Source organism: Vipera ursinii (assembly GCF_947247035.1).
Source record: "Vipera ursinii genome assembly, chromosome: 4".
Classification (NCBI taxonomy): domain Eukaryota; kingdom Metazoa; phylum Chordata; class Lepidosauria; order Squamata; family Viperidae; genus Vipera; species Vipera ursinii.
Genome location: NC_139514.1, coordinates 280,264 through 347,794, shown reverse-complemented (window position 1 = coordinate 347,794; position 67,531 = coordinate 280,264). Strand labels below are relative to the sequence as shown.

At 58.0% G+C, this 67,531-nt stretch overlaps 7 protein-coding genes across 10 annotated transcripts; 6 read left to right on the top strand and 1 right to left on the bottom strand.

The window, feature by feature from the left end:
* Nucleotides 1–5,543: 5,543 nt before the first annotated feature.
* Nucleotides 5,544–6,506, top strand: LOC310640285 (olfactory receptor 52E4-like; the record flags this gene model as incomplete). The annotated part of the gene is made up of 1 exon (XM_083362499.1): nt 5,544–6,506. One exon carries the CDS (start codon nt 5,544–5,546, stop codon nt 6,504–6,506), a length of 963 nt encoding a protein of 320 aa, XP_083218625.1.
* A 2,227-nt stretch (nt 6,507–8,733) lies between these two features.
* LOC310639765 (olfactory receptor 52E4-like) lies at nt 8,734–10,268 on the top strand (the record flags this gene model as incomplete). Its single annotated transcript, XM_083361633.1, has 3 exons — nt 8,734–8,772; nt 9,112–9,162; nt 9,261–10,268. The coding sequence occupies 3 exons, from the start codon at nt 8,734–8,736 to the stop codon at nt 10,266–10,268; spliced, it is 1,098 nt and encodes a 365-aa protein (XP_083217759.1).
* Nucleotides 10,269–22,723: 12,455 nt separating this feature from the next.
* LOC310640633 (leukocyte cysteine proteinase inhibitor 1-like) lies at nt 22,724–23,969 on the top strand (the record flags this gene model as incomplete). Its single annotated transcript, XM_083363049.1, has 3 exons — nt 22,724–22,789; nt 23,003–23,104; nt 23,835–23,969. 3 exons carry the CDS (start codon nt 22,724–22,726, stop codon nt 23,967–23,969), a joined length of 303 nt encoding a protein of 100 aa, XP_083219175.1.
* Nucleotides 23,970–26,161: 2,192 nt separating this feature from the next.
* LOC310640214 (uncharacterized protein) lies at nt 26,162–31,040 on the top strand (the record flags this gene model as incomplete). The annotated part of the gene is made up of 3 exons (XM_083362378.1): nt 26,162–26,553; nt 27,445–27,695; nt 28,057–31,040. The coding sequence occupies 3 exons, from the start codon at nt 26,162–26,164 to the stop codon at nt 31,038–31,040; spliced, it is 3,627 nt and encodes a 1,208-aa protein (XP_083218504.1).
* Nucleotides 31,041–34,614: 3,574 nt separating this feature from the next.
* Nucleotides 34,615–38,101, top strand: LOC310640223 (uncharacterized protein C11orf42; the record flags this gene model as incomplete). Its single annotated transcript, XM_083362396.1, has 3 exons — nt 34,615–34,686; nt 36,694–37,399; nt 37,968–38,101. 3 exons carry the CDS (start codon nt 34,615–34,617, stop codon nt 38,099–38,101), a joined length of 912 nt encoding a protein of 303 aa, XP_083218522.1.
* Nucleotides 38,102–38,550: 449 nt separating this feature from the next.
* Nucleotides 38,551–54,528, bottom strand: FHIP1B (FHF complex subunit HOOK interacting protein 1B). 4 transcript variants are annotated; one of them, XM_083361634.1, is made up of 13 exons: nt 54,478–54,528; nt 54,239–54,286; nt 45,201–45,483; nt 44,366–44,977; nt 43,145–43,303; nt 42,506–42,592; nt 42,088–42,255; nt 41,710–41,789; nt 41,151–41,320; nt 40,087–41,004; nt 39,502–39,680; nt 39,247–39,409; nt 38,551–39,047 (listed from the first exon to the last, which is right to left on the bottom strand). In XM_083361634.1, the coding sequence occupies exons 3-13, from the start codon at nt 45,330–45,332 to the stop codon at nt 38,752–38,754; spliced, it is 2,964 nt and encodes a 987-aa protein (XP_083217760.1). In that variant the 5' UTR covers nt 45,333–45,483; nt 54,239–54,286; nt 54,478–54,528; the 3' UTR covers nt 38,551–38,751. The 4 variants fall into 4 exon arrangements, with proteins under 4 accessions (XP_083217760.1, XP_083217761.1, XP_083217762.1 ...); XM_083361635.1 differs by lacking the exon at nt 54,239–54,286 and having other exon boundaries at nt 54,478–54,527; XM_083361636.1 differs by lacking the exons at nt 54,239–54,286; nt 54,478–54,528 and adding an exon at nt 48,852–48,877.
* Nucleotides 54,529–57,742: 3,214 nt separating this feature from the next.
* Nucleotides 57,743–63,674, top strand: CNGA4 (cyclic nucleotide gated channel subunit alpha 4; the record flags this gene model as incomplete). The annotated part of the gene is made up of 5 exons (XM_083362580.1): nt 57,743–57,831; nt 58,129–58,242; nt 58,681–58,787; nt 61,038–62,033; nt 63,280–63,674. The coding sequence occupies 5 exons, from the start codon at nt 57,743–57,745 to the stop codon at nt 63,672–63,674; spliced, it is 1,701 nt and encodes a 566-aa protein (XP_083218706.1).
* Nucleotides 63,675–67,531: the final 3,857 nt, after the last annotated feature.

Below are 67,531 nucleotides of genomic sequence, written 5' to 3'. Positions count from 1 at the left end.
CTTGGGCGTCCTCCTGGATTCAGGGCTCAGTTTGGAAGATCATATAGGAGCCGTGACCAGGGGGGCTTTTGCCCAGGTTCGCCTGGTGCGCCAGTTGCGACCCTATCTGGACCGAGATGCCCTACACACAGTCACCCATGCGCTCGTGACCTCCCGGCTAGACTACTGCAATGCTCTTTACATGGGGCTGCCCTTGAGGACCACTCGGAGGCTTCAGCTGGTGCAGAATGCAGCCGCGCGGGTTGTGATGGGAGTCTCCCGATACTCCCATGTAACGCCTCTTCTCCGCGACCTGCATTGGCTTCCAGTTGCCCTCCGGGTGAGATTCAAGGTGCTGGCGATGACCTATAAAGCCCTACATGGCATGGGCCCGGATTATCTGAGGGAGCACCTGCTGCCAGCATCAATTTCCCATCGTCCTGTGCGCTCCCACAGGGAGGGCCTTCTCAGGGTACCGCCGGTCAAGGATTGTCGGCTGGCGATCCCCAGGGGGAGGGCGTTCTCTGTGGGCGCGCCTGCCCTATGGAACCAATTGCCAACGGAACTCCGGATTGCCCCTGACCTTCGTTCGTTTCGCCGGGACCTAAAACCCTGGCTCTTTGAGCTATCAGGCCTGGACTGAGGGGTTTTAATGATTTTAAATTGGGATTTTAATTCTTGGGGCCATATTTAATTTTATTTTATTTTAACTTAATTTTATACTGTATTGTTTTTAAATTTTGCCCTGTAAACCGCCCTAAGTCCTTCGGGAATAGGGCGGTATACAAATTGAATTAATAAATAAATTGAATTAATAAATAAATAAATATCTTTTGGGCTTCAATCCCCTAATCATCTTTGTTGTTCTTCCCTGCACTTTTTTTCCAACTCTCAACATGTTTTTTTGTATTATGGTGACCAGAACTGGTTGCAGTATTCCAAATCAGTAGCTACAATACCAACAGCGTTATTAATAATGTCTAAGTAATTGGATAGACTGTGTCCAAAAGTTGTCAATGAAGGAATTGACAGATGTGGAGAAAATCTTGTCTAATAAGACAAAATACAGAAAGTGGAACTACAAATAACAGGCCAAGAGAATGATTTGGGAAAGGACACTTTATTGGATATACCAAAGAAACTTGGGTGAAATTTTAAAAATTAAAAGAGAAATACAAATGTTAAACCAAAAGAATTACCCAGAAAATGTTTTCTTATTAGATCTACAAAAGAATCTTGTAAAACCCTTGAAGAAATCTGGGCAATGGAATAATGGAAGAGGAATCAAATTTTACGACAATATTTGAATGAACTAAAGATTAAGTCTGTTAGAAGCACAAGGAAGGAATGTAAAGTTGGTGTATCTGATCAAGATTAAACCAAAGACATTTTGTTTGTAAAGTTCTGGCAACTTTAATTTTAATTTTTAATTTTAATTTGTTTTAATTGTGGGCTACTCTTAATTTAATTCTATTTTAATTGTATTTATTTGTATTGTTTTAATTCGCCCTGTAAACCGCCCTGAGTCCTTCGGGAATAGGGCGGTATATAAAATCAATTAAATAAATAAATAAATAAATAAATAAATAAACTTTGACAGATTGGGCAGTGGGCTACTACAAAGGAATGCAATATGCCCTGACTGGCACTTCATCTTTGCTCAGGCATTGTATAAGCTTCCCACCAACACAGGTTTGCATCCTTCAGAAAGAGTGCTGGACCTCTGTTTTTACACGCAGGTTCACCAGTCTTCTGAAAGCGCGGCAGGCCTGCCTCCCACCCTTCTGAGGACTTTGCTGGGTCAGCAGTGGCCACTCACTGCCAGCACAGTTTTTGCCTTGCAACACTTATCAGCTAGGATTTGAAGGTCCTGGGAAAAGCCTGCAGGAGTTGCTACTCCTCCTACTCAAGTGAGCACACCCAGGCAAAGCTGAGGGACAAGGGGGGAATCAGAAGCGGGGGGGTCCCATTGCTTCTCCTAACCCTTTTGCTTTGCCCCTTGGACTATTTCTGAACAGGTAAAGGTAAAGGTTCCCCCGCACATGCGTGCTAGTCATTTCCGACTCTAGGGGCCGGTGCTCATCTCCGTTTCAAAGCCGAAGAGACGGCGCTTGTCTGAGAACGTCTCCGTGGTCATGTGGCCGGCATGACTAGACGCCAAAGGCGCACAGAACGCTGTTACCTTCCCACCGGAGTGGCCCCTATTTTTCTACTTGCATTTTTACGTGCTTTCGAACTGCTAGGTTGGCAGAAGCTGGGACGAGTAACAGGCGCTCACTGTTACGCGGCACTCAGGATTCGACCCGCCAAACTGCCGACCTTCTGATCGACAAGCTCAGCGTCCTAACCCACTGAGCCACCGCGTCCCTATATATAGTCCTGGTGAAATGGCTTATATATAGTCCTTATATATAGTCTGAACGCCAAAGAATTGAGGCCTTTCAACTCTGGTGCTGGAGAAGACTCCTGCGAGTCCCTTGGACTGCAAGGCGATCAAACCGGTCAGTCCTAGAGGAGATCAACCCTGACTGCTCTTTAGAAGGCCAGATCCTGAAGCTAAAACTCAAATCCTTTGGCCACCTAATGAGAAGGAAGGACTCACTGGAGAAGAGCCTAATGCTGGGAAAGGTTGAGGGCAAGAGAAGAAGGGGACGACAGAGAATGAGGTGGCTGGATGGAGTCACTGAAGCAGGAGGCGTGAGCTTAAATGGACTCCAGAAGATGGTAGAGGACAGGAAGGCCTGGAGGAACATTGTCCATAGGGTCGCGATGGGTCGGACACGACTTCGCAACTAACAACAACAAATATATAGTCCTTATATATAGTCCTGGTCAAATGGCTGCCCAAACTTGTCTCAGAAAATTTCCAGTGATGCAGCACCCGCAATTTCTGGGGAGAAGCCATTCCTCCGATTAATTGTCCTCATTGTCAAGGAATTCCTCCTGAGTTCCAGGTTGGGCCTCCCTCTGATGGCCTTCCAGCTGTTACTTCTTGTCCTGCCCTCAGGGGCTTTGGAGAACAGCTTGATGCCATCCTCTCAGTGGCAGCATCTCAAATATTAGAAGCCTGCTTTCAAGCTGGCCTTGCTCCTTCCTCAATAGGCTGGATATTTCCAGATCCTGCAACGGAATCGGGTGATGGATTTGTTTTCATGCATGTGTGAACGTATGTATGGAGGTTGAGTCATGGCGACTGGACGTCTTTTCTTGCCTTCCAACGGCCAGCCATTAACTCCCACCCAGCCTGCCTTTTCCCTTTGGTCTCTGGGTGGCAGCCTTGATTCTCCTGTCCTCGGGGGAAGACTCAAGGCCTCGGGAAGCTGAGTGCAAAGTGGCCTTGCACGGCTCTCTGTGCAATTCAGCTCCCTTGGGATCCCCAAGGAGACCTCCAGGGGGCGCCGGGCCATAAAAGCCGCTCCTTGTGCAGCCAGGTGGCGCAGATGGGAGGCAACGCCCTGGCCTGGGATGCGGCTGCTGGCAGATCCTCCCCTCCAGTGTCCATGGCTGAGTCCGCCCGGCAGGGACCCTTCCCAGGTGAGCGGACAGGGCAAGGGCTGCAGAGGCCAGGAGGGGTCCTGGCAAGGGCAGAGTCACGTTTATTTCTTCATTTTTAAATTTCTATGTTGCCCTCTTACCAGAGGTGACTCTAGGTGGCTTACAATCATTCAATGAAAATGCAATGTAAAGCATTAAAACAATAAATTGGGATCTTAAATATAAATTTAAAGTTCAGTTAACGTTGCTGCTGATCCCTTGGTTTGATCTTGAGTTCCCAGAGCAAAGGAAAGATATATGTGATAAAAACTGAGCAATATCTGAGAGCCACTTTGGCCCCAGTCCTGAAGCCGGGAGACACCGTGACTGCCTCCCCCCCCCCAGGCACATCTGAACCTTAAGGGCCAGGCAGAGGCAGAGGCAGAGGCAGCGACTGAGTGATGGAATTGCGGTCCTCAGATCGTTCTGCTCTACACCCACCTGGCGCCTGGTCCAAGTATGACAGGGAAGGGGGAGGAAGACGGACCCAGATTCCTTGTGCGTCGGGGATGCGGCTGCACCCGAGAATGGGGTGGGCAGGAATTGATGCTCAGAAATCCTCAAGATTACAAAGACGATTAGGGAGATGGAGTCTGAAACACAGGATGAGCGATGGCAGGGACTGGGCATTAATGAAAAGACAGAATAGCAGCCTTTCAATATCTCAGGGGCTGCCCCAAAGAAGAGGGAGCCAAGCTATTCTCCAGAGCGCCTGAAGAAGGCAGGACAAGAAGCAACGGATGGAAACTCATCCAGGAGAGAAGCAACCTAGAACTAAGGAGCAACTTCCTGACAGTTAGAACAATTAAACCAGTGGAATGACTTGCCTCCAGAAGCGGTGAATGCTCCAACACTGGAAGTTTTTAAAGAAGAGACTAGACAGCCATCTGTCTGAAATTGTGCAGGGTTTCCTGCCTAAGTAGGGGGTTGGACTAGATGACCTCCAAGGTCCCTTCCAAGGTCCCTTCTGTTATTCTGTAAGCTGGAATAGGAATAGGAATAGGAGTAGGAATAGGAATAGGAATGGAGCAGAACAGGCATGGGAATAGAATAGAATAGAATAGAATAGAATAGAATAGAATAGAATAGAATAGAATAGAATAGAATAGAATAGAATAGAATAGAATAGAATAGAATAGAATAGAATAGAATAGAATAGAATAGAATAGAATAGAATAGAATAGAATAGAATAGAATAGAATAATAGAATGGAATGGAATGGAATGGAATGGAATGGAATGGAATGGAATGGAATGGAATGGAACGGAACGGAATGGAATCTAACCCAGAATGGTATGGAGACCAGTAAATGAGATGCCTGATCTGCAGAATGCACTGACTGTGGTTAGCAAGCAGAAAGCACTGGAAATCCTGATTTGGGAACATAAATATGACCATTTAGGTGTCAAAAAATCCTGGTGAGATGAGAGCAGATATCTTAAGGGACAGTCAAAAGAAAGCAACCCAACAAAAACGAAGGCTGAGTGGCTTGTTGGTGGAGAAGTCCTGGGCCCCTAAAGAAAGGCAAGGTCTTACATTTGGAAGCCTCTGGGTCTAAGGAGAAGGAGGGGAGATCCAGGAGATGCCCAGGCAGAGAATTTGGAATTGAAGGAATTGAGTAAGTCTAGTCTGGTGAAAAGAGGAATTTGGGGTGACATGATAGCAGTCTTCCAATATCTCAGGGGCTGCCCCAAAGAAGAGGCAGTGAAGCGGTATACAAGTCTGTGTGCTGTTGCTATTCTCAGAGCCTACTTTTCTACCCTCCCAAAACGGGTCTCCCCACTCTTTGAGGAGATGCAGGAGCTTCCTTGGTGGGCCTCCAGAGGTGCAGAAGTTCTCTGTCTTCTGCCTTTCCCTAATTGTTATTTCCTGTGGCTTTCAGGGTCCTTTTCACACTGGGCCAGTTGCTCCTGCTTTCCACAGTGGCCACTCGGCCCCTTCGGGGTCTAAAGTCCAGGACTGCAACATGCTGGCCTCTCTTCCTTATCAACAAGTGCAAGGTGCTTTTCCCGCCACCGAGACCTGGGAGGATGCCCGCCTCTAATGCCTCCCGCTTTTATTCTCCCACCTGCACCTTGCTTGGCGTGCCAGGACTGGAACCTCTGCACCCCTGGCTCTCCGTCCCTCTGTGTGCTGGGTATGCGGTCGCTCTTCTGGGGAACTTCACCATCCTCTTTGTGGTGAAGACCGAGGCCAGCCTCCACCAGCCTATGTTCTACTTCCTCTGCCTGCTCTCCTTCATTGACCTGTGCCTCTCCACCTCCACCCTGCCCAAGATGCTGGCCATCTTCTGGTTTGGCCTGGGGGAGATCACGTTTGACGCCTGCCTGGCCCAGATGTTCTTCATCCACACCTTCACGGGGATGGAATCCGTGGTGCTCCTGGCCATGGCTTTCGACAGATTCGTGGCCATCTGTGACCCTCTGAGGTACACCGTCATCCTGACCAAAGAGCGGGTGGCCTGGATGTGCGCCTTTGTGGTGTTGCGACCAACTTTTCTGGTGATTCCCATCGTGCTGATGACTCTGCGCCTGCCCTTCTGCAAGTCCCACCTCATCATCGCCCACACATACTGTGAGCACATGGGCATTGCCAAGCTGTCCTGCACAGACATCCGGGTGAACAGCATCTACGGCTTATTCACGATTGCCTTCCTTATGCTGGACTTAGTCCTGATTTTTGGGTCCTATGTGCTGATCCTAAGGGCAGTTTTCCATCTGCCTTCCAGGGAGGCTCGGCTCAAATCTTTGGGCACCTGCAGTTCCCACATTGGTGTGATTTTTGTCTTCTACACGCCAGCCTTCTTCTCCTTCCTCACCCACCGCTTTGGCCACAACATCCCCCTGTTTAGCCATATCCTCATTGCCAACCTCTACCTCATTCTGCCCCCAATGCTCAACCCAGTCATCTACGGCGTGAGGACCAAGGAGATCCGGAAAAGAATCCTGCGCTTGTTCAGTTCAGGAAGGGGACTCATGACTCACACTGCCTGATGGTGCAGATATCAAATACACACACGCACACTTACATGCCCATATACACAGTAGATAAGAGAGAGACAGACAGACAGACAGATAGATGAGAGAAAGAGAGAATGATGAGCACATAACAGAAGAGAAGTAAACATGCGCACGCACAACCCACGTAATTACACACAATACTTCTTTGGGCCGCTGGCCTCATAACTGGAAGTCCACTTCAGCTCTCCAGGCAATCACTTGTGTCGTTACTTTGTGCAGATCTTCTAGGGATCCAACAAACACACATTGTGGACAATCTTATACAGTGGCGTAGCGTGGGTTGTCAGCACCCGGGGCAAGGCAAGTAATTTGCGCCCCCTAACCTGTGGATTTTAGCACTCGAGTCTCTTCCACTAGCTCAGGAATTCTGGGAGTTGAAGTCCATGAGTCATAAAAGAGCCAAGGTTGCCTACCCCTGAGTTAGGTTCAAGGCAAAAAAGGGTCTCTGGAGAAGAGGGAAAATGCTAGTTTAACACTGAAACAAGGCAACTTTAAGGTGCCTCAGCTGTGATTTAGGATGAGACAAAGAGAGGACATGGCGTTGAAAATGGTTAATGGGGCATGTTTGTTCCACTCTTAGTGGACGTCAGGATAAACCCCACGAGAGAATGACCTTACAACAGATGTGAATAGGCTTGGACTACATTTGTAGATTGAGTGCATACATCACATGGAGCAATGATGGGCTTCATCAAGATTTATGATCCCACAATTGGCTAGTTTTCTCCATCTTGTCCTAAACCCTGGATACCAACCACGGTTTATGGCTTAGCATGTGGTGTGGGGTTGACCCAACATGTTAGGCGACAAACAATGACTTCCAACTTACAATGCCTCAGCTTCCCAAGGTTATTCCAAAGCCGGAAAAGCCAACCAACCTACCCTGCAGCTTTGCCTGCTTAGGCTGAACCCCAGGAATTCATACTTGCTGCGGTGCCCGACCTATTTTCTGCCCAGACGCTGCTTATCCAAGCCAAGCCGCCTCCTTCTCTTTGGCACCTCACCCCAAAGATTCGCCGGCCTGGCTGGAAACTCTCGCTGCTGGCGACGTGGGGGGGGCGGTCCCGATCGCCGATGCACGGTTGGATCGGCAACCTGCCGACGCAGCTTTCGTTCCAGAGCAGGGACCCCCGGAGAGACGCTGCAGCGATCCTCCCCCCGCGGGAAATCCACCCTCTTTCAAGCCCCGCCGCGCCCCCCCCGCCTTTGGCAACCCCGGGAGCGCCTTGGGAGAGCCTCCACAGCGGAGCCCCGGGCTTGCAGGAGGGCCGCGCTCTGTGCACGCTCAGGAGCCGCCTTCTCCTTTGCGGGGGGGAGGAGGGAGAGAAGGCTTCCGTCCAGCGCCGGAGCGAAGGCGGAGCGGCCCGAAGGAGGAGTCACGCTGTGTGGTTGTGTGTTTGTGTGTGTGTGTGTGTGGCGCGCCGTGGGGCGTCAGGCCCTTCTCGGCTGGGGCTCCGGTGCCTCCGCCCTGCCGGATCCCGGCGCCGTCGAGTGCGCCCCCCCCAGATGTTGCGCCCGGTGCGGCCGGCCCCCCCTGCACCCCCCACGCTACGCCACTGATCTTATACAATATCTGTAACAATTTGCATATCAGCACAACAATCACAACAGGAGGAATCTTTCCAACACAGACAGGCACACACATACCAGACTTTGCTGAACACCAGTTGAGTACAACCTTGACACCTACCAGTAGCAGTGGAGCAATAAAGTACTTAAATTAAAATATTTAATCAAAGATCTTGTCTTTATGGAAGAAGAAAAGGTTCTTCAACCAATTCAAATAAGGAAAGCTGGATAGTACTTCATAAAGCGGATTTTTAAGGGACAGAGAAATATAGATTTTATAGCATCACTAAGAACATATAAGAAACTAGAGCTCTCTTCATAGAGAAGCCATTCTGAGGGTTTATTTATTTATTTTTATCAGTATAAAACGTATGTCACGCATCTCGGCATCCTGAGCGACTCATAGACCATTCCTTCTGTGGTATATTTCGTGGTGGGCTCCGCTTAGTCTCATTTTGGGATTTGCACAGAAAATGTCTTTCTTATAGCACACAAGAAGCAAGTGTGTGTGTGTGGCTAAGGACTTTTCTAAAAAACAACCTAAATTTTATGTTTTTCTTTCTGCAATCCAGTGCGTTGCTGCACTGTTGACCCATTGTTGGCTCAGTTTGAAGGCCTACGTCAAATCGAGATGGGTCTTGCCCCCTCTCAGATCAGAACAGGAGGATGGGTCAGTGAGACAACTGTAGTCAGCCCCCCCCCCCAAAAAAATATTTCCAATCCAGTGAATAAATGGCAAATTGACGTCCCACAGACAGTGGGAGACGTTGCTCCACTGTTTGGATCAGGGCATGTTGTAAGACGCTCTCGCATTGCTTGCCTAGAAGGAAGGCTGATGTCTCCAGATAGAAACCTCTCCAGATGATCAGGGCCCGTAATTAGCCTCTGCACCCTTGAGACTCCACCCAGGATAGGACAACTGGGCTCTATCAGGAGATGGCATAAATGCCACCCATCCTCAAAGGAAGGTGCTCGGCCTCCTAGCCTTCTCTTGCTTCTCTTCCTGCAGACCCCCCGCCCAGTGATTCTGCATGCATCTCTGCAGCAGTTCTCCCTGACGGTCTGGATTCCTTGACCACCCAAGGTTTTCCTGGGAAGAAGACTGCACAGCTGGCAGGGCTCTTTCCCGACTGATCAGCGACTGTGCAGTTGTGGTAGGCAGAGGTTACATGGGCTGTAGGAGGGAACCCAACTGAGCAAGGATGTGGCCCCCCCAACAGCACCCATTTCTACTCTCCCATGTTTGTCCTGCTGGGGGTCCCAGGGCTGGAGGAGGTGCATGGACGGCTCTCCGTCCCTTTCTGCGCTGGGTTCCTCATTGCTCTTCTGGGGAACACCATCCTCTTCGTGGTGAAGACCGAGGCCAGCCTCCACCAGCCCATGTTCTACTTCCTCTGCCTGCTCTCCTTCGTTGACCTGGGCCTCTCCATCTCCACCCTGCCCAAGATGCTGGCCATCTTCTGGTTTGGCCTGGGGGGGATCACGTTTGATGCCTGCCTGGCCCAGATGTTCTTCATCCACACCACGGGGATGGAATCCATGGTGCTCCTGGCCATGGCTTTCAACAGGTACATGGCCATCTGTGACCCTCTCAGATACTCCACCATCCTCACGCAAGCCACAGTGATCTGGATATGCCTGGGCATAACTCTAAAGCCGGCCTGTCTGATATTTCCGATGACCGTGATGTCGAAGCACCTGCCTTTCTGCAGTGCCCACATCGACATGCCCCATACCTACTGCGAGCACATGGGCATCGCCAAGCTGGCCTGCACAGACATCCGTGTCAATGTTTTCTATGGCCTCTGGGTTGCTTCCTTCCTTGTGCTGGAGTTGATCCTGATCGCCACTTCCTACACGAAGATCCTGCAAGCCGTTTTCCGGCTCTCCTCCAAGGAGGCCCGGCTCAAATCCTTGAGCACCTGCAGCTCCCACATTGCTGTAATTTTTGTCTTCTACACACCAGCTTTATTCTCCTTCCTCACCCACCGCTTCGGACACAACATTCCCCATTTTGCCCACATCCTCATTGCCAACCTCTACGTCATTCTGCCCCCAATGCTCAACCCAGTCATCTACGGTGTGAGGACCAAGGAAATCCGGACACGGGTGCTCCTAATGCTCCGTTCCCAGCGGCATCACATTGGGAGACTCTCCATGAAATGACCTCTACATCCTGTAAAAGAGTTGCCTTCAGCTAGCTGAAGGGGGGTGAGGCAGAAGCTTCCCAGGGCCTCCCCCGGAGGAAATGACACCCACCACCCACCACTCAGCTATGCCTTTGCTATGAAAAGAGAGATTAACTAAGTGGATTGAACACAGGAATGGAAGACTTTGACTCTGGCTGCTGAAGAAAACTGGTGCCCAAAGAGTTCACAAGGGCAAAATAGTAGCTTGTTGGGTAGAAGAACTCAAGCCACTTCAAAACGGTAAATTTTTGCATGAAAATCTGTAGCAGAAGCAAATTTGGGCTGAACCGTGCCTGAGAAGGGGGAGCTGGTGTGACGGACTGCAGTGAAGCTGCAGTTTCCAAGGAAGGAGGGAGCAGATTCCAAGGAGGGGGACCGGGGAGGCCATGAGAGGCAGCCCAGCCCAGAGCTGGACTGGAGACAGAGGAAGAGTGTCAGAATAGCCACTACCTAGAATCTTCTAGGATATATCGAGTGACTTGAGATTAGCAAGGGTTTAGTCTGGCAAGATTCTGTCAATTGGGCATAAGCAAATAAAGAATTGAACTTTGGCTGGACTGTTTTACGTCATTCTTGGGCTGGGCTCCACAGTTCCTGCCATAAGAGGAAGCCTACGGTTTTGGAGCTGGGAACGAGGGGGGTCCCGCTAAAGTGAGAATGCAGCCCACCTAAAGCAAGAGGCACGGACTTTGCAACCAGGCCCAAAGGGCTCTTTCCAGCTGCCAGGAGCCCCCCCCCACCATTTCTGATGTCTCTGTGTTACTAAGGGCTCCGTTCAATGATTGCAGAAGAACTGCATCACAGGCAATGCCCTCCAGTTACCAAGCAACTACATCTGTTGCGTCTCTTGCAAATAGGGACCCTAGCCAGGAATCTGGCCAAGGTCTGCTTGTGTTGGTTTTGTGGCCATGACGGATTGTGCTGTCTTGCTCAACCCCGTGGTATCTGTCTCAGCAAACGTTTAGTTTACCAACAGTGTGATACTGATGTAGATCCTTGGTGCTCTCTGAGCTTGGCTGTTTTCTTGCAGATGCTTCATGACCCAACTAGGGAACATCATCAGGGCCAGAAGGGAGGGGGGTTGCCCTCTTTTATATACGAGTGACTTGCTTGGGTGTTCTTGAGGGTTCCTTGACGTTTAATGTTTGATTATTTGTCTGAACTTGTAATTCCTTGATTCGAGTATTGTTTACTTCTCGATTGTTGGTGTAATGTTAATCTTGGTGTTACCCTCAATTCATCTGGGTGTTGACTGCTGATGAGGCATTTTGATCCTTATGTTTCCATTTTGGTGTTCTGATTGTTGTTTTTAATGGTTTCTAGATGTTTATCTCAATGTGCCTGTTGATGGCTGATTTGTTTGAGTGCCAGGTTTCTAAGAATTCTCTAGCATTTAGCCAAAACTACCAGTTCAGACAAACACGCTAACAACAAACAACAGTCTGATCAAGGAACCACCAAGAACACTCCCACCACTAGTATGTAAAAGAGAGCAAAACCTTCCAGCACTGATGATGTTCCCTACTTGGGTCAAAAAATGTCTGCCAGAAAACCACCCAGCTCTGAGAGCTTCAAGGACTCCACAGTTCAACCTGGAGCTGCAAATATTCTCTTCCATCTGTATTGCTGTAGATACACAAAGAAAAGCGGGGGAGGGGAGAGAGAGCGAGGACAAGAGAGACCACATAATTGATCCAAATCAATCTTCTTCAGGATGAAGGACTTACGGACTCTCACCCCAGCTCAACACGGCGTCTGTGCCCTTTACCCAAACCGAACACACCAGGTGGAGATTGCAAAGCAAGCCTTGTTCTGCAGAAGAAAGGACACGGAGAGATGCCTCTCAAAGTCTGTGTAGCACACACACACACACACACAGTGTCCTTGGGTGTGTTTTGTACCGCACTTAACCCAAAGCATGTTTAATGTCACAAGTGTCAATGCTGCTAACATCGGATGTTTTTGCATTGGCAACAGATGGAAATGTAGCCATCTTTTCCCTTTCGCTTTTAGAGTTAGATGATGCTGGGAGACGGGGCTGGATGTGAATGAGAGTCCAGCCAGATATAACAACACTAAACTTAGCGTGAGATTCAAGGTTACTGAGCCCAGAGCTGATAAAGAATTGGCGGGTTGGAGAACTGGAGAGGAAGCCGATGCTTCAAGCTAATTGTGGAATGTGATTTATGACTATTAATTGGAGGAGGGAATTGTGCTTTGATACTATGTGCTCAGGGGAGGGGAACTCAGCTTTTGGCTTCGATAGTGCAGTGCCGATGGTATGCTACTCAAATAAAAGATCCTTTAAGGTAAACAATGCCTCAAAGTTCTTTGAAGAGTTTCATCTGTTGGAACCAGGACAACAAGACACAAGTTGTTCTCTCCCCCTTTTTACAGTAATTTCTTTACCCATAGATGATGCACAAATGTATATTTATTTATTTAATAAATGGCACACTGGTCAGAGTGCAGCATTGCAGGCTGACTCTGCATTCCCACTGCCAGCAGCAGGCTCAAGGTTGGCTCAGCCTTCCATCCTTCCAAGGTCAGTAAAACGAGGACCTAAATTGTTAGGGGCAATATGCAAATAATACTTCAACATCGTAAACCTCCCAGAGTGTGCTGTAAGGCGCTGTGGGGGTGGTATATAGGTCCAGGTCCTATTGCTGGTGCTCTTACAGGTGGTCCTTGACTTATGACCACAACTGAGCCCAAAATTTCTGATGTTAAATGAGACATTTTTAAGAGAGTTTTGCCCCATTTTACAACCTTTCTTGCCACAGTCGTTAAGTGAATCATCACAGTTAAGTTAGTAACACAGTTGTTAGGTGAATTTGGCTTCCCCGTTGACTCTGCTTGTCAGAGGTTCGCCAAAGGGGATCACGTGATCCCAGGATGCTGCGACCGTCATAAATGTGGGTCAGTCGCCAAGCGTCCGAATTTTGATCACGAGACCCTGGGGAGGCTGCAATGGTCATCAGTGTGAAAAATGGTCGTAAGTCACTTTTTCAGGGCCGTTGTAACTTTGAATGGGCACTGAATGAACTGCTGCAAGTAGAGGACTACTTATATTAAATTTATTCACCGGCCATTTCACCGACTCAAACAAAAATTGAGCATTATTTTAAATAAGAAACACAAACTTTTTTCCCATTTTAAATATGAGAATCTCAACCTTCAGTGTGGAAAAAGGGGCCCACATCCTGGTGTCCCCCAACAGCTGCAACTGGATTAAAAAAGGGGGGGGAGGGGAATAAAGGTCTGCTGAGAGAGCAGCAGGTGGCGCTGTTTCACTACGGATGGAGAGCTTGCCATTGACATGGATCAGGAGATGAAGCTCTCTCTCTCTCTCTCTCTCTCTCTCTCACACACACACACACACACACACACACACACACATATCTGCAGGAGGTATGAGAAAAACCAGTGGCCAATCAGAGAAGCTTTATCTTTTTCCACCAAAAACTGTCCAGGAGGGGTGAGGGTTTCTTTCTTCCCCTCCCTGCCCTCCCCTCCCCCCCCAGGGGGGGGATTCCCAGCCTCCGCTCCCAGGAGGCCCCTGGCCCAGCCTCAGGGGGCACCAAAGGGGGAAGGGCTGATCCTGATCCCGGACAGGCCCAAGACGTTGCCCTCCCCTGTGGGAAGAATTTATAAATGTATATAAATGTTAGAAATATTGCACAGGAAACCATGTGCCCCCCCCACAAAAGTTATTAACAGCCTCTGAAATCCTCTAAACGTACTGTAAACCTGAGAATGAAACGCTTATTTCAAGTTGTGAACACACACAAGGAGACAAAGCTCAGTTAACACAACGTGAACATAATTATGGCCCAGTTCAAACAAAGAGATACAATCCACGGCACTTGACTTACTCAACCTCTTCTCTGGGTCAACACGTACACCCACACCCCACACACCTAAAGTGTCGTCCAACAACCAGGATGCGCACACATCTACACCCCTCGTGACCCGCACCAAGGACAAGCAACCCCGTAAAACAGCCCTTCTCCGCAGCTGCCCCCCCCCCGGGACCTCTTTGCTCTGGGGAACAAATAATTCTCCTTCCCTCACAGGGGGTCTGCGCCTCGTTTTGTTTGGTTCTTGCACAAGCTGAGCTTGAGTTGGAACCCCGAAATATCCTTCCGACAAGCCCGTAAGACAGCATGGAGGGGGGTGTCTTTCTTCAGCCTCACCACGCATCAATCACGACCCCGGCAGGATCAGGGCCCTTGGCCAAAGCAAGGTGGCTGGATCGAACTCCGTGGCCAGCGGAAGATCCGCAGGGCCACCTCCGACCTGGGCTTCCTGAGGGGACTCCCGGCTTGTGCTTTTAGCTTGCTCTTCTGGCCAGCCCGGACTCTGCAGCAAGGTGACGAGGAGACTCTTCCTGCTCTGCAGGGAAGCCCAGGATCCTGGGCCAAGTCGCCCCCGTCTCTGCCAAGCAGCAGCCCGGAAGGCACCGGAGGGGAAAAGCAGGGGGTCTCTCTCAAAGGTGCTTTTTTCAAAAGCCAGCTGGACTTTTTTTTGGGGGGGGGGCAGTTTCCTTGAAGATGTTTCACTTCTCATCCAAAAAGCTTCTTCATTTCTGAAGAAGCTTCTTCATGAATTAAAGAAGCTTCTTGGATGAGAAGCTAAACTTTTTCGGGGGGAAAAACAAGAGTTGCCTTTTGAAAAAGCACCTTTGGGGCAACCAGGACCCGAGGAGGGCTGATCTGCACACACACACACACACACACACACACACACACACACACACACACACTCCATAGAAATGAGGGTCTTTATTTGGACACTATGATACTTTTGCCAATAAAGCAACGCGATCTAATGACATATACAGTGAAGTGTTATTTACAAAAGCCTCAAATGTACAGAAGCAAATAATATGAGAAACATTTCTTCTCGATTCTACTTCAGTTTCTCCCTCTCACATCGTCTTCCCTTCACTTTCTGCTTTATTCCAGTTTCTCCTCGCCCTGGAGTCCCTGGGCCTTTTCTCCCAAACGGAGACCGGACCTCGCCACCTTTCCCTCTCCAACGGGCCCAACAGCCTCCGTCCCCCAGGCGCCCTTGCCGCCCTTCCTCCCCATCCCAGGCCGGGCTGTTTGGGCTTGGCAGGCTGGCCGGGCCCCCACTCCGCACCACGTCAACCGGGTGGTCTCCGCTCCAGCAGCAGGGCCTGCAGCCTCTGGAATACATTGGAAAAAACACAAACCCTTTATTATTTTGATCTTTGTATCTTAGAAATACCATTTTATGGGTGCCTTCTAGAACTCCCCCTTCCCCGGCTCCCGTTTCCTGGCCTTGTGCTGAGTCACCTGCAATAAACAAAGAGCCGCACACAAAGGTTAAGCGAATAAAGATACAGCCAACTTATAGTGGGTGGGCATCACCAATTGGCTTGATCCCCAAAACAGAGGGAGAAGTTATGTTTTGTACGGATCTTAGGAAATTAAATCATCGCTGCTTTTTATAAAGATCCTGTCAGCTGCGACCTTAGGCTGGCTTGTGCTTCCCTACTAAGAGGTGACAGGAAGCCAAAATCCCTGAGTTCCACTTTTCCATCCCTTTAACCGTCTCTCGTTGCCCCCCTCAGCGTGACCAGTCAGGTTCGTGCAGGATGTTTCCCTAACGGTCAGTCCAAGCGTGGTTTGGTGTGTGGCTCTCCCTTCCTCCAGCCGGGTGACCTTGAGGCAGCATCTGAAGGAATTACAGCACTTACTTTCCTTTCCCCGAAGCATTTCCCCCCTTCGTCACCCCCCCCCACAGTCCTTGGCAGGTCCCATGCCAAGGTCAGTAGAACTAGGGGGTAGTCTAGGGAAAGGCAAGTGGCTGGGCTCAAAGAAAAGACGCTGCTGGGCGGCACATCAATGGACGTGGAAGTGGCTCTGTCAAAGCAGAGAGTCTACCTCAGTAGGAGCACCGGAAGTCCATTGTTGCTTCTAATTGAGGGTGTTACTGCAATGGCACCATTCACAGTTTTCTTTCAGATTTTGGAGGAGACCGTCTTCAAAGCCATGGAGGCTTGCTTATTCATTCATTCATTCATTCATTCATGACATTTATTTGCCGCCCATCTCTTATCCAACTATTCTGGGTGGCTCACAGCATAAAAACATACAAATGTTAAAAAAACAATAAAATCAGCCATCGTTGAACACAGCGGATAAAAGCATTGACAAATGAAAGCACTAACACAAGATGGCAAAGGAGAGGGCTGGACACACAGGATGGGCGGGTGGGATGAGGTTTTAATTAGTCAACCTTCTCTAGAGTAAATCTCCCCCATTAAGTCCCCATGGCATCTGGCAGAGCCGGGTCCAAAGGCTCTTATGAAATTCCAGGAGGGTGGGAGCCAGGGCAGAGAAGGCTGGTCTCCTGCACCCCGCCAGCCAAAACTCCTTGGCTGGCAGGATCCGCAGTGGGCCCCCTCTGCCGGGCATGGGTGGGGCTCCCCAGCAACTTCTGTCAGCAGCCGTGTCTTCCGGCTTCCTTGGCTGAGGGACGCAGTGGTGCAGGGCTTCTTTCACAATGCCTCTGTCCACATACGTGGCCTTGAGCCCTTCCCAGACCCCAGTGCACTATGGAGCAACTGGCAAGGCATAATAACCCATCCCACCATCTTATCTGGCCTCTGATAATCAGAGGCTCAATGACAGTGGACTCCCCGTGATCCAAGGACTCCACACTGATGACACGGCCTTGCCCAAAAAGTGCCGAGAATGGAGCAGAACATGTGCATGTGAAATTTCTGCAGGCATGTAACATGCCTTCGGTACAGAATCCAGAACTCCTTTCGTATAGGAGAGAACATAGCCTTGTAGACTTTCAGATTTGTGGAACTGCAGATGTTACGTTGATTGAGCACAGCTGCCCCCGTGCATAGCTGGCCCGGCTATGATCCTGGAGCCAATTCCTGTGTCCAAAGTAGTGCTGGGTGTCTTGGTAGACCACAGACTGAGCTGCATCAAACGTAGCATCAAGCTCACAGGGAACGGTGGTGCCGTGCTATGCTGCACTGGCTCAGACCACATCTGGAGTACCCTGTGCAATTCTGGTCACCACCATAGAGAAAGGATGCTGAGCACGTAGTATAGGAAGGAGTGACAGAGATGGTGCAGGGCTTGGAGACTTCAGCTCCCAAAATTCCCCAGCCAGCATAGCCAAGACTGCCATTCGTAGCAGCCACCTACACCACCCTAGCCCAGCCTCAGCCTGCCCCACCCGTGCAGGAAGTGGGGCAAAAGGGGAGGATGGCCCAGGATGGTCCAGCTCTGGAGCCAAGGAACTAGACATACCCAATTCCAGCAACCATTCTTTACATGTTTTAGCCTCCACCCACCCCCTGGTCATCTTTGTTGCTCTTCTCTGAACCCTTTCCAGAGTCTCAACAGCTTTTTTACATCGTGGTGACCAAAACTGGATGCCGTATTCCAAGTGTGCCGTATTCCAAGTGTGGCCTTACCAAGGCCTTATAAAGTGGTCGTAACACTTTGCCTGATCTTGATTCTATCCCTCTGTTGATGCAGCCCAGCACTGTGTTGGCTTTTTGGGAGGCTGCAGCACACGGCTGGCTCCTATTTAAGTGATTGTCCAGTATGAGATCCCTCTCACAGTTACCACTATTAACAGGAAGCATGGTTGAACACTTTAGGAAGAAGAATCCAAATCTGGAGTAAGGAGGAATGTCCTAAGTGTGAAAGATACCAAGCAGTGGGACCTCCTGCCTGCTGGGACCATGAGGCTCCATCCTTGCAGATGTTCAAACCAAGTTTGGACATATGTCTGGGATGGCCTGAGTACCCCAAGCCTCAGGGACACCAGTTGCATTGTGTTCACACACACACACACACACACACACCCTCCTGAGTTAGAAGGTGTAACTCTCCCGGCATCTCAAGGCTGGGGGAGAAAGAGTGGGGAAGCGTTTCTTGGTTGCAGCATGCTGAGTGTCTCCACCCGCCTCCTTCTGCTTCTTCCTTTGCAGTCGCTTCCTTGGCTCCAGGGCTGGGCCATTCTGGGCCATCCTCCCCCTTTGCCCCAGTTCCTGCCTGGATGAGGCAGGCTGAGGCTGGCCTAGGCTGATGTAGGTGGGCGCTAGGAATGGCAGACTTGCCCGCTGTGGCAAGTGCGCAGGAGGGCTCTTTTCTGAGTTTGCCCCATCCTCCCGCTGCCCAAGGTTGCCAGTCGGGCTGAAGGAGGAGAAGGGAGGCCCAGCAAAGCAGGAGGAGCCCTCGGCAGAGGGAGACCCCCACCCTCTTAGTGGCAGCACTGCTGGAGAGAGGCAGAAGGGTGCTGTCGCTGGCACTCCCTAACGTAGTGATGGAGGGGGTAAACTGGCGCATCCCCCTCCTAGAAATAAAAGACTAAATGAAGAGAAACTCCTCACTGCAGAGAGGTTGCAGGACACCCGCCATAGCAGAATGACAGAGTTGAAAGGGACTTTGGAGGTCTTCTAGTCCAACCCTCTGCTCAAGTAGGAGACCCTATGGCATTCCAGACAAATGGCTGTCCAGTCTCTTCTTGAAAACCTCCAGTGATGGAGCCCCAACTTCTGGAGGCAAGCCAAATTGTTTGTCTCCAGAGGTTGTGGAGCTGTGGTGGCATGGTGGCACAGGGGTTAGAATGCAGTATTGCAGGCAACTCTGCCCAGAGCCAAGAATTCGATGCTGAACAGCTCAAGGTTAACTCAGCCTTCCATCCTTCCAAACTTGAAAAAATGAGCAGAGCCAGATTGTTGGGGGCAACAGGCTGACATCTGTAAACCACTCAGAGAGGGCTGTAAAGCACCTTGAAGCAGCATATAAGACCCTCTTCCAGACAAATGGTTGCCCCATCTCTTCTTGAAGGCCTCCAGTGATGGGAGCACCCACAGCTTCTGGAGGCAAGTTGTTCTATTGGTTAATTGTTCTCACTGTCAGGATATTCCCCATTAAGCTTCCATCTGTTGCGTCTTGTCCTGCCTTCAGGTGCTTTGGAGAATAGCTTGACCCCCAACTCTTCTTTGTGGCAGCCCCTCAAGTATTGGAAGACTGCTATCATGTCACCCGTAGTCCTTCTCTATGTTAGACTAGACCAGGGGTAGGCAACCTTGGCTCTTTTATGACTCGTGGACTTCAACTCCCAGAATTCCTGAGCCAGCCATGCTCAGGAGAAAGGGAGATGTTGCCATGCTGAGCCATGCTGGCTCAGGAATTCTGGGAGTTGAAGTCCACGAGTCATGAGGGGGCCATGGCTCTCCCATGCTGGCTCAGGAATTCTGGGAGTTGAAGTCCACGAGTCATGAGGGGGCCATAGTTCCCCCATGTTGGCTGAGGAATTCTGGGAATTGAAGTCCACGAGTCATAAAAGAGCCAAGGTTGCTTACCCCTGGATTAGACATACCCAATTCCCTCACTCGTACATTATATGTTTTAGCCTCCAGATCCCTGATCATCCTTGTTGCTCTTCTCTGCACTCTTTCTAGAGGCTCAATATTTTTTTTTATTCGTGGTGACCAAAACTGGATGACGTATTCCAAGTGTGGCCTTACCAGTGCAGTATAAATCAGTACCAATATTTCACATGATCTTGATACTGCTGGCTCATATTTAAGTGAGGATACCTAGTTCCCTCTCACACTTACTGCTATTGGGCCAGGTACCACCTATTCTATACCTGTGCATTTGGTTTTTCTTGCCTAGGTGTAAAACCTTACTTTTCTCACCGATAAATTGCATTTTGTTGCAGTGTCCAAGTCTGTCAAGATCCTTCTGTATCTTGAACCTATCTTCTGGGGTGTTAGCCATTCCCTCCAACTTGCTGTCATTTGCAAACCTGGTGGGTTTCCACCCTATTCCCTCATCTAAATCATGTATTGAAGGGTACTGGCCCAGAACAGACCCTTGGAGTACCCCACTACTTATTTCCCTCCATGTAGATGTTGCTCCATTGAGGACTGCACACTGAGTGTGGCGGGTCAGCCAGTTATGAATCGATCTGGTGGTGATGCTGACTATCCCATATTTTTCTATCTTACCAAGAAGTAGGTTGTGGTCTACTTTGTCAAATGCTTCACTGAAGTCTAAGTTTGCTGTGCCTAATTTGCTGATCCACGAACTTGTCAAAGAATTCAGTAAGGTTTGGCTGGAGCTGTGAAGTCCCACTTGAGTCAGCCTTCCGGGCAGCTCAGGGCTAGAGGACCTCAGATACACACACACACACACACACACACACACACACACAGCCTGCTCTCTGGGGGCCAGCCCAGGTGCTTGGGGGACAGGAAAGGAGCAGATCCACTCACTGCCAGCACTTCAATACAGGAGGGAACTTATTCTGCAGTGTCTTTTGCCAATAAAGCAATGCGATCTAGTGACTTATACAAGTGAAAGTATTATTTACGAAACCCCAAACCCCAAAACAGAAACACAAAAGAAAGAAGTTGCTTAATTGTGTCCCTCTCAACTCTCTTTCCCTCACTGCCCTTTATTCACCTTCTGCTCTCCCTCCTTATCTCACTTATCGCCCCTGGAACATCCAGGAAAGCTGGCATCGTGTCGCATAAGCTACATACCTGCTACCACCCAAGTCCCTTCCAGCATTTCCCCTTCCTGCCTGGCTGGTCGCAGCCTCACGCCTGCTGAGTCATGGCCCTTCCAGGGAAAAATTCAGCGCCCCAGCACGGAGCCCGCCTCTTTCCTCCTCCAGCACCGGCCTGCTGGCAGTTTGGACATTAACCCAGTGCCTAAGACCGATATTGTTGATTGCTGGCGAGGAGGTCTCTTGGGCTCACGGAGAGACTTAATCATAGCTTCAGCTGGGAAATTCAGAGCATCCTAGACCAGAAACGCTAAAGAATTCCTCGAAGCCCGGCACTCAAACAAACCAACCATCAACAGGCACATAGAGATATGCAACATGTACATGCCATTCAAAAGAGACAATCAAAAAGCCAAAAAAAGGAAACAAAAGACCACCAAGTCTTTTTAATACCAAGATTAATATTTGGCCAACAATCAATAAGCAAACAATACCCCAATCAAGCAAACAATAAACAGCAGCCTACTCAAGGAACCACCAAGACTATTCCTACCAATGCTGACAGGGCAAGCCACTTGTGTATAAAATGGGAGCAAATCCCACTCTCCTCCAGCACTGATGGTGTTCCCTAGTTGGGTCATGAAATGTCTGCAAGAAAACAACCAAGCTCAGACAGCACCCAGGACCCCACAGTCCTTCCTTCCTTCCTTCCTTCCTTCCTTCCTTCCTTCCTTCCTTCCTTCCTTCCTTCCTTCCTTCCTTCCTTCCTTCCTTCCTGGACTGATGATGTTCCCTAGTTGGGTCATGAAACGTCTGCAAGAAAACCACCAAGCTCACAGAGCACCAAGGACCCCACAATCCATCCTCCCTCCCTCCCTCCCTCCCTCCCTCCCTTCCTTCCTTCCTTCCTTCCTTCACCTTCTTTCCTTCCTCCTCCCTTCTAGCACTGATGATGTTCCCTAGTTGGGTCATGACATGTCTGCAAGAAAACAACAAAGCTCAGAGAGCACCCAGGACCACCTCCTCCTCCTCCTCCTCCCCAATTTATCCTTCTCCTCCACTCTGCAAGCGCCCCTCCCTTCTAGCACTGATGATGTTCCCTAGTTGGGTCATGAAATGTCCGGAAGGAAACCACCAAACCCACGGAGCCCCGGGGCTGAGGAAGCCCACCTGGCATACAAGATAGCCACAGAGGCCCTTCGAGAGTTTGGTGGCCACCATTTGGGTCTGTCCTTTTGGCAGCCAGAACCAGTGAGGAATTGGGTGGGGGGATTCCCCCAGAGGCCTAGCTGAGGTGGTCAGAGGAGGAAGTCGGGTGCTGGCAGCAGGGAGGGGGCTCCCAGATCCCAGCCTGCAAAGGCCTCAAGGCCTCCCAGCACGTTGTCTCAGGAGAAGGAGCAGGATGCCTCGGTTAAGCCGGGGCCAGCAAAGGCCTCTGCCAGCTGCCAGGGGGCGGCGGGGGTGGGAGATGCAGGAGCAGCCAGGCTGGAGAATGAGCCAGGTTAGGGGGAGGGTTTGGCCTGGGTCCCTTCCTCCCACGGCAGGTGGAGCAGGAGCCAGGTGGGGTCCCAGGAGCCCAGCCCCGCCAGAGATTGGCTGCTTTCCTCTCAGCCTCTGCTCTGGCCTCCAGGCGGGCCCTGACTCACACGCCGGCGCCCGGCCCCACCCTGTCCCTCTTGCGAAAGGGCCCCGACAGGCCTGGGCTGGTTCTCCTCCTTCCGTCACCGGGAGGGCAGGGCCGCGGACAAAACTGCCCTGGCCAGATGCATGGGTGGCCTCCCGTGACAGGAGCAGCACGACACACAGGCAGCTCCCTGGACTGGCCATAAAAGACCAAGAGCTCCCAGAGGCTCCTCAGTCAGATCCCCACCCCGTCTGCCAGCTGCTTCTCCCAAGAACTTGAGCACCATGAGTGCCGGGGGACTTTCGCCTCCGGAACCAGCCACCCCTGAAATCCAAGGCATTGCTAACCAGGTAGGTCGCCCACCCAACCCCTCCGCAGGACCCCGTCCAGCTCCCTCCCCTGCTTTGGCAAGAAATGCCCCTTTCCTAAGCTCCCCAAAGCCGGTTCAAGCATGCACCCCTCAAGCCCCCGTCGTCTGCCCAGGCTGGCGAGGGCCCCCCTGGCATCCCCCAGAAGTGCCCTCTCCTGTCTCACTGCCTTGGCCGTGTCGCTTCTGCCCCCAGGTGAAAGTCCAGCTGGAGAAGGAGACGAACAAGAGCTTTGCCATCTACAAGGCCATTTTGTACTCTGTGCAAGTGGTGGCCGGCATGAACTACTTTGTCAAGGTCAGTGGCTGGAACCACTGGATTCCCCAGATCCCAAGTGGGGGAGGGGGGAATCAGCCTCTTAAGGACCATCAAGGAGGTTTTCCGGCATCCGCTTCTCTCTCTCTCCTTCACAACGGCTGTGCTCAAAAGATGCTTGGCCACACCAGTGGTTGATGTGGCCCCTGCATCCGTTTAGTTTCAATTTCTACTTCTTTTCCCTAAATTCTGAGGCGTGACCCATTCTGCTGCCCCACCCCACCCCGCTGGGCCCCTCGGGGGTTCAGTGCCACCCCAACCACTCAGACGGCCACAGCCTTGGGCTCTCCCGGTCTGCCCTTGGAGGGGATGACCTTCCTCCAGACCGTCCTCTCCTCCCAGCAGCCCCCCCCCCGGCAAAAGCCTCTGGCTTGGAAGGAACATCTGAAGATGTGCGAGGAGGAGGAGGAGGAGGGTCTTCTGGTCTGGGTTTTAGCCAAACGGGCAAGTGTGAGCCCCCTGACCCAACTCCACCAGCTGGGCCAGGAAAGACCTTTTCTGGACATGGGGCTCCCAGCATTAGAAAAGATGGGAGGGGTCTTCACCCTTAGAGGGCATCCGGCTGGAGAAGACGCCCCGGCCTCTGGCTGCTCAGTAGGACCCAGAATTCGTTTCTGAACTCCCACAAGTAGCAGCCGTAGACACCCCGTCACCCCGCTGGGGATGTGGCAGCTGGACCCTGATGCCCAGGTCCGCTGCTCCCCCCTCACAGATGCGATGCGGCAACAAAGAGAACGACTACGTCCACCTGAGGATCTTCGAGGCGCTGCCAGTTAATGGCGGACAGGTCGAACTCTCCAGCTTCCAGCTGGGCAAGACCAAGGAGGACCCCATCGCCTACTTCTAGACGCAGCCCTCCGTCTCTGCAGGAAAGGGGACGGGCCCCGGCCACGCACTGCCAGAGCCACGTAAGCTTCCCGGCACAATAAACAAATGCATCTCTGCTAAAATGTCCATGGATTTTTGATACAAACTCAGCTGGCCGGTATTTACAGCTAGTCCTCAAGTTACAGCAGTTCTTTAGCGATCGTTCGAAGTTACAACTGCACTAGAAAAAGTGACTTGTGACATTCGCGGCCATTGCAGCATCCCCAGGGTCACGTGCTTAACAACTGACTCATATTTATGACGGGCGCAGCGTCCCAGGGGAGGGTGTGTCACGTGATCCCTTTTTGAGACCTTCTGACAAGCAAAGCCAATGGGGAAGCCGGATTCACTTAACAACCCACGTTACTAACTTAACAACCACGGTGATTCACTTAACATCTGTGACAGGAAAGGTCGTAAAAAGCGGCAAAATTTCCTTAACAACTGTCTCAACAACAGAGATTTTGGGCTCAGTTGTGGTCGTAAGTCAAGGACTGCCTGTTCTTAGAAAAACTCTCCATCCACTGCAAAAACACTGGGGGGGGGGAGACCGGGGGGGCAAGTCAGCGACCCAGAGACGGTGGAGGACCCTCCTCCTCCTCCCGGCCGTTCTCTGAAGCGGGAGCTCCGGAGACACACGGGGAGCCCCAGCCTCCTGGGCGGACGGCCTCTTCTCTGCCCGGGGAAGCCCCCACGGAGCCCGGGGGCCGAGGCCAGGCCACCCCAAATAGTTAGGCCCGCTCTGTCCAGGTTTCCAAAGCTGTATTTAGGCTTGCCAACATGTTCACCTCACTCTGTCACGGGACAAGGAGGATGCAGGCAGACAATGAAACTTAGATACGGGAAAGAGGGAAATTGTGGTTTGCAAGTTACGTTCAGGAACAATGAATACATGTGTGAAAGTGACAAGTAAAAAATGCTAAGAGGGAGTTAAATAACCCTTTATAATAAAGGGGACGACAGAGAATGAGGTGGCTGGATGGAGTCACTGAAGCAGGAGGCCTGAGCCTAAATGGACTCCAGAAGATGGCAGAGGACAGGAAGGCCTGGAGGAGCGTTGCCCATGGGGTCGCGATGGGTCGGACACGACTTCGCAACTAACAACAACAATAGGGCTGGTGAACTATGGCTCCTCTGTGAGTTCCAGAATTCCTGAGCTAGCATGGCTGCTCAGGAATTCTGGGAGTTGAAGTCCACAGGTCATAAAGGGGCCATAGTTCTCCAGCCCTGTTTTGTGTGTGTGTGTGTGTGTGTGTGTGTGTGTGTGTGTGTGTAGGTAGGTAGGTAGGTAGGTAGAGAGATAGGTAGATAGATAGATAGACAGCTCTGTGTCACATGGAAGAGATTCAAAATATAGAGGATCTGCTTCTTTATGCTCGCTCTACTGACCCACAAGTGAGCAGAGAGGCGATGCATGCCCACAACACACCCGCACCCAGGAGCACGCTGGCTTCTTTCCTAGCGAATGCCCAGAAGCCCGGGAGACTTCCGGAGTAAGGAGGTGAAGTCTTGCCGCGGTCAGTCCTCGCCAGCCGCCCGGCTCCCAATTCCTCCAGTCGGACTCGCAAGAAGCGGCGCTCCTCCTTCGGCGACCCGCAGTCCCAAGTCAGGCCGGCTCAGCACCGGGACTCGCCCCCCACGCCGCGCCGCCCCTCGCCCAGCCGGCGATGCTCAGAGCGGGGGTGGCGCCTAGCCGGCCGCTGGGCTCCTCCGCCGCGTTCCTGGAGGAGCCCAGCGGATGCCCGCGCTGCTCTGGCTCGCCCGCCGGCTTCCCGTTGCCGCCACGTGGAGCCAGCCGGGGGGAGAGAGACGCGGCCGGCGAGGGGCGGGGCGGCGCGCCCGGGAGTCGCGAGAGGCCAGCAGCGCCGGCTGACTCGCCCGGGCCGCCGGGGCTCCGTGCCGGGGCTGCCGGTCGCCGCCGGGGAGGGGGAAGCGCCGCCCCCGGGGCTCCTGCAGGGCGAGGACCGCGCGGTCTCGGGCGGGAGGGTGTGACTGGCCCGCCGGGAGGCCGGCCCGGCTCGGGGGCCGGGCGGGTGAATCAGCATCCGCTGCCGGCCGCTCGGCGCGCCGGCTGCTGCGCGGGCCCCGCCTGGCCGCTCCCTGAGCCGCGCCGGGTGGGCGGAGGCACGTGCGCCCGGGGGCCGCGGATCGGCGCAGGGGGGACCCGCGCGCATGGAGCCGGCCGGGAGCCGCCTGCAGGGCAAGCCCTTCCACGGGCGCGAGTGGGCGCTGGGCCGGCTGGCGCTGAGCCTGGAGGGGGGCGGCGGGGTGCTGGTCACGGGCGGCCCCGGCAGCGGCAAGACGGCGCTGTGCACCGAGGCGCTCTGGCCCACCTCCGGGCCGGGCCTGCGGGTGGCGCTGGGCGACTCTGCCCTGGCGTGGCACTTCTGCCAGGCGCACGACGCCGCCGCCACCTGCACCCCGCGCGGGTTCCTGCTGCGGCTGGTGCGGCAGCTCGAGCGCTGCCCGCTGCTGCCCGGCTACCGCGAGCGCCTCCGTCGGGGCGGCTCCCCCCGGCCGCTGGAAGCAGCCGCGTGCAAGGACCCGGACGAGGTCTTCCGCAGGTAAGCGGCCCCGGCTCCCCTGCCCGAGGACGGTCTCGCCGCCTTGGCCGGCCTCGGAGCCCCCGGGCTGCCCTTCCGGAGAGGGGAGATGCCCGAGGAAGCGAGGGCCGGGCCAGCCCCTACCCCGCCAGGCTCCGGCCGGCCTTCCCGGGCACATTGGGGCCAGGCAGGGTGCCCCCCCCGCTTTGATCTAACATGGGGGGGCTTTGCAGAGCACATCCGGCCCTCCGGATTGTTTGGCTGCCTGCGATTCCAGTCACCTTGGTTGCTCGAGGTGCAGTCTGGAAGTCGTGGGGATGGCGGGGGGGGGGGGGCAGTGGCAGGGGATGGGGTTTGTATTGAACCAAGGTGGTCAGCCAGTGCTCTTCTCGTGCCCGGGAACAGAAAGACCACCCTTGAGGGACCGCTTGGTTCTTAAAGCTCCGAGGAGAGGGGGGCGGGGAGGGGGTGTTGCATTGTCAGCCTGGTCACCGCTGGCGCTGGGTTTCCTGGAGGAGCAGAGAGGATGCAGGCGCATTTCCCGTTTGCATTCCTGGGCTGGATGCACTTTCCCTGCCTGCTTAGGCCAGCCTCTGCCATGCGCTGGGCCCACATGTGGCCAGAGGGGCCCTGGGCCAGTGGCCAAAGCAGGGACTGGGGGACTGGAAGAGGCGGGCTCGCTCCCTGTGGCCCTCTGGTTTTAAGCTTCCTATCGTTGTTGACTGTCCAAACGCTGTTTCCTTTCATCCGAGATTGCTTTAAATTTATAAACTACATAGAAACCAAAGTGCACCCACAAGAGGTCCTGAGGCTGGGGTGCAAGCAGTGCCTGGCCTAGGCCGATAGGCTCCAGCTGCAGAACACTGGAGGCTCCCCTACCCCCCCCAACTCTCCCCCTTTCCCTCCCCCCAGAGCAGTGCTGCTGCCCCTGCTGGACCTGCCACCCCCCAAAAAGCCTCTGCTGATCGTGGTGGATGCCTTGGATGCAGGCCAGAGAGATCGCCAGGAGGAAGAGGAGGAGGAGGAAGAAAGAGGCCCCACTCCAGGGCCCAGCAAGTCCATTGCCCAACTTCTGGGAAGCCACCTGCGGCTGCTGCCCCCCTGGCTGCTCCTGGTCTGCAGTGCCCGCTCTCAGAGCCAGTGGGTCCGGCGCCTCTTTCCTGGTGAGCAGGCCCTTGGGGTGGGGGAGGGGCAGGCTCTGTCCTGGGCCACCTCACGGGTAGAGCTTTCAATGGAGGGGGTCCTTGACTCTTCAGTCCTGGGGGGGGGGGAAACTGAAGAGCAAACGGAAGAGACCTCTGCCCAGATATGACCCCTGTCAAACTAACCCCGCTGCCTTTTGCAAACCAGCTACCGGTGACATGGGGGCAGCCTCTCCCTTGAGAACGGGGGCCAAATGGGTGGGGAGAGCCAGCACGTGGACGCTGGCCACTCTTTGCTTGCAGGGGCCCGTGGCCCTCAGCCCCAGTGAGAGGGAGCCGGTGTGGGGCAGGCCATTGTTTCATCAGGCCTCTTCCGCTGCAGGATTTCGACAACTGTGCCTCGATGATCTTCAGAGGGAGCCCATCATCTGCGATGTGCAACACTACATCCTCGCCCGGCTGGACCGGGAGGAGGCGCTCCGGCGGCACTTCACCCAGGACACAACCGCAGCCCTGACCCAGCTGCACCTGAAGAGCGACGGCTGCCTGCTGTACTTGGAACAGGTGCTAGACAGAGTGGCGGAAGAGTCGGTCACCCCGCAAGAGGTTCGTCACATCCCAGGGACGCTCTCTGGACTGTACCTGTGGCTCTGCCAGCGCCTCTTCCCACACAAACGGTTTGCCCTGATCCGCCCTCTGCTAGAGGCCCTGCTGGCAGCCCCTCACCTGCTGACGCCTCGTGAGCTTCACGCTGCCATCTGGACGTGCCATCCGCTGCTCTGGGAGAGCTTTCAGGTCCGTCTGGCAACCTTGGCAGGACTCCTTCAAAAGGGCCCTGGGGGTACCTGCATGTTCTTCCACGTCAGCTTTGCCGAGTGGCTTTGTGACATCAAGCTTTGTACGTGGAAGTACCACTGCTGCCCGGCCCGAGGGCACGCCCTGCTTGCCGTGAGTGCCTCCTGCCGGGCACTGGAATTAAGCCCAGAGGAGGTGATTGAACTGGCCCGGCACTTGCTGGCTGCTGAGCTCAGCCTTGAGGCCTGGCAGCTGGCGATGTGGCTGGTGTGGTGCCGGGTGCCTGTGGAGCGCTGCTTGGGGCTGGAGCTGCAGGCGCCTTTGGAGCCAGCAGTGCTGGAGCTGCTGGTGCTGGCAGGTGCTCGCCTGGGGGACCGAGGGCCAGCCCCATCCCTGCACCACGCCTTGGAGCGGGAAGATTCTGTGCGACTGCTACTAGAAAACGGCACCAGCGTTAACCAGCGGGACGTGGACGGGCGCACCTGGCTCGCTAGTGCCGCCCACAGCGGCAACCATGAAGTGGTGGGGCTGCTCTTGACACATGGTGCGCAACCAGAGGCCCCAGATCACCTTGGACAGACCCCCATGACCTTGGCTGCTCGCCAAGGACACACAAAGGCCCTGCTTTGCCTGCTGGCCCACGGCACAAAGGTCGATTGTGCGGATCACAAAGGTTGGACAGCTCTACGTGCGGCTGCCTGGGGCGGACACAGCGAAGCCGTTGGTGTTCTGCTGCAAGCTGGGGCCAGTGTGGATTGCGCTGATACTGAGGGAAGAACAGCACTGAGGGCTGCTGCCTGGGGTGGCCATGAGGACATTGTGGCCACTCTGTTGGAGCACGGAGCAGATGTCAACCAGGCTGATTCTGAGGGGCGGACGCCACTCATTGCTGCTGCCTACATGGGTCATGGAGGGATTGTGGCTCTGCTGCTGAGCCATGGGGCCCGTGTTGACCACGCCGACATGGATGGGCGGACGGCCCTTTCAGTGGCCGCTTTGTGCATTCCAGTGAACCGTGGCTGTGCCAAGGTCGTAGAGCTTCTCTTAGATCACGGTGCTTCTCCGGGCCATGCTGACTGGGACAATGTGACTCCCTTGCTGGTAGCTGCCTATGAAGGCCACGTGGACGTCGTGGAGCTCTTGCTGGAAGCAGGGGCCAAGGTGGACCAGGCCGATTCCAGAGGCTGCACCCCACTCTTGGCTGCTTCCTCCATGGGCCATCGGGCAGTGGTAGAGACTTTGCTGCTTTGGGGGGCAGCCATTGATGTCGTAGACAATGAAGGCCGGACCGCTCTGGGTGTTGCAGCTGGACAGGGCAGCAAAGCCGTTGTCCAGGTTCTGCTAAAGCGGGGCTTGGATGAAAACCACCCGGATGGGCTGGGCTGGACCCCATTGCACTTGGCGGCCTGGCAGGGCCATCACAGGACATGTGCAGCTCTTTTGGAGGCTGGAGCACACGTAGGAGAGCCGAACCAGGACGGCCGCATCCCACTGATGCTGGCAGCCCAGGAAGGACACACGGATGCTGTGCAGCTCCTGCTCGAGCACCACTCCCCCATCAACCACCAGGGCTACGATGGGCTCTCGGCCTTGTCTCTGGCTATGCTGGCTGGACACCACAGCACCGCCGAGCTGCTTCTGCGCAAGGGGGCAGAGGTGAACTTGTCTGACTCCGAGGGGCGCCCCATGCTGTACCTTCTGATGCTGGAGGGCTGTGTGGAGATGGCCGAATTGTTACTGGAACACGGGGCCAGGCTGGAGGGGCGGGATGCCCAGGGCCGCACCGCATTGCACGTCACCTGCTGGCAGGGGCAGGGGGAAGCCACCCAGCTGCTGCTGAACTACGGGGCGGACGTGGATGCCCTCGACAAGGAATGCCGCTCGGCCTTGCACCTGGCTGCCTGGCAGGGCCACGGGAGCATCGCACACCTGTTGCTGGAGAGGGGGGCGCAGCCCAACCATAGTTGCAGCCAAGGGGCCACTGCTCTGGGGGTGGCCGCGCAGGAAGGGTGGGCTAATGTGGTGAGCGTTTTGCTGCAGCACGGGGCCAGCCCCGATGTCCAGGACAAGGCAGGCCGCACCCCCAGGTGGCTGGCAGCCAAGCGGGACCACCAGGCTGTGCTAAAGCTGATGGAAGGTTATGGGGCCTGGCCGGGACCAGCCTCTCCCCAGCTGGGCGCTTCCAGCAGCTCGGCCAGCAACCCCGTCCCCCAAGGCAGGCGAGGCAAGTCTCCTGCGGCCTGGCTGGGTTCCACTGGTGAGTCACAGGCCTCCCACGGCTCTTCAGCCACAACGTCCATTTTCCACTCCCATGCTGCCCCCCAAATAGTTCCTCTGGACCCACTCTCTGGGGCAGAGCACATGCAGCGATACTCCCCACCCCATCGGCCCCGGCCAGGCCCTTTGGCGCTACCACCGTCTCCAGCTCGGGACAAGCATAGCCAAGACTCCAGGGGGGCCCAGATCTCCATTGACACGCTGGCCCCCCACCTGCACCGCAAGGCAGCCATCAAGCTGCAGTTTGAGGGCCCGACTTGTGGCTATCACTATAAGCAGGAAACTCCCCTTTGATGTGGGGAAGGGGGCGAGTCTCCACAGGTGCCAGTGCCAGGCCGGTCTGGTTGGTCAGAGGTGCGGTCCTCGGCGCAGTGCTTTGGCACTCATGGCTAGGAGTGCTGAGGGGGTCTACTTTAGGACCTCTGGTGCCCACCCCAAGACCCACTCCAGCTTTGGAAAGGTGGGTCCCATCCAAGGGCAGGGGCAGAAGTGCCACAGTGGTGTCGGGCATCACATGCTCTGTGGCCATGTGGGGGTCATGTTCCTCTCAGCAGCGGAGAGCCTCCCCCAGGAAAGGGGGCTGGTGACCCTCAGCTGTGCCAGTAAAAGGCAACCAGGGTCGGGCTGGCTTTCTGCACCTAGACCGAGCATAAAACTAGCACATCATACAGTGCCTGCACACGCACAACCTGCTATGCACAAAAGAGCCACGCTTGTGAGTTAAGATGACGGCCTTGTTCACACAATGTGCCGCATCACACACATCACCCAGGCCTTTTACACTCATCTGTGGTCTCGTGTGAATTCAGTTGCTGACTCTGGCCTGGTGGCCGAGGCCGGAAGGGAGCATCTGGGTGTCTTTGAACGTCTCCTGTGCTGGGGGGCGGGGGGGTGCTCAGCCCCATAAAGGAAGGGTCTTACCCCACAACCTCAATCTCTGGCTGTTTGAGAGCAGCCCTCCGGCACTGGAGGCGGCTGACTGCCAGGGATGCTGCGATGAAGGACTCCTGCCCTGGGTCAGAGTTCAGCTGGATGACCTCTAGGATCCCTTCCAGGTTTTTCTTAAAGTACTGCTAAGCCTGAAAGGGGATGGAGAAACTTTAGGAAGGGAGGGAGGGAGGACAAAGGAAGGAAGGCCTCCGCTGTGCTGGGTGGTCCCATCTGCCCGCTACTTGGGCTGGGCGCTATTCCCCCTTTGCCTCTGGGGAGACCTCGTTTGCCTCCCTGGTGCTGCAGCCCTCGGTGCTGGCATGGGATCGGGCACCTGCCAGGTGGGGCTCTGCCCTTGGGTGCTCTCTGCCACCCCACCTGCGGCTCCAGATGAGGCCCTCGGCCTGGCGGGGGAGGGGAGAGGCACGGAAGGCGGCCATTTCACTGCCCAGAGATGTGGAGGAGCAGACCTCAATAAAGGTTCAGCCAACGCTGGTGTTCCTGTCGCCTGGTTTTTGGCGGGGTCCTTGGGGAAGGAGAGGAGGAGGAAGGAGCAGAAAGTGGGGGAGGTGGGTGGGCACAACCCCTTTGGGCGCCCTCAACGCCCACCCAACACAGAGGCCCACCGAGAATCCAGGAGCCTTCAGAAAGGGACGACACGGCTCAAAAGGCCGTGTTGCCCCAGGGCAGGGGTGGGCAACCTTGGCTCTTATGGCTCTTGGGCTTCAACTCCCAGAATTCCTGAGCCGGCCATGCTGAAGGAAAAGGGAGAGGTTTCCAAGCTGAGTCATGCTGGCTGAGGAATTCTGGGAGAAGCTTCTTCAGTTCTGTGCGTAGCTAAATGCCGATGGAGATTCTCAGTCATCCAGGTCATGCTTGTCCCAAGAACTGAGGAAGCTTCTTGGATGAGAAGTGAAACGTCTTCACGGAGAAACCAATCCCAATGGCCTCCGGAAAAAGCAACTTTGGGTTATCCCTGTCTGGTTGCGTCAGGGCCTGTGGGGAGCCAGGCAGGCTAAGAACTGGCGACGTCCAGCGGCAATCGGCAAAACCGCCCTCCACTCAGGCAGGCCTCTTCAAGGGAAAACCGAGTCCAGTTGCCTCTTGAAGAAGCTCCTTTGGGATGACGGAGAAGCTCCACACACAAACAGGGATAACCCTTAACAACAGCTGTGCAAACAACAACGCACACCAGAGTGCCTTACGAGCAACCGGCAGGGTTTCCTGGGACGGGGCCTGCCGTGAGCCCAGGCCACAGCAGCAAGGGGTCGCTTGGGACTACCGGGAACGTGGCGGGAGAGAATTTTGCAAAAGGGGGAGGGGGCTACCACAGAGAAGGCCTTCTGCCTGCCCCCTTACTTGGGGTGTTCTCGGCAGGCACCTGGGGGTAGATCCCACCTGATCAGCACTAGGATGTTCTCTGGGCAGGGCCTGCAGTGGAGTCCCCGTGCAGGGCCTGAGGAAGAAACACCCCCCCCCCAGAGCTGTGTGGGGCAGCATGGAGCCTGAAGGAGGAGGAGGAGCTGCTCCATGGCCCATCTCAGGCCAGCCTGTGAGCAGCCTTGCATTCCCGGCCGGTTGTGGCCTGTGCCTGTTTTCCAAGACTTGAGTTCAGATCAGCTTGCTCTTGCTGCCTGCGAGGGCCTGGCCTTTCGGGGGGGCCTCGTCTGCAGGGCTGATCTCCCCCATTGGCCAGCCTCCCCCACAGCAGCCAGAGGCCATCCAGGGGGGTGTCGAGGTTCTTCCGCCCATCCGTCTGGGCAGGAGGCTGGGAGCCCTTCTTGAGCCAAAGCCTCCCAGGACTGATGCCGCAGAGGGAGCCAGGGGAGCCCAGTCAGCGCGGGGGCGGGCAGGGCAGCTCGTCAACAGTGAGACTCCAAGGCTGCCAGCAGACAGTGTGAGGGTGGCCAGCTGGTGTGGCAGCAGCGCCCCTTGTGCCACCCATGCGGCCTGCTGGAGGGCAGCCAGCTCTCGCTGCCACTGTGCCCAACTGCTCCTCTTCTGCAGCCCTATGGCAGCCGTGCCAGCTGATCCTGCCTGTACGTGCAGAGCCCCTCCTGCCAAGTGCCAGCACCAAAGAGCAGCCCCGATGTGCCAGGGAGGGGGGGCAGTAGCCCAGGCGAGCAGAGAGCATCCCCGCCTGAGGGCAGCAAGGCTCAGTTGGGCGTGCACAGGCGCTATTCACCTGGCCAACCTAAGCAGGCCACACACACGTGTGTCTTACTCATCTCTGGTCCAGACTAGCACAAGGCACTCTAGGTGGTGCTGCCCTTGAAGACCATTCCGAAGCTGCGGCTGGCCCAGATGGCAGCAGCTCAAGTAGGCCTCACTTCCCAGACGTGCTGCCTGCAATGGCGCTCTGTTGCCTCTGGACGCCACCTTTAAAGCTGGCTGCTCCCAAAGGCTTCTTCCCAACCACCGTGACTGGGAAGAGGGGATCCCTCAGGAATCCCCATCTTAAAGAGAACCATCCACACGAATCCCAGAGGCCTGCTGAGCAGAACATTGCTGTCCTTCCTCCCTCTCTCTCTCTCTCTCTCTCACACACACACACACACACAGGCTTTCAAGATTGTGTTACTGAAGCCGATATCAATCAATGGAGTTTCACCCAGTCCTGGGGAGTCAGTTTTCCCATTTGGCCTACCTCGCAGGGCTGGTTCTCTGCATCATTTCCCCATAGCAGAGGAAGGGCGTTGCTTCCTCCTCCTCCTCCTCCCCCTCCCGCCCAACTGATGCAAGCAGAGCTTTCTTTGTGACTTCACAGGCCAGGTGGGCTTCTGGGCTGCTGTTCCCTGGCCCTGCTGCCTCCAGGACTCTGGGGGAAACCCCTCCTCCCTCCCCAACTGGCTTCCCCCCATCTCTCCTGGCTTCCCTTGTGCCCCCTGCCCCCACACACACCCTGGATCCCTTACGGGGCAGCCCCACAGCGGGCAAGATGGACAGCGGAGGGACCCCGAGTCTCAAGATCCGCGAGGCAGATGCCCACTGGGAACTGATCCGGGACAAGGTGAGAGCTGGCACTGGGAAGGCCAGTACCCCAGCGGGCTAAGAGGCCAGCCTAGATGCGGGTCAGGGGCAGCAGCAGCAGGGGCATTGCAGGGCCCCTGCCCCCCCCCTTGGCCTGGATGGGGAGGGGTTCGTCAGCTGCAGGGGACTGGGGGGAGGCGTCTTTGGCAGCCCTGGACACCTGCGTCCATTTGGCCGTGAGCGAGCTAATGTGTGGTCTGAATGCATTGATGGTTCGGTTCCCTTGATTGCTGGACATCTCTCCGAAACCCATCAGTTCAGGAGAGCGGGGGGGGGGGGGTGCGGGGGAGAGAAAAGCACTTGCAGCCACAGATGAAGAGAAAGATCATTCACGAATCTACGTGTCCCAGGATCACACTGAAGGATCCAGTCTGGGTCGGTCACCAGAACCGGAGGTTTCTTCTTCCGAGCTTTTGGACTCGTGCTGGACCCCCCACACCCCCACCCCATCCTCAGGGCACGTCTCTCTAGCAGAGTGGTGCTTTGGGCTGTTCTGTGTGTGATATCTATATGGTGCCTGTCGTGTGTGGCTTTTCAATCAACATCTAAAAAGCCACACACACAACAGGCACTATTTAAATTTCACACACAGAACAGCCCAAAGCGCACACACTGCTAGAGACAAGTTCCCTGAGGATGGCGGGGGGGGTCTAGCACGAGTCCAAAAGCTCCGGAGTCAGCGCCTCCAGTCCCAGTGACCGACCCAGAAATATCCTTTCTCCAGGCCAAACTAACACCTGGTTTGGCTCAACCATCAAGGGAGGTGGGAACGGTTGACTTGTGCATGGGGGGGGGAGCACTTGCCAAGGGAGGGGCACCAGGGAGCCCCCCCTGGGAGAGAAGGCAGTGGGGAGCAGGGCATGGAGACCCAGAGAAGAGCACTTCCACCCAGGAGCCTGGAAGGGATGTCCGGTTTCCCCTCCCCCCCACCGCTGTGACCCTTCTGAGCCCCAGAAGAAGAGCAGCTGCCAGGCACTAAGCAGGCAGGGATGAGAAGGGCTGGGGGGGGCTGGGGACTCGAGGCTCCTCCCGGCAGCCCATCAAAGCCTATCAAGGTGTTCCTTAAGCTCAGTCAATTGAAGCAGAGGAGACTTCAACTCCCAGAATTCATGCTGGCTATGGAATTCTGGGAGTTGGAAAGTCCACACATCTTCAAGGGTGAGAAAAGCTGGTCTATCGGGGGGGGGGGGGGGAGATGGGGGAGAGGAGGGAAGGGCAGTGGGAGCCGGCAAGGCTTTAAGCTGAATCCTGTAGTGGTGGGAGCCGAGGGCCCGGAGAGGAGCAGGACGACAAAGTCGGGCCTGCGTTTTGAGTGGTGGGATGGGGGTGGAGGCGCCTGGAGACCGGCATGTAACTGCAGGATGGGAACAGGCCATCTGCGTATCCCAGGGAGGCCAAACTCTCTGCACTAGGGCACAAAAACGCCAGCACGTATGTCGGCCTCTGAGCACGCGGGTCCAGGCAAGAGCATCGGCGTCCTTAGGACGCGAGTGGTTGAGGAGATACAGAAGATGCCATCCCGGGTGGAGCAGATCACAGTGCTTCTCTCGGGAAAGGCAATCTTGGGAGAACTCAACAGCCCAAACCTCAGTTGGAAAACTCACTTGGCCCAGTCTGTAAGGTTCAAAAATTCCTCCAGGGACAGGCCGGCCCTCTCGTCTTCCAGCAAGCAGGAGAGGAAGAAGCAGAATCCCAGCGTCCTGCATCCTCTTCAATCCCCTCCAGTAAAGGGGGGGGGGGCTGTCCACTGGCTCCCACAGAAGGTTTGGGCTCCAGGGTTGGGTTGCTTCTTCTCTTGACATGGACCGAGCAGTGGCATCTTTCCCCTGCCCGTCACACCCCCTACCCTTTGTGGCCCCCTCCCTCCCCATCTGGGTCCGGGGCCCGTCCTTCCTTGCTCGCCCCTCTCTTTGAGCAGCACTCCTGCTCCCCAAAGGCAGGGAAGGCCACGCTCCCTGGAACGGCCTCCCATCCTCTCTCCCCACAGGTCATCGAGGAGCGCTTTGGGCCCACGGTGGTGCCGGTCCCCTTCCTGGAAGACGCCGCCTCCTACGACCTCCTGACGGTGCTGATCAAAAAGCCGCAGCTGGGGCAAAACCTCCTGCGCAGGCAGTGCTGCCTGGTGCCCATCGGGCGCCTGGAGAGCCTGCTGCCCGGGGGCCCAGCCCCAAGGGAACTGACCCACTGCACCCGCGAGTACAGCGCCCGGGTGAGGGGCGAGTCCCGCTATGAGGAGACACGGCTGGTGGACGGGACCCTGCGCCACATCCGTCTGTGCCTGGCCGGCGTCCATAAGAAGGTGGCCTTCTTGGCGCTGCGTCCCGGGACGGTGGCCCTGCGCCCGGACCTGCCGTGGCTGCGCTCCCAGAGCAGCCTCTACGTGGTGCACGAGGTCTTCTACGCCAGCAGCCTCTCACTGTCCGTCACCCAGGAGGCCGAGCACCGCCACTTCGTCCGGGAACAGCTGCTCCCGGTGGCTTTCTCCTGCCTCAAGTTCGCCCTCAGCCACAAAGGCGTGCTGGGCTCCCAGAAACCCATGGGCCACAGCCTGCCTGCCAGGGCGACCTGGGTGAGGATGGCCGTGCTGGAGGCCTCTCCCCCGGCCAGGGCTCTGGAGGGCCCCCTGTCCAGAGAGGGCACGGCCCTGCGCAAGCGATGGAGGGCCCTGGGCAGGCCCCTGCGGACAGTGACAGGTGAGGAAACGGGAGAGGCTGCCCCCCACCTCCCCCAAAGCAAGGATGGAGTCCCAGGGCTTCCCCCCTCCCCAGAAAACTAAACCCAGGAGGGTCTGTTTTGCCCCAGATCTCAGGAGGGCTCCAGCCAGCTTGCACGGCAGGCTCTCCTTCTCTGGGCTGCCGAGGCAAAGGGCCACACAGCTCCTTTCCTGCTGCCTGGAGCCCACAGGGCCTCTCCTAGCACGGCCAGAGAGCAAGGCCCACCTGCTCACTCCCTTCCTGCATGTTTAGGAAGAAGGGGGGGCAGGAGGACCGTGGGGTCCTGGGTGACCTTTGATCTTGTCTTCTTGCAGACGTTTCATGACCCAACTAGGGTACCTTATCAGTGCTAGAGGGGAGTGTGGGCTTTGCAGAGGGGAGTACAAAGAGCAGGAAGCTTGGGAGAATAAGGCTCTGGTCCTGGTGACCGACTCAGGTTGGAGGAGGAGGAGGATTTGGGATGCTCAGAATGGGGGAAACTCCGGGTGGTTTTTCCCTGGGGGACTCCTGCCAGGACCACCACCCCCCTTGTTCTGCGTCTCCACAGGGAAATGGCCCTTCAGGCAGCGACGGCCCAAGCTGGGGCTCTTCTGCGGCAGCCTGGCTGACCCCGAGAGGCACTGCATGTCGCTGCCCCTCCTGCAGAGCATCGCAGCCACGGAGAGCGACACGGAGGAGTGATGTGGACGGCAGCAGCCCCCCTCCCCAGCAATAAATTACCTTGTTTCACATGCAGCAATCCCCAGACTCTGGCCTGGCTGGGGGGGGGGCTGTTCTCCAGACGGGGGGGGGCAGCAGGGTCCCTCCAGCCAAGGCCCCGGAGGACAGGAAAGATCAGCCCTGTGGTGGCTCCCGTCTTGGATCCTTGGCAAGCTGGCACCGGGGGGGCATACAGCACAGCTGCGCAAAGCCCTGTTGGGGAGCTTGAGGTGCCCCCCGGTAGGAAAAGAAAAGAGCAAGAGGGTCCCTGCTCTGGCTTAAGCTGCCCCCCCAGAGGCCCAGGGTAGAGAGAGGGAGAAGGGCTGAGAGAGCGCTGGGCATGGAGACCACCTTGCCCAAGGACCCACGTATGGATGGGCGAGGGGCGGCCCCGCCCAAGAAACAGACACGCCGCGGAGGGCAGGCAGAGGCAGCTTCTTATAGATATATATATCTATATATATTGCAACAAACAAATTTTCCAGAAAAAAAACATTCATTCCCAATAAATTAAAAAGGTCCATGTCCTGGTATGGAGTTTTAAAAAGAGGGGGGGGGCCTCCCTGCGGGTGCCCCACCCCAACCGGTGGGCCTGACAGGCTGCGGAGCCTGGGGAGGAGAGATGGGGGGCGTCACTCCGGGGGGGGCTCCAGCAGGAAGGGCGAGGTGACGGCGTGGGCCTGAGCGATGGCCGCCAGCTCCTTGAGGAATTCGCTGAAGACGACCGCGCAGTAGATGGCGTTCTTCACCCGCAGCGCTTCGCCCTGCTTCTCGGCGGAGCTGCGGAAGAGGGAGCCACCCGAGAGCGCCTGCAGCACCTGGCCCTCGCGCACATGTTGCAGTGCCAGCTGGGCGGCCTGGCGGGCCCGCGTGGGGCTGTTGGTGTGGCGCATGATCAGCTCCCCGATGGTGGGCTTCCGGCTCTTCACTGGCGGGAGAGTGGACACGGGTCAAGGCTGGCAGCCTCACGGCCAGTGGGCGAAGGCCGAGCCTCGCCAGGGCCACTGAGCGCCCGGCCCTGGCAGCCCTCCCAGCAAGCAAGCCGTCCCAGGAGAGCCCCTCCCCCTCCCCCCAGCCAAGCCCCTCAGGCGCCCTTCCTCCCTCGCCAAGGGCCCCGCCTCGCTCACCGAGGGCCTCAGGGCGGCGCAGGGGAGGCAAGGGGTTGGTGGCGTCGGGGCCGTCCGGCCTGGCCCGGGCAATCAGGTACTTCCTGGCCTTGAAGAGCAGCGAGGGGAAGTCCTCCTGGCTGGCCGCAAAGCCCTCGATTTTGTTCTTCACGGAGCCCAGAACCTGCCGGAGGGGGGAGGAAGCCAGACCCTCAGCCACCTCCTGCAGGGAGAGCCTGGGGCGCCCCTCCCCCTCCCCACTGGCCGCAGGGCTACCTGGAGGAGGGACTTGACGCTGGGCTGGAAGACCATGTTGGTGTTCAGCAGGAAGGAGCGCAGGAGGGGCTGTGGGTAGCAGGCGAGCTGGGCCAGCAGCCCCGTCAGCAGGAAGTTGACGTAGAGCGAATTCTGCAGCATGTTCTCCAGCTTGGCCAGCAGGATGCCCAGGAAGGGGCCTGCGGACACAGGTGGCCACCGTCAGACGGGTGGAGCAAGACATGGGCCCTCCCCGGTCCCTGGGCTGCTGTACAGGAGGGCTCGGGTGGGAGGGGCACCAATCCTGCCGCTTGGGCGGCCTACACTGGAGCTGAGAGGCCGCCGGAGATGGGAAGGGCCCCTCCCCTCCGCTCTCCCCTGGTGGTTCAGAACCCTCGTGAGCCGGTTCACCGATTGCAGCCCGGAAGACCCCTGACCAAAAATGGCCAGGCAGCAGCTTCCCTTAAAAGGGCCCTTTAGGAAACAAACAGCACGAAGGGTCGCAAGAACCTCCTTCCCTGGGAGGCCAACGTGACGGACAGGCAGGGCAACAGCCCAAGGCGGGAAGGGAAACCCCGCCCGGGGGTCCTGGAGAAAGAAACTCACCGGTGAAAGGCTGGCTGGGAGGCTGCCCCGAGGGCCGGGGGGGGCTGCTGATGATCTGGGACAGGGGGTCAGCAGGCGGGGCGGGGGCCGAGCCCTCGGGGCAGGAGGAGAGGTGGTGGTAGGCGTCCTCTTCCTCCAGGGAAAGCGGTTCAGGCTCGGGAGGCGGGTCTGACCCAGGGTCTTCCTCGGCTCGGCCCCCATTGGCCATCTCTTCCTGTAGCTGGCACAGTTCCCGATGGAACTCCTCAACCGTCAGCGGCCCCCCATTCTCCAGGGGGGCCTGGCTCAGCCCCTCACCCACAGGCAAGTCCAGGCAGGAGGCGGCCTCCCAAGGGCCGGGGGACGGGACCGACCCGTTCTCCAAGAGGCCCTCAGGCGGGCACCAGCGGCCCTTCTTGATGCCAGCGTCCAGGTGGGCCCCGTTAAGCAGAGGGTGCTTGTCTTTGGTGTCCGCGGGTGGGGCAGTGCCGGGTGGCAGATCAGCAGGGGCCCCTTCTAGGCTCGCTCCCCGCTTTTTAGTCCGGGGGGAGGCAGGTGCAGGCTCTGGCGGGGGCCCCCTGGGGTGGACGGACGCGTTGGCTGTCGAGGAGGCATCCGGAGGCGGACCTAAGCTGCCAGCATTGGGCTCCTCCCCATCGTAGGGCGCTGACCAGACGCGACAGGCACGAACGCAGTGGTCAATGTTGAGCCGCGCATCCCGCAGGTATTCCAGGTAGTTCCCTTCCAGCTCCGAGACCTCCTCCCACCTGCCGGGATGGTGACCAGGGCTGCCCGTGGGCGTCCCTGGAGAGTGGGGCGTGGGACTGGGGGCCTCCATGCCGAAGCTGGACTGGCGGGTGAAGAAGGAGATGCGAGACGGCGTGGAGGGCTTGGGAACGGTCACCACGGAAGAAGAGTCCACGCTGGGGCTGCCATGGCCTGGGGATACGGATGGAGGGTCAAGCAAGGTCACAAAACCACTCTGGACAGAGCCCCGTCCTCAACAGGAGGGGCTCTGCATGTACAGGCAGAGACACCCCCCCAGGAGGGAGCCCTGTTGGTTGGGCTCTCCCCCTTAGCCTCACCCTTGGACCAGGCTGCGCGTTCCTCCTCCTGTTCAGGGGTGGGCAGACTCTCCGGGCAGCAGCAGCGAGGGATCAGCGAGAGGAACTTGGCAGCGGCCTTGCCATACAGGTCCAGCTCCTTGACCGCCCTTTTTTGGCTCAGCATGACGTGGCTGCAGGGGATCAGGTACCTACAAGGGGGAAACAGCAGCTCGTGAGTAAAGAGCTGTGGCACCACCTTCACTGTGCTAGAGGCCCACCAGGGGGCGCTCCCCACCGAAAGATGCCAAGCAGATGAACTAAACCTGCACTGTGCTGGAGGCCCACCAGGGGGCGCTCCCCATCCAAAGATGCCAAGCAGATGAAGGGGTGCCCGGGCAGCTGTTCTAAAGGGAGTCATTTTCCTGCCACCCCTCCAAAGAGATGCCGGGCAGACCTTCCTCCTCTGGCTTCAGCACTGCTGGGGGGACATTTGCTTCCCCTTCCCCACAAAGAAGGCCTCTCTGCCCCCACCCGCTTTGGGCAAAGCGACCCCTCCCTCAGGGATCCCCGGATTCCCCCTGCAAGGATCCCCCAGTACCTCAGCACCAGCTGCAGAAGGACATCCTCGCAGTGGAGGCTGATCAGAGTCCGGAAGAGGCTGAGGGAGACCATGCAGAGCTGGGGAAACAAGGAGAAGGAAGGGGAGAATTAAAGAAGCCCCCCAGAGCCCCCCCCAAACTAGGCAAAGGCGCTGAGCCCCTCCCTCCCTTCGGGGTGGGCCTTGCTGCAACCCTGAGCTACGAAGCCGTCCTGCCAAGCCGAGCTGCTGCTTCTTGGAGGGCGGGGAGCTGAAGGGGGTCTCTCTTCTGCAGACTGATTTGTGGGTGCGGAATGACTGTTTTCAGCCTTCACTTCCTCCCAGCCTTGTGCTCCCCCACCACACCCCCCGGTGCCCATGCCAGGCTGGCCGCCTCACCCGGGAGTTGCTGGCGATCCGTGCCACCAGCGTGTCGAGGATGGTGCTGTTGTCGTGGTGATGGAGCAGCAGGAAGCGCAGGAAAGTCTTCAGCAGGGCCGTCTCGCTGATGCTGCGCAGGAAGAGGTCCAGGTAGGCCGTGCTGGCGATCATCTCTTCGATGGACGTCTGCAGACAGAGGGACCTCAGCAAAGGCTGCCCCCCGCCCCGCCCCGCCCCTGAGGCCTGCCGCTGGAGGACGCGGCTGACCCAGCGGGGGAAAGACGCCCACCACCGCCCACCGATAGCTCGTCTTTGGCAGAAGCTCTGGGTGTCTCATAGACAAAGCAGCAGGTGCCCGGCCAAAGGCAGCCCTCCCCCCCAGTTTACCCAGGGGGCATCGGCCCCCTTTTGAAAGGGAGAGAAGGCCCACCCTCACCTTGTGCAAAGCCGGGCCCATAACTGGCACCAGGAACCCGTTGTGGATGTAATCCACCAGCTGCTTCTGGACCAGCGGGTGGGCCACCTGCAAGGAAAAGGGGCCGGGGGAGTCAGGAGGGGTGCCCGCCAGGACCCCCAAGAGGAGAAACAGCTCAGAGCAGCTGGGCAAGTCCCACACTCAACAGGTGAAATTCGGTCACCCTGGGCCTGGCCAAAACACCTCAGGAAGGGCAGCCGCCCCTCCCTTAAGCTCGGGGGGCTCATCGGAGGAACGGCCTGGTGCTCTACCTGCCGGGGGGGGGCAGGAGCAAGGAAGGGGGAAAGGGGCCCTGGGTAATACCTGAGAGGGGCAGGATCCAGAGACCGGCATATGAGTGAAGGCCGCCCCAATGGGGGGGGTGCCTAGCCCCCTTTGCACACGGCCTTAGCAGAGGGGGGGGCGCACACCTCTGAGCTGCTCTTGGGGGCTACCGCTCCCCCATTCCTCCAGAGTCCACAAGAGCTGAATCCACAAGAGCTGAAACTCTGCTCAGCCCTCCAGGAGGCACCTTCTGGGTGAGACCTGCTCAGGGCTGGGTGCCCTTCTTTGCCCCACCCCCCGCCCACCTCAGCTCTCCCTGCTGGACAGCAGCCTTACCTGGATGACCGCATTGCAGAACTCCAGGGAGTTCATGAACAGGACGAGGGACGGGACCCCGATCCAGTCCTCCCGGCGCAGGAAATGCCAGTCGTCCCCACGGACTTCAAGTTTGCGGGGCAGCGAAGAGTACAGGGCGCTCAGCCCCGTGGCCAGGACCTGGGGGGGGGATGGAAGCTCCTGTCATAATGGGGGGGCAGCCATTACCAAGCCAGACTTCTAAAACTGGACCAGATCTTTGATTCCCAGGACAGAGAAGAGGGGTGCAGAGAGCCTCCGCACGGCTGCCTATCCACTCTGGGAAGCAGCTTTGGCTTTATTGATTTCTGCCCCCCTTGAGCCGTTTCTCAATCTGAGCCGCTGAAGACGCCTGAACGTCCCACTCCTGAAACTCCCCAGGCAGCAAAGAGAGACTCTCCTTCCACCGGGATGCTGATGGGAGCTGCCCCCCCCCAGCTCAAGAGGTGCAGGGTCCCAGTGCCCAACCAGGGGCAAGAAGCTGCACAGGGCCCCTCCTTTGCACTCATCTGGAGGAGGAGAGGGGGCACACGGCCTTCCCCAGTGGGGGGGGGTAGGCAAACGGGCAGTCCGCACCCCCTGCCAATGCCTGCGTGGGCTGACTGCTGGAGCCAGCTGGCCCCCTTGCAGGACGTGCCTCCACAGCCGATCAGTTGCAGCACCGCCCGTCAGGCAGGCACGGTCGGGCAAGCGCAGAGCCAGCAGGCCAACCCCGCCAACTGACCCAGCCACTCCTGGCATAGACGAGGGTCTGCCAAATGACCGCAGGGAGGAACCACAGCCCAGACCCCGAGCGGCATCTTTGCTATTTCTGGCCTGACATTTTAAGTCTCTTCTCCTCCCTCCACAGCCTGCAGTTCTGGGTGCCCACATTTGTTTCTAAAACTGGTTCACCGCTCTATAGCAACAGCTCTGGGGTAACAAATATAACCGAAAGCTCAGCTCAAAATAACGTAGAAGCCTGAAAAAATAACGGGGTTATCTTAATCACTTTAAAACAGCTGTTAAAAACAACAAATGAAAGAGATTGCCGCGAGGCAAATGTTGAATTTGGCACGTCAGCCGCAGGCCTACCTTGCAGGAGCCAACGAAGGCTCTGAAAGGCAGCCGGGTGCCAACCAAACCAGCAGGGCAACGGCCAATGGCGCCTCCCCTGGGCTGGCAGAGAAAAAAATACCCGGACGGTGATTTCCGCGGCCTTACCGGGCAGAAGTAGGAGTGTTCAGTGATGTAGCGGGCGACGGTCTGGCTGCCGGAGGACACGGCCATGAGCAGGAGCAGCGCGTCCCGCGCCTGCTGGCCCACGACCCCTTCGTGGTGGATGAAGGGGATGAGGAGGGAGAAGAGGAGCAGGTGGGGGGGTCCCTGCTCGGAGGGGCTGTGGAAGAAGAGCTCCAGCAGCAGGGGGTCCCGGGCCACGGAGACGCAGAGCTGGTTCAGCAGCAGCACCAGGCTGCTCTCCAGCAGGGGCGAGGCCGGCTCGGCGCACAGGGCCAGCAGCCGCAGCAGGGGTGCCACCACGGCCTTCTGGTGCAGCAGCGGCTGGTGGGCCTGGCTGATCAGCATCTCGAACAGCTTCAGCAGCTCCACCTTGCGCTCCTCGGGCACCTCCCGCTGCAGGTGCCAGCCCAGCAGGTGCTCCAGCACATTCTCCGAGACGGCAAACTCCAAAACGGGCCCCATCGTCGGCTCGGCACGTGGGCGCTCCTCTGCCAGCAGGGTGACCATCTGGTAGGTGTTGTTGCGCACGGCGCTCAGGTCGTCCGCAGAGCCCGGGGCCATGTGGGGCCCGCGCTTCTCCAGGATCCTTAGCACCTACCCAGAGAGGAAATGTGACGGGCTGGGTCCGTCTCCTACTGGGCCAGACCCATTCCAGGGGGTGCCCTGACGTGGGGAGGGTTCCTTGCACACCCATCCCGTCTGCGCCACACACACTGGCTGTGGTCCTCTGCGCTCCACTGCCCGCTCGCGCTGCCCCGGGCTGCCCAAAGCTGCTCACCTGAGCCACTCACCTGAGCCACTCACCTGAGCCACTCACCTGAGCCCAGTGGTTCTTGAAGACCATCAGGCAGGTTTCGGGGTCCGCCATCACCGGGCCCTGCAGGCTGGCACCCCGGCTCGCCTTCGGCCCAGCTGCCGCTCGGGGGTTCAGTTTGCTCAGCCAGCTCATCTTCTCCGTGGGGAGGGGCCTCCCAGACAGAACAACCGGGAGGGGAGGGGGCTGCAGGCAGGTCAAAGGTGGCCTCGGGTGAGGCAGAGCAGGTGAGAAGCCGCCAGTCTCCTGGCTGGGGCATCCATGTTGCTACAGAGGTGGTGCCAAGCTGCAAACACAAGATAGAGAACGTGGGCTGTGGGGGGCCGGAGGGGGATCCCCAGTGCTGGGGCAGAAGACCCTCTAGGGCTGGAGAATCAGAACTCTGGAAAGCAGACCCACCAGTCAAGGATGGGGGTAGATGCAGCTGTCAGGCAAACGACTCAGAGCCCTGGGCAGGTGGGCACCAGCTGCTCTCGACCCCAGAGGGGAGGGAGGCCCCGCAAGGCTTTTGCTACAGGAGTAGCAGAGGGTGAAAGAGGCCCTTGAGCGGGGGGGGGCACATGGTCCCAGCCCCACCTTCTGGGCTCGGATGCTCTCCCCGTGGAAGGCCAGTTTCCCAGGCAGAAGAGGGCTCTGCCAAGTGACGAGGGCAACTTCAGGACGCTCCGCACCACCCCCACCCCCACCCAAGCCGTTTGGCCTGGCCAAGGCTGCCTGTTCTTAGGGAGCACCCAGCGTCCCAGCCCTGGAACAGGAACCGCGGCTGCCACGTTCACCGCGAATAAGCAAAGTGGAGACGTCAGGTCCGTGCCAGGGAAATCCCTTGCCACCTGCCAGCGGGCAACTGCTGGGGCTCGAGTGCCCGGAGGGTCTTGGCACAAAACCCAGGGAAGGCCGGGGACCTCCTCAGGTGCCAAGGAAGGGGGGGGGAGGCTCCAAGGAGATGAGGAGGCAAAAGCTGCATGACGGGCAGCTGCCATTGGGGCGCCCTGGCACAAGAAGGGCCCCTTCAGTGCTTCTGCATTTTCTCTCATCACAAGCCGATGAGGCTCAGAAACCACTTCCTGAACGTCATCCTGCCAACGGGCAGCGCCAGGGTTTCCGGATAGTGTCCAGCTTTGAAATGGCCTCTCAGCTCAGCTGGAAGGCCTCCTGCGTGTCCCTCACTCAGGGCACACCACAGGCTGGTCCCTCCTGATGAGGCAGATGCCTTCAATGCCCACAAAACCGCCCCAGGAGGGATTTGCCCCCAAGAACTGAAATGGAGCCTGTGCACAAAGAGCCAGGGGAACCGACCGCCCCGTCTCCAGGGGCCAGAAGGCCTCCAAGGTCAGGGGCAGCTGGGTGTCCTGAGCCAAGAGGGACCGCCTGACCTCCAGCCGACAGCGGCTCCCCGGCTGGTCCGACAGAGATCTCAGCTGCTTCATCAGCACAACTGCCCGGTGGAGCTGCCAGGAAGACGGTCTCGGCTCCTTTTAAAGCAAGCGTGGCCCGTTTGCAAGGACCAGCAGCCACCGCCAGCAGGGGACCCCGTGAGCTCAGCCCCATGGGCCCTGAGCTGCAAGAGCGGGGAAGCCAGCTTCATTTCAGCTTTCCTTCCCAAAGGCTGTGGACCGCCGGAGGCCACGGGGAGAAGGCTTGGCCGTGCGTCCCAGGACAGAAGGGCACCGCCAGCTGGGAGTGCTGCGAGGGAAGACTGCTGGGACTGCCACCACCCAAAGCCAGGGCCGGCTTCCCAGCAGCCTTCCCAGCAGTGCCACCAGGCGGGATCCGCACCCGCCAGCCTAGGCAAGGGACAGGCAGGGCAGTGGCACGCTCAAGAGGGATGGAAAAGTGCGGCACCTCGTTGCAGATCAGTGCCACAACTGCCACCTCACTCCTGCGCTCTGCAACCGCTCTGGCACCAGTCTGGGGAGGAGGAGGGGCAGCACTGGGGGGGGAGTAGACGTTCAGAAAGGGAAGGTGTCTCCCCAGATGGCCTTTCGAGGTCGCTCCTGGATGAGAAGAACACAGCCGTTTCCAAAACATCTCCTTCTTCGAAATTGATTGGATGGGGGGAGGGACCAGCAGAGGGACGTGGGGAAGTTTGGGGTGCCAAAACACTTGGGCTTTTGGCACACCAATTTCAAGTTCTGGCTTGGCACTCCTGTACTTCACTTGGCTTCTCGTCAACCACACTTCTCTCCAGCCGATGGTCTTGAGCACCGGTCTTGCTTAGAGGCTCCAGCTGAGGCAGGGCTGACCCTCAGCACGTGGGCCGCCTTCAAGCCTGCCCAGGGAGGAGAGGCAGATTCTTCCCTGGGGTTGGGGGGGGGTGTAGGCTGGGACCCTCAGCTCTGTTTGGGATTCCCTGAGTTCCCCACCCCCACCCCAGGGATAGGCTTCCTACAAGGCCCCCTCAAGAGGTCCTCCCGTTGTACCCACCAGCCAGTTATGGGGGAAGCCGACCCCCATCTTGCAGGCCCTGTTTACATTCTGATACTTTGACCTGCCCAGGCAAGGGGAGCAGCGCGGGATCCTGGCTCCAGCAATTGGGCGAGGGGAGCAGTTGGCACCAGGGTGCCAGCAGGAAGATGCCCTTTAGCTGAGACCAGCCAGCTGCCTCTCTCAGCTCTGGGTAAGACCCGGGAGAGGGACTTTTAAAAAAATGCCCTGTTGCAAAGCATAAGTCTTGAAATGTCTAATTAAGTATTATAACTTTTAAAGTCGCACTGATGTATTTTTACACAACGTGCAACATTCAAGGACACCTGTAGAAACCGAAGCTTGAAATGGAGCCAGGTTGCCAATGCTGCTTATGGGAGTTTCATTCCAGCACCCCACCCTTGAGCAGCCCCCCCCTCCCCCTCCCGCGCCAAAGGAGGCTGGCGGGGCCCTCGGTCTTGGGTCAACGGATCACGAAGGCTTCTCACAGGCACCGAAAGGGCCACAAATGCGAGCTTCAGCTAAGCTCAAGCTGAGAACGGCAAAGGCCCCCCCCACTCCCTAAAAAGGACCCCTTGTTTCGAAACCCCCATTATCCCCAAATCCAGATCCAAACCACACCCCCATCACAACGGGAGGGAGGGAGGGAGAACTTGGTGACACCTCTGGATTTACAAGCCTTCCCCCACACCAACACCAATGTCAGTTTCTACTGCAATCTGGAAGTAAACAAAGGAGTGAAGGGGGGGGTTGCTGACCACAAGACCTCGGAGAGCCAGCGGGAGCAAAGCACCCTCCGCAATGGGCAAGGGAGCAATGGGCAAGGGAAGGCCGGCTCAGGACTCGGCTACAGCGGCCACTCAGCCAAGGAGAGCCAGGGGGAAGCTCTGCTCCACCCTTTGGGGCAGCCCTGGGCCTCGGCCACTGGCCATCCCAAAATTTCCCAGGCCACGAAAAACAGGGACTGGGCCAAGACTGGCCAAAGGGTGCTGAGGGGGGGTCAGCAGCAGCCCACCCAGGGCCACCAGCCCAGAAGGGAGACTCCCCAGAGCCACAACACGCCCAGACCTCCTGCTGGACCTGCCCCCCCCCCCGGGTCTCCGGCTTTCCCACCCGGGGCAGACCCCATCCCCCCCCAGCAGGAGTTTGAAGGCGGGGTTGACTGGAAACCTGACTAAGACCACCTCCCCATCCCCAACATGGGGCAGGCGTCCCCCCAGGCTCACTCACCCGCTGCCGCCAAGACAAGAAGGCGGAAGCAGCTGCTCGGCTTTTGTTTCCTTGGACTTTGCCCCTTCCGGGAGCCACAAGGAGGCAGGGGCAGGCCAAGGCACGGCCTCCCTCAACCCCCCCCACGCCAGACTGGACATAAAGGTGCAGAAGCCCCTTACCCAGCACCCAGGCAGCACCGGGACCACCTGCTCTCCAGCCTTGCAGGGATGCTCCAGCCAAACCGGAGCCACAGGGCCCCGTCCGAGGAGGAGTCCGGCTTCACTGCAATGGTCAGACTCTCAGCCGCAGCCGCCCCTCCCTGAGGGCCCACAAGGAAGCCGGTGTCTGCTCAGCCCCAGGCAAGCACAAGGCCTTCCCAGACTGGCCGTCGGAGCCCACCAGCCGAGTCTTGGTCTCAACCAGCCGGGAGGGGAGCCCTTGCCAAGGGCAGGCAGGCGGTTGGCCCAACCTAGACACTGGGCCAGACACTGGGCCAGGGGAGAAAGGGCGACCCTGCCCGCCATCAAACACCCCCCCCCAGCCAGAAAGGCGTCAACACTGGGGTTTTCAACTGAAGTCTTGTTTCAATGGTGGGGAAATCTACTCGGTGGTGCCCACTTCCTTTCGCTTAGCCCCATCACCCCTTGCGTAGGTTGTGGATAGTTAGTGATGTTCACCTGCACATAAGGCTGATGGTTCCCTGGCACCTAAAAGCCGCCCTCCCTAGACGGGCACCTCTGAGCCCACGGAGGCCTCACTCGTGGCAGGCACCTTCCCACTGCCCCCCCTTAAATGAGGCTTTCCACCTGCCCCCCATGCGAAGCAATTCACATGTTCCTGCTGGTCAGGAAGTCTTCTGTCGGGGCCAGCTGCCCTGGGTGGCAGAAAAGCTGAAGACCACCCCAGCTAGGATCAGCAGGAAGACCCCAGAGGCCGACTCAGCCCCCACTGCCTCCCACCCAGCTGCTGCCCTTTACCCACCCACCCCCGGCATTACACAGCAGCCGGGAAAATCCATGGGGCACAACCGAATCTGCATCAGCCCAGATGGGGATGGGGCTGCAGTTCTTCCCATCACTCTGTGGGGAGGGGATAATAATGTCCGGAGAGGCCAAGCTTCACCGGGGCTCCCAGACCTGCCCTTGACCACAGGCATCAGAGCGAAGGGGGGAGGGCGGGCAGCCAAAGAAATACCTCCCACGGTTAAGCTAGTTGAGTGCTACAATTCACAAATCCCACAGTAGAAAAGCTCAAGGGGACACTGATCTGACCCCTCTGCCCGGTCTACTCCACAGGGCTGTTGTGTTGGGAGGCACCGGAAGAGGGAATGCTACCTAAGGTGCCTTGTGGTGCTACAGGAAAAGGAAATCTGAAACAAGCTGACAAACGGGAGCCACTTTTCCAGACTGCTCAGCTCTCAGCTAATCGCTCGGATTGCGCAGGACGCACCTGCGGGCTCAGCTGTCCAGTGTGTTCCCCAAGGAGCCGGAGGAGCCCCAGCAAAGCCCCATCGTGTCTGTGTGGGAAACAGCAGAGGGGCGAAAGACGTTTCAAGGAAGGAGGGATACCGGACCGGCAGCTGCTCCTCTGAAAAGGATTTGGGCGTTTTGGCGACTCGCCAGTTGAGCTAAGCCAATGGTGTGACGCAGCTGCGAACAAAGCCAACGCCATCCTCTCTCTCCTCTGCCACTCGGACCACAGCTAGCATCGTGGGGGGGCACACATGGGCGATCTGAGGTCCCCCTCGAGGAGGGAGCCAGGGCAATAAGGCCGAGGGTGTGGGGAGTCCGGGAAGGCACTGGGGCAGAGGGGACCCCTGTGGGGAGGTGCCCTACTACTCTTCCAAGCGGACCGCCGAGCGGAAGCCAGGGGCCCGGAGGTTCAAGGAAGCCAATTTCACACGGGGAGCTGGCCTGCCCTGCCCTGTCGGCATCCGAAGAGAGGCTGGATGGGCGTTGGCTGGGGGTGCTGTTTGATAGGGGTCAGACTAGATGATCCCCAAGATACCTTCAGGGCCAGGAGACTTTCCCCACGCAAAGCAAAGGGGGCCAAGGGAGGAGTGCTTGAAAGGACCCCAACATCCCTCCTTGGGGATGTAGGTAAGGGAGTTATGCCCCCACCAGGTGACCCCTACCTCTCAAACCGGACTTGGCTGGAAAAGGCTGGCACATAGCAGGAGCTGGCAGCCAGAACTAGGCCAGGTTTGTGTTTGTGGGGTTCCCATTAACTCCCTAGATTAATTCCTCTGTTGGGGGGCAGCTAAATTCTGGGGCACAAAAGATGCAGCCCCCCCCCAGCCTCCTCCCCATCTATCCCCCAGGTCAGCTTGGCCTCACTGGCAGGCAGCTGTTCTCCAGGGCAGCCCCGGCCCCCTCTGGGGCGGATCCCGGGGAAAAGGCTGCTGCCCAGCAGGGCCCACTGACTGACCGGCAGACCCATCCGGAGGCTGCAGCAACACACACACACACACAGGGTGCCGTCGGCCAGGCAATGCCGGCTGGCGACCCCCAGGAGGGGAGCCTTCTCTGTGGGCGCACCGACCCTCTGGAACGAACTGCCCCCAGAGCTGCGGATGGCCCCTGACCTTCGGTCCTTCCGCTGTGACCTAAGGACCTGGTTATTCCAACAAGCGGGCCTGGACTGATCATAGTTTTTAAATTTGGTTTTTTATTGGTTTAAACTGTTCTTATTTCTTATATTGCTTAATCCTCTTTTAATTTTTGTTATATCTTTTAACTTTTTATTGTTGTGAGCTGCCCTGAGTCCTCAGGGAGAAGGACGGCATATAAATTTAATAAACCTTAAACCTTAAACACACACACAAGACGGCACCACGCAGGCTCTTTGTTTTAGGAAGGGGCAGCAGAGGCTCCCTCAGCCCAGATGTGCAAGGCCGGGGGGGGGGGGGGCAGAGAGTGTGCCAGGGCCGACAAGCTCTCCTCCCGGCAGGCAGCAGACCCCCACAGCCAAATGCCTTCTGCCCCCCCCAGGAAAACCGACCCAGCAGAAAGCAATCAGGCTCGGCTGTCCCATGTCCCCCTCCCCAGGATAGCCAGCCCCCCCATCGCGCTGCGTATGCAGGACAGTTCCTGCCTCTTCAGCCAGATGCAGCTCTTCTCCCAAAATTGCTGGGTCCCCCCTTCGGTGCAAGTCACCCCAGGTTCCCTCGACATAGAAGCTGAGGATTGTGGGGCAGGAAGAGGAGTTCTACAAGACCCCCCCTGTCATTCAGCAGGGGGCCGATGTGCCCCTCCAGCAACTGCTGCCCTCCCTCTGAGTAGGGCGCCCCCTTGGCAGAAGCTGCCAATCAGGATGCTCAGAGGGCCCCCGTCTGTGTGTGGGTTGCAGGAGCAGCCCAGCCCCCACCCTGGTGAGCCCACCCCTCACTGCAGCACGAAGGCTCCCAACTGGTCACAGGCAGAGGGGAGCCCCACTTCCCCACATCTAGAAGGAAAGGGACACCCTAGAGGCCATCTGCCCCCACACCTCCTCCCTGGCAAACCAGCAGCCCCACAAGCGGTGCCAAACTCATTGGTGTCCCTGGGAATGAAGCAGCTTCTGCCCCACAGCCTAAGGTGCGGTTGGGGCTCAGGCAACTCAGAGCCTGCGTCCATTCCTGCTGGGGGGCAGAGGAGCCCCCCCCAAGAACCTTGTCCTTAGCCAGAAATAGACTTTGTGGGGAGGGGAAGGGCTGCCAAGGCCCCACGGGGTCGCCTGGTGATACAAGAACTCCAAGAAAGAGGAACAGCTCAAGTTGGGGGGGGCAAGTCCTTCACAGGATTCTTCCACTCCCGGGCTTCCTTGGTGGGCAGAGGCCAGGGCCTGAGCCAGCCGGCCAGGGCAGAGTGGGCAGCCAAGGTCCCAGGGGGGCTTTGGGGGAGGGACGGACACCTCCTCCACCCGGTTGGGAGGGGCCCACAAGGAGGGCAGAACTCCCTTGGGGGGCACAGCAACGCCAGGCCTGGAACCACCCACCCGCTCAGCCAAGGAGGAGCTGCACTTTCACAGCCTCTGGGCTAAATTTAGCTGTTTTTACAAGGCCGACAGACCTTGGAAACAGCAACAGCCTGGGGGAACGGAGGCAGGGGCCCCTGCAGGCGGGAGCTGGCAATCCCCCCAGAAAACGGGGGGGGGGGGGACAGAGAACTGCTCCAAAGTAAGCCTTCAATCCAGGATGGAGGCCTACACTTTGGGGGCTTTTCACCATGAGCTCAGCCCCCACCTCCATGCAGCTTCCCCAGAGCAGCCCCCCTCCTGCTCCTGAGCCTCTGATTTGGAGAAGACCCCCACCCCACCTGGCTGCTCTTTGGCCTCCAGGAGCAGACGGGTCTTCCTCCAGCCCCTCCTGCTCCCCCCAAAAGAGGACAAGCTCCCCTGAGCATGTTCTCTGCCCCTCCATAAGCACAGCCACCCGGGGGAGGAGGTAGAGGTGGTCTCCCCCCCTCACCTGAGACGCCAGCCAGGGCATGTCCAGGCAGGATGGCCACCGCAACCCCAGCGCCGGCTGGACCTTCCTCGCCCCCCTTGCAGAAGCAGGGCAGCCCCCAGGCGGAAATCTCCCTCTGCGGCAAGGCGGACCGGCCCGGCTACCCGCCCAGACGATGCCCGCCGACTGCGGAGGGCGCTGCGGCCAAAGGGGCGCACCCAAGACGGGCGATACCCGGCAGCAGCTGTTGCCTGGCAGCGGGCGCCGGATTGCAGCCTGGGGCGCGCAGCTGCCGCGCGACCGGAGCCGGCAGCCCCGCGGGAGTCCCCTTGGCCGAGAGAGGCCGTCCCGCCAAGAGCCAGCCGCCCCCCCCCCCGCCCCGGTGCCTGGTGTCCGAGACGATGCGCAGGAGCCGGAGCCGCAGAGACCCGCGGGATCGGGAGACCATCACCCAGAAGGGCCCATTGCGGAAGCCCCCCCCACTGCAAAACCTAGCCGTGATGCGTTGGGGCTGCCTTCCCCGGGATTCTCCCGCCCCCCGCGGGGACCCTCGCCGCCCCCGCCTTCCTGGCAGCTCCGGCTCCCCCCCAAGGCGGACGCCCCCGCACCGCCCGCCACAGCCGCCGATCAGCCCCCCTGCCCCGGCGCAAGCAGCATCAGGGTCCCGGGCGGCCCGGACCGGCTTCCCTCGGCCTCCCTGCCCCGCCGCGATCCGGCGGTGCGCAGGCCGCAGGCGAACCCCGAAAGCACCAGGCCGCCCCTTTGCGGCAGGACGGACGGAGAGGCGCTGCCAGCCGGGACCCCCAGGGGAACAGATCCTGCCGGCGCCCGCGGGCGCCCGGTTGCACCCGACGGGCCCCTCCAGCCTGGCGCAACGGAAGGGGCGAAGCAGCGCCAGCCCCGGTTTGCAGCCCCCACCCCGCCACCCCCGGCGGGCTCCACCAGGAGCAGCAGCGCCCCCGGCCCAGTGCCCGCTTACCCATCCGCGGGGGCGGCCGGCGGAGCTCCTGTCCCGCACGCGCTGCAACTGGGGGGACGAGGGGGGAGAGAGGCCGGTCAGGAGGGGGTCGGCTGGGGAGGCGTCCCGCTTGCACCCCCCTCGCGCGCGCAGAGGCTGGCCGGGCGCGCGGCTCGCAGGCCCGGTGGAGGAAGGGCGCGGAGGGGAGGGGGAGCGCCGGGGGTCCCAAGCCCCTCCCCGGGCGCAGGGGGCGGCCTTACCTGGGTGCCGCCGCCGCCATTTTCCCCGCGCCGCCGCCCGCGCAAGCCCCGCCCGCCGGGAGGAGCCCTCCCGCCGCAGTCTCCGCCTCGGCCCGCCCCCACCTGCGGGCCCCGCCCCCACCGCGGCGGAGGCGCTCTGCACGCGCCCCGGGACGGTCCCGGGCGCTGCTTCGAGCGCCTCCTCGCCTCCCGCGACAAAGCCGGCCGCGCGGCGGCTGTGCGGGACGCGAAGGCGGCGCTCGGGGTCTCCTGCGAGGAGGGAAACCGGGATCGTGGCCCGGAGGGGCTCCCGGGTCCCAGCCTCTTCCTTGGGCCCCTCTCTGCCCACCCTCCGCCGCCATACGCGGCCGGGCTGGAGCGCGGACCCTCGAAAGGGCTGTTTCTGTGGCCGCCTTCGGTGCCGCGTGGATTGGGTGCCTCGGGGGGCTCCATCAGCTCCTGCAGCCCCTGGCCCGAGGCCTTCGGAGCCCCCTCAGCTGGAGCGTGGCGGAGCCCCGCCTGACACGATCCGCAGGGGGAGCCCGGTTTCTTAAGCAAGGCAAGGTGGCCGGATCCACACAACGCCCTAAGCTTGGGGGGGGTGGAGGAGAGAGGGTTCTTCGCGTGTCCCGCGGCTCCTCGCAACGGGCCCCCGTTCTTCTCCGAGGGCTAAACCGCCGGTTCAACGGGCGGGCGGCGGCGGCGGTTTGCCTGGCGCTTTGCCAGCCCAGGTGTTGCGCAGCTGCCCTGATTGTGCAACCCTTTTCTGCAGAAGGAGAGAGGAAGCAGTGGGCCCCCCGCCCCCCCCCCCCGCCAGGGGATGGCATCACATCCTGTGGTCTAAGGCAAGCAGCCCTGAAGGCCGCGTCACACCCACTCCCCCCCCCAAGGAGGACGGCCAAATGAGAGCAGCCTCAGGCCATTCTGATGCAAGTGCTCCCCCCCCCACTGATGGGGGGGCTTGTGCTGGCAAAGCTGCTCTGCTCAGGCAAAAGGAAGGCCCCTTCCCCAAAATACAGATGCAGCACCTTCTGTTCAGCTTCTCCAGCCTTTGGCTTTGCTTAAGGGGGAGCTTGCATGCCTCCTCCCTGGACCCTCATCAAGAGGTCCCTGAAGCAGTTTTCACCCCGATTCTGCCGGAGCCCGTGGAAGCCTCCCCCCTCGCCAAAAGCAGTTGCTGCAAGGGAGGCATCTCCCGCTTCCCGGAGAGAGAAAAGAGACCCCCCCACACACACACACACACCAACCTCCAGACCCTGAGGTAGAATCCCGTGTGGAATGCCACCGCCACTGGTGCAGGGGAGGGGAGAGGGGGGCAACTCTAGGTAACATTCAAGGGCAGACCCCCCACCCATCTTGCCAGCAAAGGCCATGGTCCCAGGAGTGGGGGAGGAAAGGTCAGCCGCTTGGACCGAAGACCAGAGGAGCCAGTGCTGTGACCGTAGAGGAAGTGGGGTTGGGGCTCTTTCCTGGGAGTAAAAGGCTTTAGGGAAGACCCAGGGGGTCTTCAAACAGGGGGCTGCCCTGTGAGGACGGGCCCCACCTGATCCTGATCAACCAAGCAAGAACCCACAAGAAGCTGTCAGCGGTCCGAAGTGCCCCTTGATCTCTCTCCCGGTTGAGTGGGGGGGATTCTGGGGCACCCCCAAGGCTGGTGAGCATAAATGCAGGACCACTTCTCTCTTCTTACAACAGATCCAGAAAAGGATTCACACCCTTCCCCTATTCTGCTAAATTTATACTTGGGGGGGCATTTTGTAGAGGACGGTGGGTGCTGCAGAAAATCCCCATCACACAATCTGGCTGTGGGTTGGAGAGGGCAGTTTTACTACATACTGCCAAAAAACACAGCACAATGTCTCCACCGTCCCTGAGCTCTTCCGGGACATGCCCACTCAGCCCCCCTCCCCGGCCGCCCCTTGGATTCCAGCACTCCCCACTGGATCCCAGTTGAGAGGGGAAGAAGGATCAAGAGCAAGTCCAGAGGCCTGACACGTATATTTTTTATGTGCGTATATATGTAAATATATATGTATTTACGCATTTAGGTATCCACTCACCGCCCCCCCCATCTCACTCTGAGTAGTAGCCGAACCGCCCTGATAGTGCTGAGAACACAAAACGGGTTTTCTCAGCCAGATTGTGCGTCCACACGTGCGAAGCGCAGAGCCAGACCACAACTGAACTCGAGGAACGGCCCGTGGGACGGAGCAGCGATTGCGCGCGGCTCGGACTGCAAGGAGCCGGCACACCCCGCGAAGGCCGCCCTTCTGGTTTCGTGCTTCGGCCTCCGCGTCCCCGGTCTCCCCGGACCCGCCACGTCCCTGATTGGGCCGTTTAGAGTCGCACCTGCCGGCGGGGACCCGGGGGAGCCGCGTTGCCACGGGCGGCCTGGCGCACGAGGGGGGGAGCCGCTGGCGCAGAAGCCGCCCGCATCGCATCATGAACGGGGTGGCCGGGGCAGCCCGCAAGGGCGCCGAGGCTGCGCGCTCCGAGACGGCCGACCCCAAGGCCCCGCGGTAAACGGGGCGCGGGGGGGGCGCGGGGGAGGCTCCACCGGCCTTGGGCAGGCGCCCGGGAGCAGGTCCCGCGGAGGAGGCCGAGGGCCAGCCGGGGAAAGCCCTCGGGAGCCTGGGCAGGGGGAGCGCGGGGTCTCTGGCGGGACCGGGGGGCTTCGCAGCTCCCGGCGGGCTTCCACAGGGAAAGGGCGCGCCGAGGCAACCGCAGCCGCGCCAGCTGCTCCCCTTCCACCTGCGTGCCCGGGGCGGGCCAGCACCGGCGGCCGCTGCCGCCCCCCAGATATGCGGTGAAGTCGCCCCGGAGGGAGCCCCTCTCTTTCCTTAATCCAGAGCAGTGGCAGCGGGTCAGGGCGAGGCCGAGCCTGGGGCAGCTTTTCACCCTGAAGTCTCTGCTTCGGATTGGTGGTTCAGCGGCTGGGAAGCTTGTAAGCCGCCCTGAGTCTTCGGAGAAGGGCGGGATATAAATGGAATTAAAATAAAAAAAACAGCAGCTCCTCTCAATTGCCTGACCTGCGAAATGGGCCAACTTGGGTCGTTTCTGTGTCCCGGTCTAAGGCCAATTGCGAGCAGGAAAAGGAATTCAGAGCGTTCCAGCCCTCCGAAGGCCTTTCTTCTGGGCAAGATTGCGAGGCCAGGGAGAAGCTGCCCCAGCCCCGGTCTTCTGCCACACCTCTGGGCAGCCTGGCACACAGAGCCATGCCAGAAGCCACTCCCCCTCTTCCCCAGGCCAGCCTCCTCCCCTCCCCCAAATAGCCCCAGAAGCGGCAATGGGCAGGGCCCAAGGGCTCCTCCGTGAACGGCAGCTTTGGGGTTTCTCCAGTTCAGGCTGCTCCAGCCCCACAGAGAAGCCTGCCGGGTGGGGGGCGGGGGGGGGAGAGAGACTGAAAAGAGCAGGAGTCTCTGGGTGAGAACCAGCAGAGCCCCGAGGATATTCCTCAATATTCCTGTTATTCCTCAATCAACCACCTCCATTGCGCTGATCCTCCACTGGGGGCCCACAACCCCATCTTTAGCAGCAGGAGCAGATGGCCCAATCCCAGTTGGGTGAGATGGTCCCCCAAGTGACAAGTGACCTTGCCCCATTGCCATGAAGGGCCCCTTCTCTCTCTCTCTCTCTCTCTCTCTCTCTCTGCTTTTTCCTCCCCTCCTCCAGCGAGGACTCGGGCAGTAGGACTTGCATCCTGGACCCCTCTGGCGATAAATATTACTACTGGCTGATCCTGATGGTGCCCCCCATCCTCTACAACTGGGTCATCCTCATCTGCAGGTAGGGTGCTGAAGGGGGCGGGGAGGGTCTGCCCCCCACGAAGTGCCAAGCACGGATAAGCTCCTGAACTGCCTGCAAAGTCAGCAGAGGGCCGAGAAGAAGCCCGTGGAATCCCCCCTCCCCGTGAAAGGAGGACATTTTTACCAGCAAGCCAGGAGCAGGTGGGAAGAGAAGAAGAGCTGCACGGCCCCTCTGGGGTGCGGGGGGGGGGGAGGAGGAAGGAAGGAAGGGGTGGCTGGCCCGGAGCAGGAGGTCCCTTGCCTGGGGCACGCCAAGAAGGCAGAGCAGCGGGCAGGCCTCTGGGGGTGGGGGGGCTGCAGAATGGAGATGGCGGCTCAGCCAGGGTGGGAGGGAGGGAGGGAGGAAGGGAGCGTGGCCAGTTCCCTGCCTTGGGCGGGGCGGGGGGGGGGGGGCTCAGCCGTCTCCTCTCCTCCCCAGGTTCTGCTTCCCCGAACTGCAGCAGAGGTACCTGCTGCTCTGGCTGGCCTTGGACTACCTCTGCGACCTGCTCTACCTGATGGACATTGTGGTGCATTTCCATACTGGTCAGTCCAGCAGTTGGGGGCCCTGGGCAGGGGAGTTAGGCTGGCTGTCCTGTCCCCACCACATGCTGCTGCCCACGGCCAAGGGGGAGGAGGGCCTGGGAAGGGGGGGCGGCCCTTGGACAGAGACCTTCCCGCTCTCCCCCCACGGAGGGCTGTCTCTCATTGTTGCTGACCTCCCCACTGAGTGGGCTGGGCCACCTCCCCTCCCCTACACTTTGCCTGGGCCTTTGTCGACTCTGAACACATCCAGGGCAGAGTTGCCAGACCCCAGGCAGATCTTCATGCGAAATGCTTGGGGGTCTTTGGAAGCCCAAGGCCCGGGGTATTGGGGGGGGGAATCCAGGGCCGGCTGAAACTTGGGATCGCACACCTGAAGCTCTGGGTTGTGATTCCTGCCCCTGAAGGCTTTGCAGATACCCCACAGACACACACACACTCTCAGCTCTGCACCCTCAGGATGCCGTGGCACAGCATGATCCCTGTGGGAGGAGACGGAATCTGCACCATGGGGGGGACAGTTCCCGAAGAGCTCTCCTCAAAGACCAGCCAGATCACCCATTGAATCAGCTGGGGGGGGGCAGTGGCGGGCTGTGCCTGTGCTTGCTTCCTAATGTATGTGATCCAACTCAAAGGGACTCTGGGAAAAACCCCTCCTCCCCCCTCCCGCATTCTTGTCTGGGGCGGGAGAGAAGCCAGGCATGCCAGACTTCCTAACCCCCAAGGAGAAGACTGGGCCACAGAATCTGGAAACCGATATGGGGGAATCTTTCTAGCTCAGGGTTGAAGTGAGGGGGACCCCTCAAAAGTCTGGGCAGCTTCAGGAGTGCTGAGCCCTCTTGGCTGCCCAGGTTGACAGCCCCCAGGATCCTGGGAGATTTGCCTCCAAAAGGAATACCAAGCAGTTCAGAGGTTATAAAAACATTCAGCTCTCTCTCTCTCTCTCTCTCTCTCTCTCTCTCTCTCTCTCTCTCTCTCTCACACACACACACACACACACACACACACACACACACACAGACACAGACACACACAGACACACACACACACACACACACACACACACAGCTTCTTCGATTCCAAATGCTTTGCAAATGGTCAGCCAGCAGAGGGCGCCCTTTAACGGTATACAAATACAAAGCCAGCAAAAAAAAAAAGCAGCGGGGCTGCATCTCCAGAATACGTGCAACATAACCCCCCCCCCCGCCATCCGACCCCCACCCAGGTCTTCCTGGATTTCCAGCTGGGGGGGGAACCAGTGAGATCTCTGGCAGGGTGATGTCTCCAAGGAGAGGAGCCGCAACAGGGGACACTGTCCTAAGGGTCCAGGCTGAATTGGGCCTGGATCCCAACTGGTTACCAGTGAAGAGACCTCACTGTAGTTCGGCTGCTGCTGACCCCCCCCCCGCCCAGCCAGCCCCCGAACCCTGCGCTGTGGGCCAGGGGTGTTTTCTGGGTGGTGCACTTTTGCCAGGGCCTTCTGACCCCCAAAGGCCCACAGCCGGCATACCAGCCACAGCCGAGCGTCTCGACCACGGCTGACGCAGCAGGAGCTGGGAGATGAAGAGAACCGGGGGGGGGGGTGTTTCCAGGCTGGCACTGCCCACTGTGAAAGGAGCATAATGCCATCCACCTGGGCTGATGGCCCGCCAAGGGGCCATCCTGCTCACGTGGCCCTGTCTTTCTACAAGGGGCTGGGGGCGGTGCACCCCCAATATGCTGGGGAGCACTCAGGCAGCGATCAAGGGGGCGCCCATCCTATGCCTTCACTTTGGACCGAAAGAGCTCCAGCTCCTCATTTAGCCGAGCCCCCCCACACACACCTTCTCCAGAATCCTCCCGCCAAGGGCTAGACCAGGGGGGAGGTCCAGCTGGATCAAGGCAGGCAGTGACTCTCCCTTCCTCAGAAGGCCGATCGCGTCTCCTATCTGGACACACACAGTTGCCCAGAGAAGCCAGCTGGGTCCGGCCCACGGCCCGGGAAGGGGAGGGGGGCTCCTGTGCACCTCCTTGGTCTCTCCAAGCAATCTTGCCAGAGGCGAGGGCAGAGCGAGTTGCTCAGGGACTTTCCTCATCTTCCGAGGGACCCGCTCACAGGTAGCAGCCCACCACCAGCAGCCAGGGCTGTGGAGGGGAGCTCTCTGGGGTGCTGGGGTGGTGCAGCAGAGCGGCTCCCCCAGCCCTTAGCCAAACACCTATCCCCTCTGCTGCCCCCCTCCCGCATGCTGATGCCCCCCCTCCTTCCTCTGCTAGGCTTCCTGGAAGACGGGTCCCTGGTTCAAGACCGCACCCAGATCTCCCGAAGGTACCGCCGCTCCTCGGCTTTCCTGTGGGACTTCCTCTCCGTGCTGCCCACTGACCTCCTCTACCTGTACGTGGGGCTGGGCCAGCCAGCAGTCCGAGCCAACCGCTTCCTGCGGAGCCCCCGGTTGTTTGAGGCCTTCGACCGCATCGAGACCCGCACGGCGCACCCGAACTCCTTCCGCATCTCCAAGCTGATGCTCTACGTCTTCGTCACCATCCACTGGAACAGCTGCGTCTACTTCGCGCTCTCTGGCTTCATCGGCTTCGGCACAGACGAGTGGGTCTACCCCAACCGCAGCCTGCCCGGCTTTGACCAGCTCCTTCGCCAGTACCTCTACAGCTTCTACTTCTCCACCCTCATCCTGACCACGGTGGGCGACACCCCCATGCCCCAGCGGGAGGAGGAGTTCCTCTTCATGGCCATCGACTTCCTCCTGGCCGTCATGGGCTTCGCCACCATCATGGGCAGCATGACGTCCGTCATCTCCAACATGAACCAAGCGGACAGGTCCTTCTACCCGAACTACGACCTGGTGAAGGACTACCTGCACTCGCAGCCGGTCAGCCGGCAGCTGCAGCACCGGGTGGTCGACTGGCAGCAGCACCTGCAGATGAATAAGAAGATGACCAACGAGCTGCAGATCCTCCAGCACCTGCCCGAGCGCCTGCGAGCCGAGGTGGCCATCAGCGTCCACCTGCCCACCCTCCGGAAAGTCCAGATCTTCCAGAACTGCGAGCAGAGCCTGCTGGAGGAGCTGGTGCTCAAGCTGAAGCCGCAGGTCTACAGCCCCGGGGAGTACGTGTGCCGGAAGGGGGACATCGGCCGGGAGATGTACTTCATCCGCGAAGGGCAGCTGGCCGTGGTGGCAGACGATGGCGTGACCCAGTACGCTGTGCTGGGGGAGGGGCTGTACTTTGGAGAGATCAGCATCATCAGCATCAAAGGTGAGGGGAGGGGGAGGGGAGGGATCCCCTGGCGTACCACTTGAGCTGCAGAGGAGCAGACACCCCCCACTTGAGAACCCTGAATCCTTCCTTTGGGGGTTGAAGACTGTCTGTTGCATCTCTTTGTTCAGGTCCTCCAACAGTTCAGGGGTTCCACCTGCGGCTTCTCATTGACCAGATGGGGAGGTGCCTCCTGAGGTCATGACAGCTGAGAATCGGGGAGATGACCTGGGGCGGGGGGTGGAAACCTGGCCCTTTTATGACTTGTGGACTTCAACACCCAGAGTTCCTGAACCTGCCATGCTGACTCAGGAATTCTGGGAGTTGAAGCCCGCAGTTCATAAAAGAGCTAAGGTTGCCTATCTGTGACCTGGGGGGGGGGGAGTTTGTAAGAGCCATGGCATAAGCAAAGGGGGCTGAAACATCCTTTAAGTCTTGGGAAAGAAGATAATGTTTGGAAGTGGCTCAGACAGACCCCTCCCTGATTTAAGGAGCATTGTCAGGCTTAGCTCAAGAATGACTCAAAACCACCTAGCCGAGATTCAGTTTGTTGTCTGCATGCGCCATACAGGCAGAATCTTGCCGGACTAAACCCTGGCTACCCTCACTCTAACAGTTTCTTATCTTGGGAGATCCTGGGCTACCCTAAATCTCTTCCCCTTCACACATCCAGCTCCAGACTGTGCGGTCTCTTGCCTCACCCCCCCTTCCCTGAAATCCACCCCTCCTCCCTGGGAACCTGGTGCGTTACTGCGGTCCGTCACAGGCAGGAGGGGAGGTGAAGCCCAGAGAGGCTTGGGAGACTCAATTGCCACTGCCTCTCTCGGAGCCTAGTTCTGGTCTTCCCATGGTTGGTGTCTGTGGCCTGGCCTGGTCTACCTCGAAGGGCTGAAAGGGAATTCCCCAAAGTCAGCCAGAAATGAGAAACAGCCCTGGGCTCAGTTCTAGCTTCATGGGGGAAATGTCCCCTCTTTGTGGAGGGTGGGCCAGTTCTAGGTCTGCACGTGACCGGCCAGGCGCCCGGGGGAAGGACCCTCCTCATGATCCTCTGGACCCCAGAAGCTAACTAAAGAAACCACAGTCTGTGGTGTAAGCTGGGTAATTGAGTTGTGTTGACCAGGACCACCCAGATCTGCAAGAAGCACTTGAGGAGCATGCGAGGGAAACGTCCCCGCAGCCCCCACGGCTTCAGCTGCGGTCTCAGCGCGTGCAGAAGCCCCTCCCGACGCTTCCTCCCCTCTCCCAGGGAACCAGTCCGGGAACCGCCGTACAGCCAACATCAAAAGCATCGGCTACTCGGACCTCTTCTGCCTCTCCAAGGAGGACCTCAAGGAGGTGCTGGCCGAGTTCCCCAATGCCAAGGCGGTGATGGAGGCCAAGGGTCGGGAGATCCTGCTCAAGATGAACAAGCTGGACGTCAATGCCGAGGCGGCCGAGATCGCCCAGCAGCAGGAGGAGGAGCGGCGGACGGCGGCCCTGGAAGAGGGGCTGGACGCCCTGCAGACCAAGCTGGCCCGCGTCCTGGCGGGGCTGGAGTCCAGCGCCTTCAAGGTGGCCCTGCGCCTGGAGCGCCTGGAGTGGCAGCTGCTGGTCTGGGGGGAGGGGGAGGTGGGGGGCGCAGAGGAAGGGACCGAGGCCTAGGTGTCCCCCCCGCACCCCTTAATCAGCTGGCCTGGGGGCTGCAGCCCTGCTTGCCCAGGGCCGGCCGGGGATGGGCACTTTTCCCTTTTCCTCCTGGGTCTGGGGTCTTCCACTTCAGTGGAGGGGGGCAGGAAGGGAGGCTGGCTGGAAAGCCACACACTGCAACGTCCCCTGTGTGCAGGCTGTGTTGGAGGGGAATCCTGACCCAACAACTGCATCCCTCCCGCCCGCCTGTTTTCATGAGTGGGGGAGGAGGAGAGACAGGCACAGAGCGGCCCCAGGGCTCCCCTAGGGGTCTTGGAGGGGGGCAGCCAATGAAGAAGCCGTGCCTGCAGCCTCAGGGCCTTTGTGGATTCCTGTAATGTAAGGCTGGCAAGGGCCCTTGGAGGTCATCTAGCCCAGCCACGGCTAGAGGGTGATATTCTGGGCCTGTCTTCAGAGGGGAGTCCTTGCCCTGACCGCAGTCGGCAGCCACCGTTTCAAAGAATTCCTCCCATTCGCTCTAGGACAGGGATGGCCCAGACTGCAACCCGAAACCCACTTACGTATCCTCGGGTGCCGGGTGGACGTGGCCCGTTGGGTGGGCGTGGCTGCAGGGGTAATGGGAGACTGGGTGGGACTAAAAAGTCCAATTAATCAATTCCAACTTTGCGAGATCTTTTTTTTTCTCCACGAGAAGTTGATTGATTGATTCATTGAACCTTTTTTTTTTTTTTGCACACGGCAGCGGAGGCCTAAAGCAAAAAGTTTTATGAAACCCAACTGAAGGCCTAGGACTAAGACGATGGGGTGCGTGCCCACAGAGAGGGCTCTGCATGCCACCTGTAGCACACGTGCCATAGGTTCGCCACCACGGCTCTAGGAAATCCCTCAAATTCTCAACACCCCTCCCCCCCAGGTCTCCAACCCTTCTGGGCCCTGGTCACTTTCCTTGCTCCCCCTGTGGGGGTCCTGGGCAGAGCAAGATGGAGGTCAAAGGTCAGGCGAGTCCCCTGGCCACCCTGCACCTTAGCAGCCCTCGGCCACCTGGGCCCATGAGGGTGGGGGGAACTGGCCTGGGTCCTGTGGTCAAGGCACTTTGGCCATGCTGCTCTTGGGAACTGGCCCACTGCTGTTCCAGAGGGGGTGGGAAGAGAGGTATACACAGTATGGACTTTGTAATACTTGCAATATGGTTTTTGTAGTACTGTTGCACTAGTTAACTAACATGGGTTTTCTGGAATTTTAATCAGCCTTTCATATGTATTGCTAATAACTTGCCATAAGCCTTAACTTTCAAGAAGAATGTAAAGAAGCCTTTTCTTTTAGAAACTAGGACTGGCCAAAGTGTTTGGTACGTAGTAAATAAAATACTTTTCATTTTCTGCTCTCCCCAAGCTTCCACAAACAAAGCACTGTGAATGTATCTTTACCAATGGTTTTTTTCCCCCTTTGCAAATGGTCCTTTTATTCAGAATACAACGCTCTTTTCAGCTCTAACGCTTGCGCATTATTAGATGTCTAATTTTTCATGACATAACTGGACAGATGGCTTTTCCTAATCCAATCAACTTTTACCTTGAAGTTTTTTTTGTTTTTGCGCAAACTATAAAAAAGAAATGCAATCTATGTTCTGGGTTCTCTCTCTTGTAAAAGGGAATTCTTTTTGTCTTGGAGGGCTCCAAATAAATAAAAAATTAAAGGGTCCTCAAGTCATAGAACATAGAAGAGCAGAGTTGGAAGGGACCTTCTAGTCCAGGGGTCCCCAACCCCCGGTCTGTGGACCGGTACCGGGCTGTGGTATGCCAGCAACCGGGCCGCGAAGACAAAGCCCCATCTGTGGGATGCAGTCAGCAAACAAAACCACGGAAAAACCTTTCTCCGTGGAACTGGTCCCTGGTGCCCCAAAGGTTGGGGACCTGTGTTCTAGTCCCACCCTCTGCTCGAGCAGGAGAGCCTGTTCCTTTCCAGACAAGTGGCTGTCCAGTCTCTTTGAAAACGGCACAGGTTCTCCTGCTTGAGCAGGGGTCTGGACTAGAAGACCTCCAAGGTCCCTTCCAGCTCTACCCTATTCTAAAACCTCCAGTAATGGAGCAGCCAGAACTTCTGGAGGCAACTTCCGTTCCACTGGTTACTTGTTCTCCCTGCTAGGAATTGTCTCCTTAGTTCCGGGTTGCTTCTCTCCTTGGTTAGTTTCCCTCCGTTGCTTCTTGTCCTGCCTTCTTCAGGGGCTTTGGAGAAGAGGTGGACCCCTTCGTCTTTGTAGAGGACCCTCGGATACTGGAAGACTGCTGCACTGTCTCCCCTGGTCCTTTCTTTCATTCGACCAGACCTACCCCATTCCCGTAACCGTCCTTCCTACGTTTTAGCCTCCAGGCCCCCTGATCGCTTTTGTTGCTCTTCTCTGCACGAGTCCCCGTATTTTCTTGGGGTCCAACAAACTGAGACAAGAACCTGGGGACCCTTTTGGACATCAGAGTCAGCCCCTTTCAGAGTCCAGCCAAGGAGAGGAAAGGAGACACCCCCCACCTCCCACCCCCCGTCTGCTCGCCTGGGCTGCTCCCTTCGCGTTGGCTTTGCATTTGGCCAGCCTTTCCCACCCCTGGGGTTGCTGAAGAGGTGCAGCTTCAGATTTGCGGCCTCTGAGCGGAAACGAGCAGTGGTGGGATTCAGTTCGGCCGAACCGGTAGCTAATTTTTTCGCTGTCCAGGCCCAGAATGGACTTCCGGAAGCGGCATCCACACGTATTGTTCACATATTTGAATCCCACCGCTGGTAACGAGCCCCCCTTGTTTGTGAGCTCCAAAGGTCCCGGGAATTTAAGGAGCCTGCAATAAAGTCAGGGAGACCAAAGGCAGGAGAGGCGCAACCCAGAATGTTGCGTTTCGCTGGATAAGAACGATTTTTCGTCTGGATGCACCTAATTTGTTTTCCTGCTTTGCTCTCCCTTGATTTTTTAAAGCGTGCGTCAGCCCTGGTCACCTGGAGCCAGGCAGCCTCTAAATTGTATAAATGAGCACAAATGTAATTCCTGATTTTGGCCAGGGACAGCATTTTTAGGATGAAAGTTTCTTCCCCTCCTGAAGGCTGATGGGTTCTGGAAGTCAAGTCTTCTGCAGATGAAATGCACTGATGAAGCCCCTGGCATTTCTCTCCGTTGTCTGTTTATTTAGAGAGTCAGACAATGACCTTGATGGCGATATGCAAGCGCTGTTGCCAAGGCAACGAGGGGAAAACATTTCTTAATGTCCGGAACATCCAGAGAACATTCAAAAGTGGCTCCGATGGACAAACAACACCCCCCAGTTCACTGAATTGGAAAGAGCAGGGGAGGCATCATCTGATTTCCAAAATTCATTTCTTGCATCCAAAGCAGCTTTAGGCTTTCTCCGGAGTTGATCTCTTGGCCTGGTCTACCTCGAGGGGCCGAGGTGTTTTGGTCGGGGTGCCCAGCTGTGGGGCCAAGGGGGGACACGCCTTGGCCATTCAGAGAAACCCCGCAGGTTTGGCTGGGTGTCCACACCAGAAGGGGGGGGGCAGGCATAGATTGTGCTGAGCGGGGGAGGGGGTGGCCGGACACTGGGGAGACCTGAGGCTCATTTCCCCGTAAAATAAAACTGGGAGGAACACGCAATGCCTGCCTCCCTTTCAGACCCTCAGAGGAATGGAAGACCCTCCCCCATTTCATCCAATGAGCCTTAAGGCAGCGGCAGTGACGGAAGAACCCACAATCCTGGTGGAGTCCAAAGACACACACACATCCTTTTGGCTTTGCAGGAAGGGGCCCTTCCTGGGGGCGGAGGGCCTGGGCACCAGCTGTGCAAGACAGGGGCCTGGATTTTTTCTCCCCCCCCCCCCCGTGGGCTTTGTGCTGCCCT

Bases quoted from the DNA above. Each gene is read 5' to 3' on its own strand.
- FHIP1B (XM_083361634.1), bottom strand. From the start codon at position 45,332: ATGAGCTGGCTGAGCAAACTGAACCCCCGAGCGGCAGCTGGGCCGAAG. The intron at 41,321-41,709 runs GTACTGGGGGAT...TCCCCCTTGTAG, and splicing joins CTTCTGCAGCTGGTGCTGAG to GTACCTGATCCCCTGCAGCC. The intron at 41,005-41,150 runs GTGAGGCTAAGG...CCGTATCCCCAG, and splicing joins ACGCGCAGCCTGGTCCAAGG to GCCATGGCAGCCCCAGCGTG.